Here is a 72089-nt window from a genome sequence, read left to right on the forward strand (position 1 = left end):
CTTGTTTCTGCTTGGTGATTTCTGCATTTATTACTCGTATCAATTGCATGAGATGACTTTACAGTGTTTGCGTAAGTTAATTTACATTCTTGCGATGAAGTCAGCTCAGCACTTGTTGTATCATTATTAGGTTTTAACTGTTCGTTCTCGCTTAATTTCACGACAACAAGGCTATCATTAGTATTTCGCATGCATCATCAATAACAATGGGTTCTTGATTAGTGAGATCGTTAACAGATTCCGGCCCATTGATCATATTAGGATTTGCGAATCGTTCAAGACAAAAGGCTTCACAATTGTTGCATCATTAATGTTATCTTGATTAACATATTCAATTGTTCGCTCGCTCGCTTCATTCGGAGGCGCTGCCGAGTTTAAATCGTCTTGGCCGCCTTTATCTTTATCCATAAAGCTCTGGAAATGCGAAATCACCGATGTTATGTGAGAAATCGTCCCCGATAAAGCCCGAATCGCTTCCGAGTTTACCAACTGGCCTTGTTGAAGGTCATCTAAAATTACATTGACTGTAGATAGACGATTGCATGCCCGACTGCCGAGCGTCCAAAATGGGAGCTTCGGAAGAGCATATCAGCTTACAAAACTTTTGTGTAATCTCGTTCGCTCTCGCACCATCAAGGTACAACAGATTCTTATTCTTTTTCCACAATATGGTAGATTCATCAAAAGTGAAAAGTTTTCTATCCCCACCAGGCTGCGACCATATTCCTTCGAGATCTAGGTCGTCCTTTATGAACTGCTTTAAAGATTCGTAGTCGCCACTCCATGCAAAGCATAATTTTCCGCTTAATGTTGACGCCATTAAAGTTAACACATTTAGCTGATCAGGTTTATACCAATTATAAACGATAAAAGATCAGTTTATTTGAGAGACTTGTGGAGCTTCAAAACACACGTCTGAACTCACGAAACACGTGGGTTACAAGGCATAATAATCTGATCAGGGGCGTAACTAGAACGATAATTGGGGGGGAATATTCATATATTCAGTTCTGCCCGACGGATTTCTATTGTAAGCTATTGCAATTACAAAAGAAATCCGTAGGGCAGAACTGGATATATGAATATTCACCCCCCCCAATTATCCTTCTAGTTACGCCACTGAATCTGATGTATTTTATAAGCAACAATTGTTGGAATAATAAATTAGCCTAAAAAATTAGGTACATGTGTAACTTTACTTTGTTTTATAAATAAAATGATTTTCTTTCACCATAAATTGAATGCAATCATTTTCAAGTCAAAGAGCAATTCTGAGTGACTGTATTTTGGGGTTCTACTTGGAAAGTTGACATTCAGCAGAATGTTTCTCACTGTTGGACGAAATGCAGATATTCCACATATTGAGAGATAAATTTAAACCAAAACGTCATGATGAAATATCCAAACACCAGGGTGAGTGACGAACACGACATTACGTCAGATTTTGCAGGTGTAAAGTGATAAATTATAAATCTGAGTAAGAGGAATCATTTTTTAAAATACAACTTTGCTCCCTCTTTATACAGCAGTATAATTGATTTCATTTATTTGGATGTAACCTGATCAATAAATGTTGCAATCATATAGTATTACCATTCCTATCGTTTCCGGGCGTTAAACTGCGTGATGTTTATTCTACGCCCAGGATTCAGGGTCAACCCAATGTTTTTCATGCATGTTTTCATGATGCGAAAGTTGCAAATTGTCATATTTTCAGGTAATATACCGGAAATATTTGAAGCAGTTCGAAGGAGGACTTTTTTTCTCATTTTATAATAATGCGTTTAAAAGTGAATCTGACCAATGGCTGTTTATTGATTTTTTGATATATTTTATTTACAAGCTTCGTCATTATTATCATAAAGTCACAAGATATAACTACAATTGAATACAAATACATTACAACATACAGTTATTATAATTATATACGTATACGCACGATAGGATAATCGACACGATACGGTACAATACAATGCAACACAAAAGAATTAGAATGGGATGACTGCATGGGACTCCACAACAGTTAAAAACAAAATTAGCTACTTGCACTTCAATTATTGACATATAAATGAAGAAACAACTATTTATAATAACTAATGAAATTAAAACAGCTTATGAAAAAAGTCAAGTCCGTACATATAATGATTATAAACAAACGCTTCGCGTCGATTTCGAATTTCTATACTTTATAAAATTACGATGATGAAATTATGCTGCCTGGTTAACAACGTTATACTGATGAACCCACCATGCTTTAAAGCATGCACCCGCACATGCGCGGAGCTATCTCATGTGATCTCCAAACTTTATGTGCCATGTGATAGAATTTCAAGGAAACTTCAACTTCCAGGTCAGTCTAGTTTGACTTCCCAAATATTCGGTATAAAAATATTAAAGCCTTCTTAAACTGAAGCACGAACATGACGCACTATTAACAGTAGACACTTAGACAAACTGTTGCATCATGCTACTCCACCAGCCCACTACGACGATAATTTATTGAAATATAGGATAGGATAATGTCCAAATGTTTCTTAAATGCCAGCAATGGCAATGCTGACAAACAAAAATCGCTGAAATCGAGATGCACGTGAGAATAATTATAGGGTTGACCTGACGCAACCTTAAAGACGAGTTAATATTGAATGTCAGTCCAGCTTTGCGCATATAAAAAACATTGTAGGCTAATTTAAAAAACATCGAAATTCCTCATGTCTAGGTTTTTCAAAAAATACCAAATCGGTCACGATTTGTCAGAAATCGGTCATTTTCTGCCAGTGCTTCCTCGCTAAGCAAAACCACTCCAAGCACCCCGCGTGCTCGCCTTTTTTCAGCTGACCTCTATACCAAAAATGAATGCAACGTTATATATTTTACTATTAAAGCGCGCCTGATTACGAGGCTGTGCAATGTTTTAGTCGAACATACCGGAAAATGAATACTCGATCATGGTTGAACCATGGTTTACCAGTATATTCTACCAATTCTACCATTGTCGAGTATACTTATTTTCTGTATATTCTATACACCATAGTCGAGTATTTTATTTCCGGTATATTCGACAATGATCGAACATCAATTTTCAGTATTTTCGAATATGGTCGAGTATTCAATTTCCGGTATATTCGATCATGGTTGAGCATCAATTTTCGGTATATTCGACCATGGTCGAGTATTCCATTTTTCGGTATATTCGACCATGGTCCAGTATTCATGCCCCGGTATATTCAACCATGGTCAAGTAGTCAATTTTCGGTATTTTCGACTATTGTCGAGTAATCCGTTTTTCGGTATATTTGACCATGGTCGAATTCTCGAACATGGTCGAACATACCAGAAAATGGAATTGATGGAATGATATCTGACAATATTTTACGGAACTATAGACCGTATAGGCTCAGCATAATTATTATAACCCCAAATATTGGATATAACAAGATCTTTTTATAGACTCTGTAGAGCAAGGTGATGTTATGACGAACTCGGTCAAGGCGCTAATACGTAAAGGTGAACTTTTGGAGAGAAAAAAATGTCCAGACTATTATTCTTCTCCTGATGATTGTCTCTAGTTAAGTCACAGAATACCTACAGGGGCCGGTTGTTCGATAGGCGTTTGGCTTAAACGGTGGCTAAGTTCAAAATGGAAAAAAATTATCTATTTATTGAACAACTGAACTGAAATATTTCAATGTAAATAGTTTAATTTTCAATGGAAGTTCATATTTAATGCATAAATGTAGGCTCAATTATTCACAAGATGTATGAGAACACTTTGGCTTATCCACCGTTTCAGCTAAGCGCCTTTCGAGCAACCGGCCTCAGAAGGAGAACTCTTTTTGTTTTTTCTTGCATACGTGGATTCGTCACTCAGGAAGTACCGTAAAGCAGGAAATCACCACCCTGCCAACAGCCCCGTTTTTAATATGGGCAGGTGGGTGATTGCTTCCATTTGCGGTACTTGCGAAAAACAATGGTTATCCCCTGAAGATATTCTGTGGTTTAGTCGAAACGTAGAAAAGTTTTCAAAATGTTTACTCTTTACAGAGTCTCTATTGTTTTAATGTCCGATAAGTTTTCATTATTTGATATCAATGAATTGAGAGGCAATGACCATAAACATTATGTAGAAAAACGCAATACTGATATTCTTTTAAAGCTTTCCGTAAAACGGAACTCTTGTGCACCTTTGATATATTTTTGAATCTCTGTTCAAGAACTAGCGCCAGCTCATTTCAATTGTTTTTGCCAGCAAATGCAGCTGCTAGCTGCCAATGGCTTAATCTCCACAAATAAACAAGTTTCATAGAAACTGACGCCCGTTTTTAATACTTCCCCAATCCATTTTGAAATTCTAGTACTGAATAATGCGTTCCACGCCAACTTTACAAGTCTTAGAGCAACTGGTCGTCTTGGTCCTTCATCCCTGGGCATCTACTATGTGGGGAAAGATAATGACAACATGGTGATTCTCAGGAATGGGATACAGTTCTGGACAGTTCCCTACACTGGAACATACAAAATCACTGCAGTTGATGCAGCTGGAGGACATGATAAATACGGCTCAACTGCTCGAGGTCGTGGGGCTTATATCAGGGGTGAATTTAAATTTCAGAAAGGAGATGTCATTAAAATATTGGTTGGACAGACAGCTGCAGTGAATTCTGGGAGTTGGTCTTCAGGGGGAGGTGGCGGATCATTTCTAGCGACATCGTCAAACACACCGCTTATTGTTGCTGGGGGCGGGGTTGGCGTTGAAAATCTCAGGAACAGAATGGCAAACTGTGATGCAAATGCAAGAACATCTGGAAGAAGAAATCAATGTGAACGCTCGTGTGCCATTTGGTCTGGGGGGGAGAATGGGAGTGGCGCTTCCCAAGCAGACAACGATTACTCAGGTAATCCCCCATAGACCGAGAACTCGAATAGGTTTTCAATATTTGCGCAATTTCTTAAACCACGTAAATTCTAGTGACAGGTCATTACTAAATAAATATACACATAAGGCAGTATTTGAAGCGATCACCGAAAACAGCTGTTCAAAACGACGCATACCCTCTGCAGGCACGTTTAATATATTTGTTGATTCTGACAGCTTCTTTAAAGAGTGCCCTATCGCTACACGGATATTCTATCAGCATAATAACTTATTTGAGCAAATGATGATTAAGTGAATGCTTTTCTCGGTGTACGAAAACAGACCTTTTGAATCGTCTTTTAAAAACACTCTTCTTCCAATACAAACACCATTTTTTTCACTAACGATGAGTGTGCGCTTTCGCCTGGAAGACGTCTACCACGTTTTGATACATCTTGTGTAGGTTTAGACAAACAGAATCATTTCGAATCGCAAATTTTCCTTTTTAATTTAATTATTGCACAGCTTTACCCATGGCTAAAACTTGGGAATTTCTTACGCCCTATACCAACTGCGACTAAGCAATTGTAACTAACAATTTGAGATTAATTATTTTTGTAACTTAAAAGATTTAAAAATATAATATTTGTTCTTAAAGGTGGTGGTGGTGGTGGATTTTACAGCAATGGACGCAGCAGTTCTCATTTTGGTGGTTCCTATGGCCGAGGTGGGGAAGGAGGGAGAGGATTTATTCAGGGGAGTGCAGGAGGACGTGCTGGCACTAATAATGCTGTCGGTGGATTTGGAGGAGGAGGAGGAGCAAATGGAGACGGAGGAGGTGCAGGAGGAGGTGGAGGATATTCTGGTGGAGCATCAGGAAATAATGATAATCAATCTTGTGGTGGAGGAGGTGGTTCTTACAACGCTGGAAAGACGCAAGCAAACGTAGAAGACGTGAATGAAAACGGAGATGGTTATGTCGAAATAAAACGTGTTGTTTAAAACAGTATCGGCTTTTAATTTGCTATGTTTAGTGATCTTTATTGCGCTTTGGTTGCTGAGAACAAGACTTAATAATAATCTGATGTATTTTATAAACAAAAATGATGGGAATAATAATTTAGCCTAAAAAATTAGGTACATGTGTAACTTTACTTTGTTTTATAAATAAAATGATTTTTTTCCTTTCTTTCACCATAAATAAATGCAATCATTTTCAAGCCGAAGAACAATTCTGAGAGACTGTATTTTGGGTGGTGGGGTTTTTTGTCTACTCGGAATGTTTCTCGCTGTTGGACGAAATGCAGATATTCTACACATTGAGAGATAAATTCAACCAAAACGTCATGATAAAATATCCAAACACCAGAGAGAGTGACGAACGCGACATTACGTCAGATTTCAGAGGTGTAAAGTGATAAATTATAAATCCGAGTAAGAGGAATGATTTTTTTAAATACAACTTTGCTCCCTCTTCATACAGCAGTATAATTGATTTCATTTATTTTGATGTAACCTGATAAATAAATGTTACTATCATAGTATCACCATTCCTATATCGTTTCCGGGCTTTCTTCTGCGTGATGTTTTATTCTACGTCCACCCATGTTTTTCATGAATGTTGTCATGATGCGAAAGTTGCAAATTGTAATATTTTCAGGTCAAAATTTTTCTCTATGAGGGAGCTATAACCTTGTTTTTCTTTCTGTAGATATGAAACTATACCGGAAATATTTGAAGCAGTTTGAAGAAGGACGTTTTTTCTTATTTTATGATAATGTGTTTAAAAGTGAATCTGGCCAATGGCTGTTTATTGATTTTTGATATATTTTATTCACAAGCTTCGTTATATGATAAAGTCACAAGATATAGCCTAGCTACAATTGAATACAAGTACATTACAACACACATTTATTATTTTACGTGTACGGCACGATAGGATAAACGACGCGATATTGGACAATACAATGCAACACAAGACAAGTAGAATGGAATGACTGGAGCTCCACAACAGTTAAAACTATAATTACTTGCAGCTCTATTAATTAACATATAAATGTAAAAACAACTATTTATAACTTATTTATAACTATAATTATATATAAGAGCTCATGAAACAAAGAAGTTATTTCAAAGTGCAAGTCAAGTCCGTACATAAAGCCCCGCACAGACGAGCAAGTTTTCCTTGACAAGTTTTTTGACACGTTCACTTGCTCGTGTGTACGACGAACAAGTTTTCCTTGACAAGTTTTCCTTGACAAGTTTTATTTGTTCGTGTGTACGTAAAAAAATTTTTCTTGGCAAGTTTTACGAGTCCGCATTACTGAAGTACGTAAATATATTGATGAATATATTGATGCGCAGTAGCCTACTGCGCATTTCCTTGTCAAGTTTTCCTTGACGGCCGTACACACGAACATTTTTCCTTGTTGAAAAGCTGGCATGACTAGCTTTTGAACAAGGCTCCTTGTCAAGGAAAAATTGTCAATTTTCGTGCGTACACACGGGCAAATAAAACTTGTAAAGGAAAACTTGTCAAGGAAAACTTGCTCGTCTGTGCGGGGTTTAAGTAAACAAACTATACTGTCTGAATATCCAACAATATCTATAGGCTCCCCATCAATTTGAATTAAATATATAAATGAGAGTTTGTTCGGAGACATACGAAAATTTGTGAAATTTTGCATCAGAAAGCCCTCGCATCATGAGCAGAACTGGTGCACAAGAACAGATTTGACTTCTACTTTAAGAAGTTGCAAATACTTGCCCAAAGCAATTGAAAAATGCTTAATAAATATAAACGAACAAATTAAACGAAATAATGTGGAAAACTAAAGTTATCTTTAAAAAATCCAATACAACGTCAAATTAACCAAATCAAATTAATACGATAAGAGCAAAGCTGTGGAGGAAGATATCGAATTCATATATTTAGTGAAATAGCAAAAAATAGCAAATGAATAAAGATAGCACAATTTCACACAATCCAAACTTACAAACACTGATATTTTAAATGTAAACTTTATCTCCAAAAAACGTTTTCCACACGCTTGCTACTACAAATATTCGAAATCAGAAAGATGATATGTCGCCGCTACAAGAGTTGTTAATATTATGGGAAATTGATTTGTTTACGTATGATTATGGCGTTAATTGCACGACCTTATTTTCCTATTATTCATTAATTATATATTTTCTGGACGCAGAAGATACATAATTAATTTCATAATTCCTATCTGATTGTTTGTTATAATTAACACCGCACTTTACTTCAGGATTTCCGTTGACTTGGAAGTAACAACAGTCAGCATCAACTAAAGTTATTAGAACAATAGAAAAAGTTCCTTTGTAGTTAAAGTATAGAAAACCTAAATTGGGTGGAGCTTGAAATGTAATGTGCTTGCCATCTGACGCCCCCACACATTTTGGAGCCAAAACTTGTCATTCACTCTGATTGGGGACTTTCATGCACTGATTTACCAGGCATGTCCAAATTGCTTGAAATGCTTCTGCTACAAAACTGCCAACAGTGAATTCACCAATACGATAACCAAATCCAGTAGTTTTATATGAATCATCTGTTGCGAAAGATCTGGAAAAATGTTAATCAATCTAAAACAATTCCATTTTTTTTAATTCCACATCAGCTAGGCCATTTTTTTTAAACAAGTATTTAAAACGACACCTTTGCTCGGAGTGAAAGCTGTTATTTTCATATACAGTTTAACTTATATGAACAAGCATACAAACAGTCCTAGCCTGGAAGACTCAAAAGCCTGCTAATATCACTCATCCTTATTCATCTTCTTCATTTACCATACAGACAGTGAAACATTTTTTAGTTTTTTTTCTGACAGTGTATTATTTATACAGGCTCTGTCAGGGAGGCCAGAGTCAGAGTGGGACATACTATATTACTAGTTGTTGTTATATTTGCCATTCGTGGTATCACACCACAAAAATGACCTACTTTTACCCACTTAGCTATCACACCACAAAAATTACCTACTGTTGTCTTTACCTTAAGCAGATAGCCAATCTCTGTTGTGGAATTATAGGGTTTCGGTAATTTGTGGTTTGTTTGCGAACATGAGTACCAACGATAACATGTTTTCAAATGTTTTCGGGTGTCATTCTGAAGTACTGGGAAAACCGCTGTTCATCCAGTCGAAGCTCCTGTACGAGACGATGAAATTCTCCAAGTTGTTGCCAAGGTGAATCCAAAAGTACTAGTCCGTCTTCGACGCGGATGCCGATGAAGCAGTAAAAAGAAATGCGCCTGGGGCTGGTTGTATCAAGCCCAATTAGCTTAAACGGTGGATGGGTCAAAATTAGATTAGCACTCTTACAACTCTTTTGAATGAGTCAACATGATTATTATGCACTGAATATGTAGTTGTAAACAGTAGCTTTGTATTAAAGTAAAAAACATTTTGTTCGCTTGTTGGATAAAACGGCAAACTTGCTTTCTATTAAGAACTTATCAACCGTTTAAGCTAAACGGACTTGATACAACCGGCCCCTGGTCTGTACGCGCATTTTAATTCCTGCGAATTTCAGTACGAGAATCGTCATTCTCGCGTGTTGTTTGCTTACGCCATCAGTCAAAACTGGTAGGGTCGCCGAGTTTTTCAGTATTATCCATTTTTTGCATAAACCTGGACAATAACATAGATAATGAGCTGTATTGTATTTCCATCTAGCCTCCAAACCATCTATATCCTAAAAACTTTGAATTAACTTTCTTCCTCTTCCTCTTGTTGGGAATGCTTAAATTTCATATATAATTGGTACATGTGATAAAACGTCTCGCAGGTGAAATAATACAGTGGCCTAGCCAGCCTGACGATTTAGTCATGCTATGCGAATTTTATGTTATAACCATTATAAATTTCCTTAGAAATTCATTGTTTTAACAGCCAATGAGCACCAAAATATTAGCATAGCATATATGACTAAATTGTCGGGCTCGCTACGCCGCTACGCCAAGAATATTAAAAACGTTTTCTATCAAATACTTGTTTTTGGTTTTATACTTGGAACTACTAAAAAATTGTTGGATGAAGTAACAAAAATTCTTAATTGAACGTTTTGCTCTCTGTGTTTATAGTGCTCTGTGTTTATAGTGCAAAATCGTATGGAATCTTCTTGATATCTCTCAATTTTGAAAAGGTGATGTCAAATCCCAATCTCGCAGCAGGTTTTAAAATATTCAGAGTGTATAAACGACTGAACAAGAAACTTTAATAAAATGGGGCTCTTACCGTGGCCTTTCCCCTGAAATTTGAGGTCGAGGGACCCTCGTCAAATTGAGTCTCTTCCTCGTGTTAGGAATGCCTAAAATTGATAGATAAGAATTGGTAAAGATGGTAAAAACGTCTTTCAAGTGAAAGAATTAAGAATACTGCAGACGTTTTCTATCAAATACTTTTTTGTTTTATACTTGGAACTACTGAAAATTGTTGGATGAAATAATAGAAATTATTAATTGAACGTTTTGCTCTCTAAAGGTGTCAATACTGCGAAATTGTACGTAGACTCCTTAATAATTATCTATCTCCTAATTTTGAAAAGGTGATGTCCAAAACCAATCTCGCGACCGGTTTTAAAAAATTCAGAGTATATTAAAGATTGAACAAGAAACTTTAATAAAATGGGGCTCCTACCGTGGCCTCTCTTTCTTCCTCTTCCTCATGTTGGGAATTCTTAAAATTGATAGAAAAAAATTGGTGCAGGTGATAAAAAAGTCTCGCAGGTGAAAGAATTAAGAATACTGCAGACGTTTTCTATGAAATACTTTTATCATTTAATTTATTTTATACTTGGCACTACTTGAAATTGTTGGATGAAGTAATAAAAATTTTTAATTAAATGTTTTCCTCTCAGAAGGTGTTTATACTGCGAAATTCTATGGAAACTCTTTAATATTTCGTTCACGTATAAGTTTGTGAGTTGACATTTTCGCCAATTACCTCTCGTGCAATTTTGAAAACGTGATGTCAAAAAACGATCCCGGCAGGCTTTAAAATATGTATAGAGTATGTTTGCATGCAACTGAACAAGAAAATTTTAAAGAAATGGCGTTCCTACCGTGGCCTCCCCCGTTCCTCCTGTATTCGTTCTTTCCTCCCGCCTTCTTCTATTCTAACTGGGCATCAGCTTCCGCCTCAAATTCCCCTATGCTTGCTCATACATCTCCCTATTAATTTTAGGCTTGACCTCGAAATCTGATGCTGGTCTCGCCATAAAGTTAAATTCTTTCTTTCGACAGATCGCCTGTTGAATTAAATTTTTCAGTATTGAAAAAAGTCTATATAGCTACAGATAAGAAAGACAGCTTACCTTTCATACAATCCAATGAACAGGATGGTGTAATGCTTAGGTATTTAGCCACCACCTCGGAAAAAATACGAAATAAAGTAAACGCAAGCAAATTCACAAATATTTTGTAGCAGCACATCTCTTTCTTTCACCTACTTTTGTAGGCCACTTTCTGAACCCTTTAATTTTGGCCCACACCAAATATCCGGCCTTATATATTGAAAAGATTTTTTATTTGCTTTCGGCATCTAGTGGAAAAATAAAAATTAGTTATGAAGTAATTTGCAGTATGGTGCTGAATGTAGCAAGTGAGCTTAGAAAGCTTCCTTTACCGCGGAAGACCTTGTATTATTCTGGCTGAATCACCCATCTTGTATCTCTGCAATTATTTACTTGTTTTCGGCATCTAGTCGAAAAAAAGAAATTATCAAGCAATTTGCAGTATGGTGCTGAATGTGTAGCAATTTTTTGAGGTTACTAATAATCTTCCTCTACCGCGAAAGACCATTCTTGTCATGGCTAGCTAAGCTATAATAACATACTGTTAAGTTATTACCTATAACTGTAAATCAACAACAATTTCATAAAGAAATTTATGCGACCCTTGCTTAGTTGTTGACAAGCTACAACTACATTCAAAAACATACTCGATGGCCCTCTAAGCCCTCTTACGTAAGTTTGTGACTTGAAATTTTCGCTAATTACCTATCGCCCAATTTTGAAAACGTGATTTTAAAAACCGTTCCTAGTAGGTTTTAAAATATATATAGAGTATGTTTGCAACTGAACAAGAAACTTTAATGAAATGGGGTTGCTTACCGCGGCGTCTCCCATTCTTCCTGAATTCGTCCTTTCTACCTCCCCGCCTTCTTTCCTTTGGCCCGGGCATCAGCTTCCGCCTCAATTTCCTCTTGGGCTAACCCTGACGGCGGAAACTCATGATGCCTCTGGGAAATAAGTTAGATTGTTTATGAAACAATTATCAATCCAACGAATCAAGTTCTTCCTGCATTCGTTCTGTCATCCCTTCTCATCATGCCTTCTTCTCTGGGTCGGGCATCAGCTTCCGCCTCAATCTCTTCTATTCCTCGGTCGAACATATCCCTATTAAGCCTTGACGGCGGAAACTGAGCCGGTCTCTCCATAAAGTGAAATTCTTGCTTTCGACAGAATGCCTGTTGAATTAAAGTTTTCAATTTTGCAATAAGGTCTAAATAGCCAAAGATAAGAAGGATAGCTTACCTTTCATATAACCCAAAGAACACGATGGCGTAACGCGTGTTTACCTTAGCTATGACTTGGGACAAAAAACGAAATAATGTAAACGCAAGCAAATTCACAAATATTTTGTAGCAGCACATCTCTCTGTTTCACCTACTTTTGCCGGCCTCTCTCCAAACCCTTTAATCTTGGCCCACACCATATCTCCCGTCACAATATCTATATTTATATTTGTTTTCAACATCTAGTGGAAAATAAAAATTATAGTTATGAAGCAATTTGCAGTATGGTGCTGAATGTAACAAGTCAGGTTGGCAAGCTTCCTTTACCGCGGAAGACCAGGTATTATTCTGGCTGTGGCTAGCTGAGCTATAATTCTAATTTATGTCTTGACATACTGTTAAGTTATTACCTTTCACTGTATATCAACAACAATTTATAATTCCAAACAAAGAAGGCCTATATACGATGGCAAAGAAATTTATACGACCTTCGCTTAGTTGTTGACCATCTACAACTACATCTAAAAACATAGACAAACCCTGCAAAATGTTTGAGAATGGGAAAGTATCGATACGCTGGAACTCAACAGCACTGGTTGCAGAACCTTTTCCATTCAATATCTTAAAATTTAAAACGTATTAATTTGCTTGATAATTTTTTTTGGTCCAAAATATCATTTTTTTCAAAACTATAAAACAGCTATACGAATAAGTATATGGTATGTACCCAAAGGTTTTTATACCAGTTTATAACAATGTGAATTTTTGTTCGAAAAAGTCATTTACGCGTTTTAATAAGTCTAGATTTGATCATTAATAGTATTTTATATCATCAATCATCAGTCATCATATGTATAATTTTATGCGCCTGTTTGTATAAAATATTGGCTCTGCGATAATCGGTTCTACAATGTTTTAAACTATGATTTTTGCAGATCAATCCCTGAAACTTGTTTATTTATAATATTCAAAATCGGAGACGAAAAAAATTCAAACTTAGGTGTGTTTTTTGGCTCTATTTTCGTGTATTGTAGATAGGATTTGCGCTGGCAAATTATTCCCGACTTTGTAAAATGATCTTATAGATATAATAGTTCAGAGTTTTATTGTGTGAAATTAAAGAAATTCACAGCTTTTAATTGAGACACTGAAAACAATCTTAAATAATTGGCACTCTTACCACAACATTATTTATTCTTAAACCGAGGTCGAGGCACTAATTTGTCACGCTAGGTCCTGGATTCGGGGACATGTTTGTTCAGGACTTGAGACCTCATATTTATATTGTCTTCAGGTTTTCAGCTGTAGATGCAACGTTAGCTCCATGGTGTTGAATTGTGCTTTTTTCTTCTCCTGTTCTAACAAAATTGATATATTTCGGCCATTAAGTGCCGGGCACAAAATAAAAATGGAATTGATCTGATTAATAAGCCTGCAGTTACACTGAATTCTTGAAAAGACCTACTTCAGAGTGTTCTGCCTTAAGGGGTTCGTTCCGAAAAATTACTGTGTCCCAGAATTCCGACGACTCTCAAATTTGGCATGCACTATTACTGTTTGAAACTTAATGCAATCAATTTAATTAAAAGTGATCTCAACTCACATGTGCCCATCCAATATGCTAGATGGATCAGTGCGGTGTTAAACCTGCATGTGAGCCACAACACTAGTCTAAAGAGGCAGGTAATTTCAAGATATAATTAATTCGGTATGAAAAAGATTTGATTGAAATGGTTGGTTTCTTTTGCGGAATGAACTTATTTCCTTTTCTCACCACGTTCGCACGAAGGAAAATATTTTACTTCTCCATACACCAACATACATAACGATATAGATGTATATGGTAGGGCACTTGCCTACCCTATATACTGGAGATACACAGATAATTTTATTTTGCATGTTGAACCCGGTTTTAATATACCATGATATAACACATGCATTGAAACCAGAATACATACCTCGGCGTAGCTGAAGATGTAGTTAAAACACCCAGCCGATTGTAAGGTTGACTTCTGGCATGTTGTCTGGTTGTCGACTTTGACTGCATCAATTTTCCTTTTTCTGCAGAGGTATGGCTTAAGCTTTCTTAGTCCGAATTTCGACAGTCGACCTCTGAATTATTTCAGGGATCATCGACTTCATACTAATTTACTGCCAAGCCCCGGCTTCGCTCTTATCAGCAAGTTTGATTTTGTTTTGCCGATTGTGGAATCGGATTTAAGTGTCGTTTCGAATTAACAGCATCGTTTCTTTGTCAAAGCAATCTTCCAGCTCTGCATCGACTGGTCATGATTATCGGTTAACTTGAGATTTTGCCTCCGGATTGTCATCTTCGTGCTTTAATTGAACGGTTCTCAGCTCTATCAACTAAACGGGCGTTTAATTTGAAATATCTCTGTCTAGATAAGGCTCAACTTCTAACATACATTCGGCAGCATCGACATTGAGAGAAATATCGAACAATTCTTTCCCTTCGTTTGACGACGTAACTACACGAAGTGGAGAAGAACAACGTGTTCCACGGCAACGCGATGCATTGTGCCTAATTTGCATCACAAAGATCCACTACTTCCGGAAGAAAATACGCCTTCAGAATAATATATTGTTCCCAAGGGCGTCGTTTTCTCTTACGCATGTTTAAATTATTGCTGAATTCGTCTAGGAATCCCTACAAGTATAGAAAATTATTGTAAAAAGCAAATTTGTCTGCACTCCCTCACATCGACTATTTTAAATCTCAACTCTTACAGACGAAGGGAAATTCTGACTCGCGCCAGGAGATGATTAACAAATATCGTGACTAACAAATAGCTATACCGGATGAGATTGTTGGGGGAATTTAATTATTTGTATCTTTGAATCCATGCATATAACTGTTCAGTTATAAATTAGTCAATTTACACTAAAGTGTGCATGCTAGTATAGAAAGTTACGGCAAAGCCACGCCATGTTACAAAAGTTACAAAAGCCGAGTTATTAGAGAACAACTGCATGTACAGAATATTTTAACGAATTAGCACACTTACCATAACAATTTTTGTCCCACATCCGAGGTCGATCGACCAATAATTAAGTCCTATATTTAAGAACACGTTTTTGGAGACCTCTCATTTAGGTCTTCTTTAATTTCTTCACCTGTAGTTAGCTTCAGGTTCAGCCCCGAATTATTGCATTTCATGTTGCTAGAGGTATTTCTCCAAATTGTAAGGCACGGTTATTAGTTTCGGTAATCCAACAACGTAAAATGGTGCTTTTCGATAAAACGTCTGGAAAATTTCTTGGGTGGCATCTCTTCCAACAAAACTGATGTATTTTCTGCCACGATATATAGATGCCTCGTATAAAATAAAAATATAATTTATCTTATTATTAGGCCTTGCCTACAATTTCAGTCCAATAACATTACTCGATGCAGAATGTGTTTTTCCTACGCCAAATTAACTTGTTCGTTACGTTTCTGAAAAATTGCTGTCCCTTGTAACTCTAAATAAACACTCTCAAATTCTACCTACCGCTTTCTGGTTTAAATTGTCCAGCGCTATTGCATCAAATTTGAAAAGTAATTCCAAGTTACATCTGCTCTTCTGTATAATATGTTTGATTAAACTGTGGGGTTTTAGACCTAACACGAGACTCCACCAGCTTGATAATTTCTAGAATTGAAACAAAATTCGGTATAAAATAGAAGTGTGATATGATATAATTGAACGGACTAGTTTCATTTGCGCAAATAAAATTAAATCCTCTTTACTATTTATTTAGTGGAGCGAATTATGCAGGCTAGGCCATGTGAAAAGCGCATCAAATCAAAAGCTTAAAGGTCTTTCATTATAATTATTATGCAGTTTTCACCTCGCCTAGTCGAAAAATTCGCTCCATAGGCTCTAAGATAAAATAAAAATATAAAATACACTATAAATGTACATGATAGGGTACGTGTGAGCACTTGCTGTATCCTAGAAGGAAAAGAAAAAAGGACTGAGATCTGTACAGGGATAACTATTGAGAAATAACTTTTTAACTCGGTTAAATGAACCTGCATGGTGTTATTATTGATCGAGCATGACACAAGCCACTACATGAAATAGAGTATACATACCTCCACATGGCTGAAAATCGAGTTAAAACACCCAGCCGATTGTAAGATTCACTTCTGGCGTTTTTCCTGCATGGATGACTTTGACTGCCTTCTTGAATCCGATTTTTGATCTCTGAATTACTTGCAAAATCATCGAGCACGTATTCTTTCACTGCAAATCACCAGTTTTGTTGTTATCAGCAAATTTGTTTTTTTTCACCGCTTATGGAATGAATATTTGGACGGATTAAAACCGATATGTAATCCTCCTTTGGCAACACTGCCATTTCATAGCATCGTGGCTTCATCAATATAGCTTTCAGCGCTAGCGCTGTATGTAATAAAACTAGCCTTAATAGCCGGTTAACTTGTACCTTTGACCTTCAGCTTTTGTATCTTTGTGCTTCGAGTGGCTCTTAGCTTTAAACCATAAACATTCTGGGGCCGGTTTTAAAATGCCTGCTGGCCAGAGATATTTTAAGATAACAACACAACATGTCACACCTCGAAAGTAGAAAACCAATGGTTTCAGGAAAATTAAAGGAGTGGCAGTAATGGGTTTGCACGCACATACCGCCACCAAGCATTAACCCTGTTCAAAATCTTTGGTACCATGTCAAGGGGATAGTACAGGAGAAGAATAAATCCACAAAGCGTCGATGATTTGTGAGTTGCTGTAAAGACGGCCTGGGATGAATTTCCTTTCACTAATATTAATACACCTTAAATAAAGAATCCTGCGCAAAATTTAAAAGCTGTCATTACGCCCAAAACAAGGCCCAGAAAATATTAATAATTCATATAGATGTGTTCTAATATATTTACTCGTATGTGATGTTGGAGTAACTGCAGTTACGTTCATTTACACCATTAGAATTTTTTTCGAGCAGTTCTTTTTTACTACCAGTGTAGTTTGTCGTGGAGCTAATGATCTCCTGCACAGCAGCTGAATCCTTGACTCATGACGAATGTAACATCAGCATACCTTCCGTCATGTACCAAAATGTTGTATTCAAATTTAATGTCATGTACAATTGGCACGCAATGTCAATTCAATTTGTCGGGTTTGAAGTTGTAATAAAGATTGAAATGATATTTTTTTGTCAAAGGTGGTGGATGTGGGGGATTCTACAGAAATGGACGCGCAAGTGCTTCTTTGGTTGTTCCTTTGGTTTTGGAGGAGAAGGGAGGGGGATTTAATCATGGAGTGCTGGAAAACGTGCTTTTTATAATAATTACGACTCGTGTGTTAAAGTAGGAAGTTCCTACAACGCTCGGATATGACAAGTAAACGTGGAGGCCATCAATAGAGACCCGCTAACAAAGTTTGTGTTTTAACTCCACTATTTTTAAGTGTGCGGCAATTTCGCTAAATTACAAACGTTCTGCATAAAACTTGTGATACTCAGCAGTAATGTAAGAAAGCAATAGGCTATTTCTGATGTATTTAGAAAAGCAGCAAATTCAGCTTTGCCGTATGTGTTTCACGTTCGCCGTATACAATTTAATGCCTGAACGGCTGAGTGTGTATGCAGTCGTTAAAAGTTAGTTAATTAATTTTATTAATTTTGCAGTCAGCAAAATTAATTCGCTAATTCTTGGCAGGAATTTCTAGGGGAAAATGCGAGTTGAAAATTCTAGTATTTTTCACGTCAAAATCTTCGCTGTTGTGGACCTATATAATCCTGTTTTACTTCCTGGAATATTCCTAACTATATGCCGGGAATATTCGAAGCAGTTCGAAAAAGGACTTTCTTCCTCATTTTATAGTAATGCAGTCAAAAATGAATCAGGCCAATGGCTGTTTATTGATTTTATTTATTTATTTCATTTACAAGCTTCGTCATATAGGATAAAGTCAAAAGATATAATTACAATTTTTGAATACAAATACACTACAACAAACAATTATTTTATACGTATATACTGACGGCACTCGCATTATGAATAGGCAAGAACGGACTTGACATCTACTTTAAGAAAGTAGTTGTAAATACTGACTGAAAGCAATTGAAAAATGCTTAATATAATCAAAAAAATTAAGAAACGAAATAATGAAAAACACAAGATCTTTAATAATTATACATAATGAGCTCATTAAATTACTGTAACATATAAAGTAAATGCGGAAAACAATAGTTATTTTTATAATATGCAATACACCATCAAATTAATGAAATAAAATTAATATACGATAAAAGCAAAGCTGTGGAAAACGATATGGCTACTGCAACTGATCGAATTCATGTTTAAGTGAAAATATTGCAAATCAATAAAGATATAGCACAATTCTTACAAAATCTAAATTTACAAACACGCAATCAACATTTTTAATAGAAACTTGATCTGTAAAATTTAATAACGTTTTCCACACGCTTGCGTGTTGCAAAAGTTGTTAATGTTATGAGAAATTGATTTGTTTACGTATGATTATGGCGTTACTAATTGCACGACCTTATTTTTCTATTATTTATTAATTATATATTATCTCAACAAAGAAGAAACATAATTAAATTAATATCCTTAGAAGTGACAATTCGGAAGAATTTAACAATATTTCAGTCACTGTAACTTTGCTCTTTTTACAATAATTTTACAATTTCAAAAACTTCTGAACGACTAATTCAAGGAATAACCTTTAGAAACCTGAGTATAGGCGTACGAGCCCCATATCAATCGAGGGGGTGTGTACAACTGAGACAGTTAATATCTCGAAAATGCTTCACACAAAATTTCAAATTAAATTAGATGGCTTAGCGTTTTACAACAGATTATATTCGTTTGTTGTTTAAAACAACTCCAATTACAAAAATTAAAGAAAATGGAAACGTACTGACTGGCAGAATACATGCATGGAATGCCGAAAATTTTCTTATCCTTTTATCATTTGATGCAAAATTTTATCTTTGAAAAAATTTCAAACTAGCGTGTTTCGAATTGTGAACGCACAGATAAAAAAAATCCACAATTAAGTCAAGCATCTTAAAAGAGCACATGTCACGTAGGATTTAATTACTTATCACATTCATTGCAATAGCGCTTACGCTGATACCAACAGTGCAGACGTTCGTGAAGACACAGGGAAGTAATTTTATTTTGAACAGTTATTAAAGTCCGTTATATGTTTTATATGCATGTTTTTAATTTTTCAAAATAATCCATGGGCTCTACGTAGGACAAAATATATATTCAAAATATTCTAAGATATCTTTAAAGCTGCCTGGATTAGTTTATGACATAAAATTTGAAACTTGGCAAATTCTAGTCAAAGACTCACGCGAACTTGAAAATTAATAGGCCTAAGTATAAAGAGAATATAAATGAAAACTTTTAGTTTAACGATGTTGGTAGTGTCGAAAAGAAAATATTCGCATTTGGGAGATTCGACAACAGTTTCGGCCTCAGAAATACACATTGAACTTCGCAAACAAGCGACAAGATTTTAACGTCCCAAACACTGCTGATGAAGAAGAAACACCACCAACGTTTCCTCAAACGAAGAACTTATATCAGCAAATACCACGAAAATTTCTTGAACGAAGCACATAAAGCCGGCTGCTGGCCCATTGACCTTACATGGATGTAGGAATGAGCAACGGGGGCGCATTGACAAAAAAACACTTCCTATTTTCAGGTCTAGAAATTGTTTCATTGGATTGATAATTCTTTCATCAACAATCTAACCTATTTCCTAGGAATGTCCAAAGTAAAAAACGAGGCAGCCAGCTACAGTGAAGAGGATTTGGGTGGCCGAAAGTCAAGGGCTACAAAGAGTGACCGGCAAAATCAAATCAAAATCAAAGAAAGAGACGCGCGGCAGGCAAAACATTAGTTAATTTATTTGCGATTACCTTATTTCGTATTTTGCCCCGCGTGGTCTCCAAGGGTACAGATATAACAAACGCTTCACAAACTTGTTTTTTGGGTCACCGGTATGAAAGGTAAGCTACCTTTATCTTTGACTATTTAGACGTTTAATGAAAAACTGAAAACTTTAATTGAACAGGTGATCCATGCATCGAAAGCAAAAATCTAACGCATTGGAGTAAAAAGCCAGCAAGGAGAACTTGACTAGAAAAAACTTGCTCGTCTGTACGGGGCTTTACACACGGAAAATATTGCGGAATATTAATAATATATGTCAAGTAATAAATCATTAAAATCAATAAATTCAATTTAAAACTTATTGCTTAGATGGATTTATAATCGTTAAGTTATGATACGAGTGATTTGACCACTAGAATACTACAAATCCAGGGGTTTAGTTTGCAATTGCATGATTTCTGACGTAAAAACAGTGGCATTATGCATCGTTGCAGTATAGTTTCAGAAAATCCTGTAGAATGAAAACTTTAATTGTTAGGCATAAATCTAATATTACTTTGATAAAAAAAATAGTGCAGCGATTAATAGCATGAGTTATTCCCAATTGGTAAGATAGCTAAGAAATCTAACGATTAGAATATCAGACAAAATTTGGTACAGCAAATCCCATCTACAACGCACAAAATTAGCGCAAAATGCACACCTAAGCTTGCATTGCTTTCCTTTTCGATTTTGAATGCCACAAATAAATATTGCAGGACCGATGATGGCGCATACACAAAGATGGTAATCTTTAAAACTGCTATTAATGATAAACTACGGACTGATTTAGACGTTGCGATATGACGTCACTCACTCAATTGTTTATGAACTGATATAAAAGCCTATGGGTACAGTGTATAAGTATTCGTATAGCTGTTTTAATTTTATAGATTTGAAAAGAATTCCAGATATCGTGGACGAAAAAAAATATTAACCAAATAAATAATACATTTTGAATTTTAAGATATTGAATGGAATTAAAGGTTTAGCACCTAATACTGTTGAGTACCAGCGTATCGACACTTTCTCATTCTCAAACAGTTTGCAGGGCTTGTCTATGTTTTTGGATACAGTTGAAGCTGGTCAACAACAAAGCAAAGGTCGTATAAATTTCTCTACCATCGTATATAGACCTTCTTTGTCTGGAATTATGGAATTGTTGTTGACATACAGTGATAGGAAATAACTTAACTTAAGACATGAAGCAGAATTATAGCTTGGCTAGCCACACCCAGAATAATACCATGTCTTCCGCAGTAAAGGAAGCTTGCAAACCTCAACTAGCTACATTCAGCACCATACTGCAAATTACTTCATAACTAATTTTATTTTTCCACTAGATGCCGAAAGCAAATAAAAAATCTTTTCAATATAAGACGGGAGATTTGGTGTGGGCCAAAACTAAAGGGTTTAGAAAGTGGCCGGCAAAAGTAGGTGAAAGAAAGAGATGTGCTGCAACAAAATATTTGTGAATTTGCTTGCGTTTACATTATTTCGTTTTTTGGCTAAGGTCGTAGCTAAGGTAAACACGCGTTACGACATCGTGTTCTTTGGGTCGTATTAAAGGTAAGCTATCTTTCTTATCTTTGGCTATTTGGATTTTATCGCAAAATTGAAAACTTTAATTCAACAGGCGTTCTGTCGAAAGCAAAAATTTGATCTTATGGAGAGACCGGCATCAGTTTCCGCCGTCAAGGCTTAATAGGGATATGTTCGACCGAGTTATCGAAGAGATTGAGGCGAAAGCTGATGCCCGGGCTAGAAACGAAGGCAGGGATGACGAAACGAATACAGAAAGAACGGGGGAGGCCACGGTAGGAACACCATTTCTTTAAAGTTTCTTGTTCAGTTGCATGCAAACATACTCTCTATAATTTTAAACCTGCCAGGAACGGGTTTTGACATAACGTTTTTAAATTGGACGATAGATAATTAGCGAAAATATCAACTCAGAAACCTACGTAAACTGAAAATTATGGAGACTCCACACAATTTCTCATAGTAAACACCTTCAGAGAGCAAAACGTTCAATTAATAATCCTTACTACTTCTTCCAAAAATTTTCAGTAGTCCCAATACAAAACAACGAACAAGTATTTGAAGGCAAACGTCTGTAGTATTCTTAATTCTTTCACTTGGAAGACTTTTTTACCATCTGTACCCATTTTTATCTATCAATTTTAAGCATTCCACATCTGAAGAGGAAGATCCTGTATTTGACGAGGGTCCCTCGACATCAAATTTCAAGGGAAAGGCAAGGGTAGGAGCCCCGAAGGTCGTTTAAATTTCTCTACCATCGTATATAGACCTTCTTTCTCTGGAATTATGGAATTGTTGTTGACATACAGTGATAGGAAATAACTTAAGACATGAAGCAGAATTATAGCTTGGCTAGCCACAGCCAGAATAATACCAGGTCTTCCGCGGTAAAGGAAGCTTGCTAACCTCACTTGCTACATTCAGCACCATACTGCAAATTACTTCATAACTATATTTTATTTTTCCACTAGATGCCGAAAGAAAATAAAAAATCTTTTCAATATAAGACGGGAGATTTGCTGTGGGCAAAAATTAAAGGGTTCAGAAACTGGCCGGCTAAAGTAGGTGAAAGAAAGAGATATGCTGCAACAAAATATTTGTGAATTTGCTTGCATGCGTTTACATTATTTCGTTTTTTGGCTAAGGTCGTAGCTAAGGTAAACACGCGTTACGACATCGTGTTCTTTGGGTCGTATTAAAGGTAAGCTATCTTTCTTATCTTTGGCCATTTAGACTTTATTGCAAAATTGAAAACTATAATTAAACAGGCGTTCTGAAAAAAGTAAGAATTTGACCTTAGAGAGACCGCATCAGTTTCCGCCGTCAAGGCTTAATAGGGATATGTTCGAACGAGGTATCGAAGAGATTGAGGCGAAAGCTGATGCCCGGACTAGAAACGAAGGCAGGGATGACGAAACGAATACAGAAAGAACGGGGAGGCCACGGTGAGAACACCATTTCTTTAAAGTTTCTTGTTCAGTTGCATGGAAACATACTCTCTATAATTTTAAACCTGCCAGGAACGGGTTTTGACATAACGTTTTTAAATTGGACGATAGATAATTAGCGAAAATATCAACTCAGAAACCTACGTAAACTGAAATTATGGAGACTCCAACAATTTCTCATATAAACACCTTCAGAGAGCAAAACGTTCAATTAATAATCACTACTTCATCCAACAATTTTCAGTAGTCCCAATACAAAACAAGAACAAGTATTTGATGGCAAACGTCTGTAGTATTCTTATTTCTTTCACTTGGAAGACTTTTTTACCATCTGTACCCATTTTTATCTATCAATTTTAAGCATTCCACATCTGAAGAGGAAGATCCTGTATTTGACGAGGGTCCCTCGACATCAAATTTCAAGGGAAAGGCAAGGGTAGGAGCCCCGAAGGTCGTTTAAATTTCTCTCCCATCGTATATAGACCTTCTTTGTCTGGAATTATGGAATTGTTGTTGACATACAGTGATAGGAAATAACTTAAGACATGAAGCAGAATTATAGCTTGGCTAGCCACAGCCAGAATAATACCAGGTCTTCCGCGGTAAAGGAAGCTTGCTAACCTCACTTGCTACATTCAGCACCATACTGCAAATTACTTCATAACTATATTTTATTTTTCCACTAGATGCCGAAAGAAAATAAAAAATCTTTTCAATATAAGACGGGAGATTTGCTGTGGGCAAAAATTAAAGGGTTCAGAAACTGGCCGGCTAAAGTAGGTGAAAGAAAGAGATGTGCTGCTACAAAATATTTGTGAATTTGCTTGCATGCGTTTACATTATTTCGTTTTTTGGCCCAGGTCGTAGCTAAGGTAAAAACGCGTTACGACATCGTGTTCTTTGGGTCGTATTAAAGGTAAGCTATCTTTCTTATCTTTGGCCATTTAGACTTTATTGCAAAATTGAAAACTATAATTCAACAGGCGTTCTGAGGAAAGTAAGAATTTGACCTTATGGAGAGACCGGCATCAGTTTCCGCCGTCAAGGCTTAATAGGGATATGTTCGACCGAGGTATCGAAGAGATTGAGGCGAAAGCTGATGCCCGGGCTAGAAACGAAGGCAGGGATGACGAAACAAATACAGAAAGAACGGGGGAGGCCACGGTAGGAACACCATTTCCTAAAAGTTTCTTGTTCAGTGGCATGGAAACATGCTCTCTATAATTTTAAACCTGCCAGGATCTGCATGGTTTTGACATAACGTTTTTAAATTGGACGATAGATAATTAGCGAAAATATCAACTCAGAAACCTACGTAAAGTGAATATTATGGAGTCTCCACACAATTTCTCAGTATAAACACCTTCAGAGAGCAAAACGTTCAATTAATAATCTTTACTATACTTCATCCAACAATTTTCAGTAGTCCCAATACAAAACAACGAACAAGTATTTGATGGAAAACGTTTGTAGTATTCTTAATTCATTCACTTGGAAGAATTTTTTACCATCTGTACCCATTTTTATCTATCAATTTTAAGCATTCCACATCTGAAGAGGAAGATCCTGAATTTGACGAGGGTCCCTCGACATCAAATTTCAAGGGAAAGGCAAGGGTAGGAGCCCCGAAGGTCGTTTAAATATCTCTGCCATCGTATATAGACCTTCTTTGTCTGGAATTATGGAATTGTTGTTGACATACAGTGATAGGAAATAACTTAACTTAAGACATGAAGCAGAATTATAGCTTGACTAGCCACAGCCAGAATAATACCAGGTCTTCCGCGGTAAAGGAAGCTTGCTAACCTCACTTGCTACATTCAGCACCATACTGCAAATTAATTCCTAACTAATTTTTATTTTTCCACTAGATGCCGAAAGAAAATAAAAAATCTTTTCAATATAAGACGGGAGATTTGCTGTGGGCAAAAATTAAAGGGTTCAGAAAGTGGCCGGCTAAAGTAGGTGAAAGAAAGAGATGTGCTGCAACAAAATATTTGTGAATTTGCTTGCATGCGTTTACATTATTTCGTTTTTTGGCTAAGGTCGTAGCTAAGGTAAACACGCGTTACGACATCGTGTTCTTTGGGTCGTATTAAAGGTAAGCTATCTTTCTTATCTTTGGCTATTTGGACTTTATCGCAAAATTGAAAACTTAATTCAACAGGCGTTCTGAAAAGAAGAATTTGACCTTATGGAGAGACCGGCATCAGTTTCCGCCGTCAAGGCTTAATAGGGATATGTTCGACCGAGGTATCGGAGAGATTGAGGCGAAAGCTGATGCCCGGGCTAGAAAGGAGGGCAGGGATGACGAAACGAATACAGAAAGAACGGGGGAGGCCACGGTAGGAACACCATTTCTTTAAAGTTTCTTGTTCAGTTGCATGCAAACATACTCTCTATAATTTTAAACCTGCATGCCAGGATCTGGTTTTGACATAACGTTTTTAAATTGGACGATAGATAATTAGCGAAAATATCAACTCAGAAACCTACGTAAACTGAATATTATGGAGTCTCCACACAATTTCTCAGTATAAACACCTTCAGAGAGCAAAACGTTCAATTAATAATCTTTACTACTTCATCCAACAATTTTCAGTAGTCCCAATACAAAACAACGAACAAGTATTTGATGGAAAACGTCAGTAGTATTCTAAATTCATTCACTTGGAAGACTTTTTTACCATCTGTACCCATTTTTATCTATCAATTTCAAGCATTCCACATCTGAAGAGGAAGATCCTGAATTTGACGAGGGTCCCTCGACATCAAATTTCATGGGAAAGGGAAGGGTAGGAGCCCCGAAGGTCGTTTAAATTTCTCTACCATCGTATATAGACCTTCTTTGTTTGGAATTATGGAATTGTTGTTGACATACATTGATAGGAAATAACTTAACTTAAGACATGAAGCAGAATTATAGCTTGGCTAGCCACAGCCAGAATAATACCAGGTCTTCCGCGGTAAAGGAAGCTTGCTAACCTCACTTGCTACATTCAGCACCATACTGCAAATTATTTCATAACTAACTTTTATTTTTCCACTAGATGCCGAAAGAAAATAAAAAATCTTTTCAATATAAGACGGGAGATTTGCTTTGGGCAAAAATTAAAGGGTTCAGAAAGTGGCTGGCTAAAGTAGGTGAAAGTAAGAGATGTGCTGCTACAAAATATTTGTGAATTTGCTTGCGTTTACATTATTTCGTTTTTTTGCTAAGGTCGTAGCTAAGGTAAACACGCGTTACGACATCGTGTTCTTTGGGTCGTATTAAAGGTAAGCTATCTTTCTTATCTTTGGCCATTTAGACTTTATTGCAAAATTGAAAACTATAATTCAACAGGCGTTCTGAAAAAAGTAAGAATTTGACCTTACGAAGAGACCTGCATTAGTTTCCGCCGTCAAGGCTTAATAGGGATATGTTCGAACGAGGTATCGAAGAGATTGAGGCGAAAGCTGATGCCCGGACTAGAAACGAAGGCAGGGATGACGAAACGAATACAGAAAGAACGGGGGAGGCCACGGTAGGAACACCATTTCTTTAAAGTTTCTTGTTCAGTTGCATGCAAACATACTCTCTATAATTTTAAACCTGCCAGGATCTGGTTTTGACATAACGTTTTGAAATTGGACGATAGATAATTAGCGAAAATATCAACTCAGAAACCTACGTAAACTGAATATTATGGAGTCTCCACACAATTTCTCAGTATAAACACCTTCAGAGAGCAAAACGTTCAATTAATAATCTTTACAACTTCATCCAACAATTTTCAGTAGTCCCAATACAAAACAACGAACAAGTATTTGATGGAAAACGTCTGTAGTATTCTTAATTCATTCACTTGGAAGACTTTTTTACCATCTGTACCCATTTTTATCTATCAATTTTAAGCATTCCACATCTGAAGAGGAAGATCCTGAATTTGACGAGGGTCCCTCGACATCAAATTTCAAGGGAAAGGCAAGGGTAGGAGCCCCGAAGGTCGTTTAAATTTCTCTACCATCGTATATAGACCTTCTTTGTCTGGAATTATGGAATTGTTGTTGACATACAGTGATAGGAAATAACTTAACTTAAGACATGAAGTAGAATTATAGCTTGGCTAGCCACAGCCAGAATAATACCAGGTCTTCCGCGGTAAAGGAAGCTTGCTAACCTCACTTGCTACATTCAGCACCATACTGCAAATTAATTCATAACTAATTTTTATTTTTCCACTAGATGCCGAAAGAAAATAAAAAATCTTTTCAATATAAGACGGGAGATTTGCTGTGGGCAAAAATTAAAGGGTTCAGAAAGTGGCCGGCTAAAGGAGGTGAAAGAAAGAGATGTGCTGCTACAAAATATTTGTGAATTTGCTTGCGTTTACATTATTTCGTATTTTGGCTAAGGTCGTAGCTAAGGTAAACACTAGTTACGACATCGTGTTCTTTGGGTCGTATTAAAGGTGAGCTATCTTTCTTATCTTTGGCCATTTAGACTTTATTGCAAAATAGAAAACTATAATTCAACAGGCGTTCTGAGGAAAGTAAGAATTTGACTTTATGGAGAGACCGGCATCAGTTTCCGCCGTCAAGGCCTGATAGGGATATGTTCGACCGAGGTATCGAAGAGATTGAGGCGAAAGCTGATGCCCGGGCTAGAAAAGAAGGCAGGGATGACGAAACGAATACAGAAAGAACGGGGGAGGCCACGGTAGGAACACCATTTCTTTAAAGTTTCTTATTCAGTTGCATGCAAACATACTCTCTATAATTTTAAACCTGCCAGGATCTGGTTTTGACATAACGTTTTTAAATTGGACGATAGATAATTAGCGAGAAATATCAACTAATAAACCTACGTAAACAAAATATTATGGAGTCACCCACACAATTTCTCAGTGTAAACACCTTCAGAGAGCAAAACGTTCAATTAATAATCTTTACTACTTCATCCAACAATTTTCAGTAGTCCCAATACAAAACAACGAACAAGTATTTGATGGAAAACGTTTGTAGTATTCTTAATTCATTCACTTGGAAGAATTTTTTACCATCTGTACCCATCTTTATCTATCAATTTTAAGCGTTCCACATCTGAAGAGGAAGATCCTGAATTTGACGAGGGTCCCTCGACATCAAATTTCAAGGGAAAGGCAAGGGTAGGAGCCCCGAAGGTCGTTTAAATTTCTCTACCATCGTATATAGACCTTCTTTGCCTGGAATTATGGAATTGTTGTTGACATACAGTGATAGGAAATAACTTAACTTAAGACATGAAGCAGAATTATAGCTTGGCTAGCCACAGCCAGAATAATACCAGGTCTTCCGCGGTAAAGGAAGCTTGCTAACCTCACTTGCTACATTCAGCACCATACTGCAATTTACTTCATAACTAATTTTTATTTTTTCACTAGATGCCGAAAGCAAATAAAAAATCTTTTCAATATAAGACAGGAGATTTGGTGTGGGCCAAAATTAAAGGGTTCAAAAAGTGGCCGGCTAAAGTAGGTGAAAGAAAGAGATGTGCTGCTACAAAATATTTGTGAATTTTCTTGCGTTTACATTATTTCGTTTTTTGTCCAAGGTCGTAGCGAAGGTAAACACGCGTTACGCTATCGTGTTCTTTGGGTCATATGAAAGGTAAGCTATCTTTCTTATCTTTAGCTATTTGGACTTTATCGCAAAATTGAAAACTTTAATTCAACAGGCGTTCTGTCAAAAGCAAAAATTTGACCTTATGGAGAGACCGGCATCAGTTTCCGCCGTCAAGGCTTAATAGGGATATGTTCCACCGAGGTATCGAAGAGATTGAGGCGGAAGCTGATGCCCGGGCTAGAAACGAAGGCAGGGATGACGAAACGAATACAGAAAGAACGGGGGAGGCCACGGTAGGAACACCATTTCTTTAAACTTTACCTCGACCTCAAATTTCAGGAGAAAAGCAACGGTAGGAGCCCCGAAGGTCATATAAATTTCTCTAATATCGTATATGAACCTTCCTTGTCTGGAATTATGGAATTGTTGTTGACATACAGTGATAAGTAATAACTTAACTTAAGACATGAAGTAGAATTATAGCTTGGCTAGTCACAGCCAGAATAATACAAGGTCTTCTGCGGTAAAGGAAGCTTGCTAACCTCACTTGCTACATTCAGCACCATACTGCAAATTACTTCATAACTAATTTTTATTTTTCCACTAGATGCCGAAAGAAAATAAAAAATCTTTTCAATATAAGACGGGAGATTTGATGTGGGCCAAAATTAAAGGGTTCAGAAAGTATCTGGCTAAATTAGGTGAAAGAAAGACATCTGCTGCTACAAAATATTTGTGAATTTGCTTGCGTTTACATTATTTCGTTTTTTGGCCAAGGTCATAGCGAAGGTAAACACGCGTTACGAAATCGTGTTCTTTGGGTCGTATGAAAGGTAAGCTATCTTTCTTATCTTCGGCTATTTAGACTTTATTGCAAAATTAAAAACTATAATTCAACAGGCGTTCTCAGAAAAGTAAGAATTTGACCTTATGGAGAGACCGGCATCAGTTTCCGCCGTCAAGGCTTAATAGGGATATGTACGACCGAGGAATCGAAGAGATTGAGGCGGAAGCTGATGTCCGGGCCGAGAAGAAAGCAGGCAGGACAGAGCGAGTACAGAGAGGAACGGGAAGGCCACGGTAGAAACGCCATTTCTTTTAAAGTTTCTAGTTTAGTTGCATGCAAACATACTCTCTATAATTTTAAACCTGCCAGAATCGGGTTTTGACATCAGTAACGTTTTTAAATTGGACGATAGATAATTAGCGAAAATATCAACTCAGAAACCTACGTAAACTTAATATTATGGAGTCTCCACACAATTTCGCAGTATAAACACCTTCAGAGAGCCAAACGTTCAATTAATAATTTTTACTACTTCATCCAACAATTTTCAGTAGTCCCAATACAAAACAACGAACAAGTATTTGATAGAAAACGTCTGTAGTATTCTTAATTCTTTCACTTGGAAGACTTTTTTACCATCTGTACCCTTTTTTTATCTATATATTTTAAGCATTCCACACCTGAAGAGGAAGATCCTGAATTTGACGAGGGTCCCTCGACATCAAATTTCAGGGAAAAAGGCAACGGTAAGAGCCCCGAAGGTCGTATAAATTTCTCTACCATCGTATATACACGTTCTTTGTCTATAATTATGGAATTTTTGTTGACATACAGTGATAAATAATAACTTAACTTAAGACATGAAGCAGAATTATAGCTTGGCTAGCCATAGCCTGAACAAGACCAGGTCTTCCGCGGTAAAGGAAGCTTGCTAACCTCACATGCTACATTCAGCACCATACTGCAAATTACTTCATAACTAATTTTTATTCTTCCACTAGATGCCGAAAGCAAATAAAAAATCTTTTCAATATAAGACGGGAGATTTAGTGTTGGCCAAAATTAAAGGGTTCAGAAAGTGGCCGGCAAAAGTAGGTGAAAGAAAGAGATGTGCTGCTACAAAATATTTGTGAATTTGCTTGCGTTTACATTATTTCGTTTTTTGTCCCGGGTCGTAGCGAAGGTAAACACGCGTTACGCCATCGTGTTCTTTGGGTCTTATGAAAGGTAAGCTATCTTTCTTATCTTTGGCTATTTGGACTTGATCGCAAAATTGAAAACTATAATTCAACAGGTGTTCTGTCGAAAGCAAAAATTTGACCTTATGGAGAGACCGGTGTGGTGGTCTCATTGCTCCCCCGGTCTGAGCCATCCTCTATCACAATGCGCATATCATGCGCATGCGTGAGTCAGCGGTTTTGCATAACAACATTTCCTCGTGGTCTGAGTTATCCCCTTTCTCTCGCTGGCTGTCAAACAGAGCACTTCGAAAATCTTACTAAATTGCTTGGTATTAAAGAAGAAATGGTTCCACAGCAAGAGCCTGCCGTTGGAACGAATTTATCGAGTGAACCTGAACCGAGGAACAGAGAAAAACGCATGCTTCAACACAAAGAAAAGTGCGAGCGAATTATGTACAAAAAATATTTCCAAAACCTGAAGGAGCGAATATTTGCGATATAATTTCCCAAATGTTATTTTCAATAGATTTTGTAAATGAACTGAAACAAATATTAAAAAAGAAAAAAAGTTCAAAAAGGGGCCGTGGATTAGAGGGCCATGGCGTGAATTCATACAGCAGTAAGTACACCAATTTGAGAATATGATACTATCTGATAGCTCTTGCCGTTTAGTCTGGACAATGCTGTTTTATAATGTCGTCAATGACATAACACATGTAAGCAAGCGATGTAATTTATGCATCACTGAGAAATTTTTTATCATTTGCAAACCCCATATGGGTACATTAAACAGTAGAAATGAACTTGCTAACAAATGCCGTCACGGAGTAAAGCTTTTATCAAAGAACGTGTAGCGAACGAGTATAAATAAGACCGAAGTTAGCTGGCATACTTTAGACCTGACGAGAGAGCACTCCCTTTGGAGTGTTTTCGAAACAAATTTGCAGTTTTATGTGTAAATAGCCTTCTTAATATATATATATATATATATATATATATATATATATATATATATATATATATATATACATATGTTATATGTAATTTTATATTCAACCTATAGATTACTGTTGTTGAGGACAGTTCCTCTCCTCCCGAACAACCTGAAGAGTTATTAGACCAGCAAATTGGGGAAAGGATAGCAAAAGCTGAAACAACTAGCCAACAAGTATGTTCAATCTGAGAAGTGTACAGTGTTCTCTTTAGTTGTCATATATATACATGCAGAAATGTTGAAGATAAAATTATTTGGGTTTTTTATAGGTTCTTAAGAATGTTGAAGCTGCTCAAGAAAAACAAAAAGTGCAGTATGCAAAACGAAAGGCAAAGGGTGTCAAGACATTTGACATTAAAGTTGGTGACATGGTCTACAAACGACAAATGAAGAACATGTCAAGGAAAGGAGGAAAGATGGAGCCAAGTTGGATAGGGCCATACAGGTAACATGCCATGTCATTTTAATGTTTCAACCTGCCTGTATCATGTTGATAGCTTAGATAAGTAACTATGTTGTGTGTGTACAACAGTTTTTTGGTCCTGGACCTGGATAACCTTATTTTTTTATCTGTTTCAGGGTCAAAGAAATTGATAACACACAAAGAGTCACGCTTGTGTCATTGAAGAATGATGCAGCTCCTCTCAAGAATAAAGTTCCATTTGATCAACTGATGCCCTACAGGACAAGCGAGCTTCACAACATCCAGAGACCAAAGACAGACTCTACTTCAGCACCTGATGACCCTGAACCACCAACTCACAACAGCCCACCCTCACAACAGCACACCACCAGCTCACAACAGCCCAGCACCAGCTCACAACAGCCCACCACCAGCTCACAACAGCCCACCACCAGCTCACAACAGCCCAGCACCAACTCACAACAGCCTACCACCAATTCACAAGAAGAAGAGCAACAACATAAGAAGGCAAAGAAAAAGTCAAAATGAAGTGTTGCATTGTAATGCCAATCCAAATCCTGATACACTGGTGCAAACAATTTTACAGGAAGGCTACTGGCTCACTGATGAGCACATTGATCATGCCCAGTGGTTATTGACCAAGCAATTTCCAGGATTTAAAGGTTTGCACTCTGTGTTAGCATTTGAAAACAAATCACCAAAAGTACAGAGAGGAGCTAAAGATTTCGTTCAAGTTTTGAATGTTGGTAATCACTGGGTAACTGTCACAAACATTGGGTGTAAGGAGAACAGGGTCAAAGTATACGACTCTCTTCAGTCAAAACTATCAAATAAATTGAAGCAAAAACTTTGTGCTTCTTTGGCAGCATTGCTCAACACCAAGCTGCCTGATATGGTTATAGAGTGGCCATCAATGCAAAAACAAAAAGGTGGTTCGGATTGCGGCCTTTTTGCACTGGCGGTTGCAGCTAGTCTTTTAATAAAGATGACCCAAGTGAACTAATTTACGACCAGAGTGTTATGAGAGGACATTTGGCAATTTGCTTTCACTGTGATGAAATGGCTTTATTTCCAGCAAAACCATCAAACCATGCAGTGAGTGCTAGTAAAGAGGAGAAAGTAAAACTTTACTGCCATTGTCGAATGCCATTCAAAGCTGGTGATTTCATGATTGAGTGTTCTTCATGTTTAGAATGGTTTCATTGACTTTGTGATAAAGTTCCAAAAACTGTAACTGACAAAACATTATTTCATTGCATGACGTGTAAATAGTTTGTAAATAGTATTGAAAATAAGAGTGTAAATATGACATACCATATAGTAAATTAAATTCACAGATAACCAATGAAATCTTACTGTGTGTTTCTTGAAATACTCCAGACTGGGAAGCATTCAGAGACTGATAATGTAAAGGGGATGACTGAGACTGGTAATGTAAAGGGGATAACTGAGACTGATAATGTAAATGGGATGACTGAGACTGGTAGTGTAAAGGGGATGACTGAGACTGATAATGTAAAGAGGATGACTGAGACTGATAATGTAAATGGGATGACTGAGACTGATAATGTAAATGGGATGACTGAGACTGGTAGTGTAAAGGGGATAACTGAGACTGATAATGTAAATGGGATGACTGAGACTGATAATGTAAATGGGATGGCTGAGACTGATAATGTAAAGGGGATGACTGAGACTGATAATGTAAATGGGATGACTGAGACTGATAATGTAAATGGGATGACTGAGACTGGTAGTGTAAAGGGTATGACTGAGACTGATAATGTAAATGGGATGACTGAGACTGGTAATGTAAATGGGATGACTGAGACTGGTAGTGTAAAGGGTATGACTGAGACTGATAATGTAAATGGGATGACTGAGACTGGTAATGTAAAGGGGATAACTGATAATGTAAATGGGATGACTGAGACTGATAATGAAAAGGGGATGACTGAGACTGGTAATGTAAAGGGGATAACTGAGACTGATAATGTAAAGGGGATGACTGAGACTGATAATGTAAATGGGATGACTGAGACTGATAATGTAAAGGGGATGACTGAGACTGATAATGTAAATGGGATGACTGAGACTGATAATGTAAAGGGGATAACTGAGACTGGTCATGTAAATCGATGACTAAGACCGATAATGTAAATGGGATGACTTATAGACTGGTAGTGTATGAAAGGGCCATTATGATATAAATACAACCATCAGACCTATTATACTGAGACCAGTATAATAGGTCTGATGGTTGTATTTATATCATAATTGAGATTATATCTAGTGCTTACTAATATTATGACATTGTAATTGTTAATCAAAATGGCAAACTGAATAAATTGCAGCTAAAATGTATGAATATGATGATATAAATGTGATGTACGCTTGTAGCCCATCCGATTCCGATCATCATCACCACAGTGACATTCAAATCTATATTTTAGCGACATTTTGTGCTGATTCCATCATACAATACAGAATATTGTCCAACAGTTACATGAAATCACTTACAGAGATCAGATTTTAACAGGACTAGCTTGTCAAAAGCATTTTTTCTTTGCTTTTCGTCTCGCGTACCCTAAGTTTAATATTTTACGCAAATGTCCTCGGAGGATCGTTGAGACTGGGGGAGAACTGCGTGACACCGGCATCAGTTTCCGCCGTCAAGGCTTAATAGGGATATGTTCGACCGAGGTATCGAAGAGATTGAGGCGGAAGCTGATGCCCGGGCTAGAAACGAAGGCAGGGATGACGAAACAAATACAGAAAGAACGGGGGAGGCCACGGTAGGAACACCATTTCTTTAAACTTTCTTGTTCAGTTGCCGATGCAAACATACTCTCTATATAATTTTAAACCTGCCAGGATCGGGTTTTGACATAACGTTTTTAAATTGGACGATAGATAATTAGCGAAAATATCAACTGAGAAACCTACGTAAACTGAATATTATGGAGTCTCTACACAATTTCTCAGTATAAACACCTTCAGAGAGCGCAACGTTCAATTAATAATCTTTACTACTTCATCCAACAATTTTCAGTAGTCCCAATACAAAACAACGAACAAGTAATTGATGGAAAACGTCTGTAGTATTCTTAATTCTTTCACTTGGAAGACTTTTTTACCATCTGTACCCTTTTTTATTTATCAATTTTAAGCATTCCACACCTGAAGAGGAAGATCCTGAATTTGACGAGGGTCCCTCGACCTCAAATTTCAATGAAAAACCAACGGTAAGAGCCCCGAAGATCGTATAAATTTCTCTACCATCGTATATACACGTTCTTTGTCTGGAATTATGAAATTCTTGTTGACATACAGTGATAGGTAATAACTTAACTTAAGACATGAAGCAGAATTATAGCTTGGCTAGCCACAGCCAGAATAATACCAGGTCTTCTGCAGTATAGAGGGAGCTTGCTAACATCAAAAATTGCTACATTAAGCACCATACTGCAAATTGCTTGATAAATAATTTTTATTTTTCCACTAGATGCCGAAAGCAAATAAAAAATCTTTTCAACATAAGACAGGAGATTTGGTGCGGGCCAAAATTAAAGGGTTCAGAAAGTGGCCGGCAAAAGTAGGTGAAAGAAAGAGATGTGCTGCTACAAAATATTTGTGAATTTGCTTGCGTTTACATTATTTCGTTTTTTGTCCAAGGTCGTAGCGAAGGTAAACACGCGTTACGCCATCGTGTTCTTTGGGTCATATGAAAGGTAAGCTATCTTTCTTATCTTTAGCTATTTGGACTTTATCGCAAAATTGAAAACTTTAATTCAACAGGCGTTCTGTCAAAAGCAAAAATTTGACCTTATGGAGAGACCGGCATCAGTTTCCGCCGTCAAGGCTTAATAGGGATATGTTCCACCGAGGTATCGAAGAGATTGAGGCGGAAGCTGATGCCCGGGCTAGAAACGAAGGCAGGGATGACGAAACGAATACAGAAAGAACGGGGGAGGCCACGGTAGGAACACCATTTCTTTAAACTTTCTTGTTCAGTTGCCGATGCAAACATACTCTCTATATAATTTTAAACCTGCCAGGATCGGGTTTTGACATAACGTTTTTAAATTGGACGATAGATAATTAGCGAAAATATCAACTCAGAAACCTACGTAAACTGAATATTATGGAGTCTCCACACAATTTCACAGTGTAAACACCTTCAGAGAGCAAAACGTTCAATTGATAATCTTTACTACTTCATCCAACAATTTTCAGTAGTCCTAATACAAAACAACGAACAAGTATTTGATGGAAAACGTCTGTAGTATTCTTAATTCTTTCACTTGGAAGACTTTTTTACCATCTGTACCCATTTTTATCTATCAATTTTAAGCATTCCAAATCTGAAGAGGAAAATCCTGAATTTGACGAGGGTCCCTCGACATCAAATTTCAAAAGAAAGGCAAGGGTAGGAGCCCCGAAGGTCGTTTAAATTTCTCTACCATCGTATATAGACCTTCTTTGTCTGGAATTATGGAATTGTTGTTGACATACAGTGATAGGAAATAACTTAACTTAAGACATGAAGCAGAATTATAGCTTGGCTAGCCACAGCCAGAATAATACCAGGTCTTCCGCGGTAAAGGAAGCTTGCTAACCTCACTTGCTACATTCAGCACCATACTGCAAATTACTTCATAACTAATTTTTATTTTTCCACTAGATGCCGAAAGCAAATAAAAAATCTTTTCAATATAAGACAGGAGATTTGGTGTGGGCCAAAATTAAAGGGTTCAGAAAGTGGCCGGCAAATGTAGGTGAAAGAAAGAGATGTGCTGCTACAAAATATTTGTGAATTTGCTTGCGTTTACATTATTTCGTTTTTTGTCCAAGGTCGTAGCGAAGGTAAACACGCGTTACGCCATCGTGTTCTTTGGGTCATATGAAAGGTAAGCTATCTTTCTTATCTTTAGCTATTTAGACTTTATCGCAAAATTGAAAACTTTAATTCAACAGGCGTTCTGTCAAAAGCAAAAATTTGACCTTATGGAGAGACGGGCATCAGTTTCCGCCGTCAAGGCTTAATAGGGATATGTTCGACCGAGGTATCGAAGAGATTCACGGAAGCTGATGCCCGGGCTAGAAACGAAGGCAGGGATGACGAAACGAATACAGAAAGAACGGGGGAGGCCACGGTAGGAACACCATTTCTTTAAACTTTCTTGTTCAGTTGCCGATGCAAACATACTCTCTATATAATTTTAAACCTGCCAGGATCGGGTTTTGACATAACGTTTTTAAATTGGACGATAGATAATTAGCGAAAATATCAACTCAGAAACCTACGTAAACTGAATATTATGGAGTCTCTACACAATTTCTCAGTATAAACACCTTCAGAGAGCGCAACGTTCAATTAATAATCTTTACTACTTCATCCAACAATTTTCAGTAGTCCCAATACAAAACAACGAACAAGTATTTGATGGAAAACGTCTGTAGTATTCTTAATTCTTTCACTTGGAAGACTTTTTTACCATCTGTACCCATTTTTATCTATCAATTTTAGGCATTCCACATCTAAAGAGGAAGATCCCGAATTTGACGAGGGTCCCTCGACCTCAAATTTCAATGAAAAACCAACGGTAAGAGCCCCGAAGGTCGTATAAATTTCTCTACCATCGTATATACACGTTCTTTTTCTGGAATTATGAAATTCTTGTTGACATACAGTGATAGGTAATAACTTAACTTAAGACATGAAGCAGAATTATAGCTTGGCTAGCCACAAGCCACAGCCAGAATAATACCAGGTCTTCCGCAGTATAGAGGGAGCTTGCTAACTTCAAAAATTGCTACATTAAGCACCATACTGCAAATTGCTTGATAAATAATTTTTATTTTTCCACCAGATATGCAGAAAGCGAATAAAAATTAGAGAGTTTTCAGTTGCATGCAAACATACTCCAGCTATACATATTTTAAAACCTGCCATGGCCGGTGTTTGACATCACGTTTTTAAAATTGGACGATAGGTAACTAACGAAAATGTCAACTCGTAAACTTACGTAAACTGAATATTAAGGATTCTCCATACAATTTCGCAGTGTAAACATCTTTGGAGAACAAAACGTTCAATTAATAATTTGTATTACTTCATCCAACAATTTTAGGTAGTCCCATGTATAAACTAAAAACAAGTATTGGATAGGAAACGTATTTTTTCACATGCGAAACTTAATATCAATAATTTTTATCTATCAATGTTAAGCATTAACAAGAGGAAAAAAGGTGAATTTGGCCATGGTCAATCATTCGCTAGTATATTGGCTGAATTTTTAATACCTCCTGAGATCGGCTTTTTACATGACGTTTTCAAAATTGGACGGATGGCAGGTAATTACCGAAAATGTTGACTTACAAACTTAGGTAAACTGAATAATAAAGTGGCCACGACCTATTTTTTTTCTGCATGAGTAAAAAAAAAGACAAGTAAGAAATTTCAATTACTCTAGTTACTCAGACCACACCAAATGTTGTTTGTAACATAATAACAAATTGGGTTTTAACACTAGAACAACGGAATTCGTTTTATCTGCATGAACCTAGAATATGTAAAACTTTTCCAGAATTAAACGTTTTCAATGCTATTAATATAAATTGTTAGAAATCTATCAGAAATAAACAGCTGCTATTTTACTTAGATTCAACGAAATACAAACTTGCACTTGACTTAAGTATGATAATTACGGTACCCATGCAGGCAAGCTAAAAAGATTGAAATTTAATGGTTTAGTTGTATGTTTAATTAAATAATTGTCATAGGCCTAGGTAGAGCTTCAAGGCGTTCATGGTGACGAAAACACTGCAAATGCTGCAAACGGAATACGAATATCATAGCTAAGTTTAAGTTAAACTACAAAAATGACATCCGGAAGTGGCAGTAAAATGGGAATGATGCCGTTTATAACTGGAAAAAGTAGGGTCGAGAGATCACGACTGGTCTCAAAAAGAACAAAAGAATTCGAAACAATTGGATGTGAACGATGTAAGAATAGATTGGGAATAAATTTTAAGGGCATCCAGGTACGAGTTAACGTGTACAGAGAAAGAAATAAAACTAGCCCAAGTGTGCAGAGATGAAGTTGCGGATTATTTGGTGCCATAGTTATGAGACACTGCATTTGGTGCCATAGTTATGAGACGCTTCGCCTTAGGTCGACAAGGCAAATGGTGTTTTTCTGGAGAAATGCGAAGAGGTTTGATGCACTTGACTTTAATATATGGTACCCATGCAGGGAAGCTAAATACGTTGACATTTAAAGCTGTATAGTTGGTGGTTAAAGAAATGCTCATTCCTCATAGACCTATGAGAAGCTTCAAGGCGTGGAAACGAAAACACTGCCAATACTGCAAACGGTATAAGAATATCATACACTCCAAAAATGGCATCTGGCATTGGCAATGAGTCTGGGGCCAATTAATCAGCATCTTATCTCAAATACAAGAATATCGGAGTAAACAACAGAAGTTTTTGCGAAATTTCAAAAAAAACACCAAAAGCGATTGAAATGTGTACGTGAGATCTCGTATAGAGCACCATTGTTCTAAATTACAAAGCCAAGATTATCCTTTGGCGAATAGTAAAAATAGGCATCAAAATTTTCACGGACGTCCCGGAAAAATAATCGGTTAAAGATTCGACAGCATGCAGAGGAAGAGAATGAGCAATGGTTACATAGGAAATCGTTTAGGATTTCAAGCACACAGGGATAAAATGATCTACTATTACCCTATAAGAAGCTATGCGAAAAAGCTCTACAGTGCCAATATGAGAAGCGACAGTTATCCTCAAGTTTGCATTAATCTTAATACTTGTGGGACGAACACTTTGTTAGGCATAAAATTAATGTAATATTACTTTGATAAATAGTGCAGCGATTTATGGCATGAGTTACTCCAAATGAAAAGAAATAGCTGAAAAATATCTATATAATGATCATTTCACAATGTCATGCAGGCATATTTTGCCAGCGCGCATATCCTAGCTATCTAAATCAGCGGAACAGAATCAGCAGAAAAGGCACACCTAAGCTTGGTTCTTGTGTTCGCTTATAAATGTTAAATATAAACTAAACTGGCGATTTTTCCACTACATACCGAAAACAAATAAAAAAATCGCAAAGATATGAGGAGAGGGATTTGGTTTGAGCAAAAAAGAAAGGTTTTAAAGAGTGGCCTGCAAAAGTAGTTGAAAGGAAGAGTCATGCTTCCAAAAAATATTTGGGTATTTGCTTGCGTTTAGCCTATTTCGTATTTCTTTCGTATTTCGTAAGGTTAATAGGCGTTACGCCATCGTCGTCTTTGGGTCATATGCAGAGATGTAAGCTATCTTTCTTATCTTTAGCTATGTAGACTTTTTTGCAAATCTGAGAATTAATTTCAATTCAACTTGCGTTTTGTCGAAAGAAAAAGCATAACGCCTTGGAGAAACCAGCATCAGTTTCCGCCTTCAGTGTTATAACAGAATATAAGTTGAAGAAAGCAAACTTGTTGTTGAGATAAACATATTTAATTACTTATAAGTTGTCCTCAATACGGCCCCGAGGATCTTATAACTATTCCGAAGCCGAACACATAACAAAAAGGGATTGTTTAACCGCTGTTGTTTAATATCAACAGCGGTAAACCAATCATGGAAACCTATGAACAGATCAGAGCGCTAATTTATCAAAATTTTTGTGAACGCAAATGTTCTGAACTTTTTGAATGCCGCTTTATACTTGGTTTTTGAGACAACCCTGAGAAATTTTGGAATTCAGTGATGGCTTTCGCAAAAAAATTATATTCGCAGACTTCTATTTTTAAGTATGACGATGCTTCAAAATTGAGTTTTGTTTCACCACCGCAAAATTATGATTGCTCCCCGTTTTTATTCACCGCACATCAGCACTGTTGGGATTAGCTCGCGCTCTTAGAATGAATTTAATAAATGATCCTACCTTACACCTGCTCTTCTGATATTCTTGAATAAAACTGCGAGATGTTAGACATGGGTGTTCACAACACGATACTCTGCCAGACTCGAAATTTCGTGAAGAAATATTCCCAAGAGATTCGCCTCTGCATGCGTTTCTTCAAGTTATTCCTGAGTTTTATATGAATCTGTGAAATATAAAACAGAGTTGTAACAAGCATATTTATCGGTAAAAAATCACAAGGACTGAAATATTTCTAGATTTTTATAACGAGCAGATCGACAGATATATCTTCTTCCAAATTGCCTGTTCATCGGACACTTTCCTAAACGCAATTCACGAAATCCCTGATAAATTATAACGTTCGATAACCATAGCCTGGTAATGTTCAAGAAATTTTAGGCCGTCGTTCAGCGGGTGGTGGTGTTAATACATCTATATATAATATTGCCAACTTTTGTAACTTTAGGGAGTAATCTGTTCGCTGCCAAGACATGCGCTTACGATGAAAACTGAATTATGCCAAAAACGATATTATAATTTTAATCATTTTTTGGTTTAGGATTTGCTTCGCCAGTTTTTGTGACAATCAGAAATTAGGATATAACAAGATTCTGTCGGTGTAAAGGTGTAAGAAATTCGGTTTTAACAACAGTTTTTAACAATAGATCCATAAAACAGGGTAGTAGGTAAAATATATTTTGGAGTAAGACTTAGTTTACTCAACATGCAATTGTAACGAGCCTATTTTATGCCAGATTCAATTCAACAGACAATTAAATGAAACCTTACCAGCATTCAACAGACAAAGGAAACCTATCCATGCATTAACAAGCATCGAGACGCGGTTCCGGAAATTTAAACGACTTTCGCCTATTGTTGCATTTTTCTCGGTGTTTCTGTCACGCAACAGCGTGCAGAAATTATTTAGGCTGGATTATTGACCTGTATTTTTGAGAAATTATTCTATTTCCAATTTTTCTATGCAAATTAATCTATTTACTATTTTGTTAGTATAGAAATTTACGGGAAAGTCTGACGAGCTTTCAAGCAGTTTACAGCATTTGAGAGCTACTGGACATTGCATGAATATTAATAAATTGGCATTCTTACCATAAAATTTTCTGTCCTACATCCGAAGTCGAAGAACTGCCACTATATAGGTAGGACATGGTGTTTGGATCCTCTTATATCCTCTTACTCTGTAGTTGTATATGACGTTTGCTTCAACTTACGCCTCGATTTCGTGTATTCCCATGCATGCAGTTCCTGGAGGTGTTTTTCCAGGCCATTTAGAAGAGAATATTAAGTTTCGGTTTTATCACGGTGTGAAATTGTGGTCTTCAACAAAACGTCTGTTGAATTGCTTATCTGAAGGATCGATTATCCTTCCCGTGTTCCAAAGATAATAATGCATTTTCTGTGATTAATGCCTAGAATATTGTAAAAATGAGATTATAATGATTGAGTATGCCTGGTTACTATTCGATAGACTTTAGAATAAGTTACTCCCCAGGCCCTCGTTTCAGAAATATATTAATATTAAGGTGCCCTAGATTCCTCGCCACTAACATTCTACCTGCAGTATTTCTTTTTGCATTAGCCAGGGTCATTATTACAATGAACTTGATAAGTTATCCCAACTTACATGTGCTCTTCTACGCTTCATTAAACTGTGTGGTGTGAGACCTGGGTGACCAAAACACAAGAATCAGCCTCGCAGGTGATTTCTAAAGTAATAGTAAAATCAGGTATAAAATAAAAACGCGGAATGGAATAATTCAATGGTTTGGTTTCATTTGCAAGATTGACTTTCCCATAAGATTTTAATTCTTTGCTAAGAAACATTTACTCAGTGCTCGCACATGCAAGGCTAAGTGTACAAAGTGTAAAATTTGTACAGAGCTAACTCTGGTGTTAATCAAGCATGATATAAACCATGAAGTGAAATCAGGATACATACCTCGACATATGTGAAGATCGAGTTAAAACACCCAGCTGATTGTAAAAGACTCATATCTGGCATCTTGTCTGGACGATTTTGACTGCCTTTACTCTGCCTTTTTCCACACAGCCGAGACACTTCGGTTTTCTTAATAATCCGATCCTCGGATCGTCCTCGGAATTACTTGTCAGATCATCGACTTCATATTCTTTTATTGCTAAAGTCTGAGCAAGTTTGATTTTCTTTCCCAGATTATGGAATGAATTTTGGACGGATTTAAATCTGTCTGAAGTTCCTCTAGTGTCGCGTACTTAGGACCTTCGTCAATAATCTTCCAGCTTCTCGTTTCCCCTTTTATGTTCATTTTTGTATTCGTCCAGGAATTCCTGCAAATACAGAAAATTATTGTAAAAAGTATTTTTTCCCTACATCTTCATATCAACTGAAGTATTCTTGATTTCTGATTCTAAATTTCCACTCTAACAAACATGCAAAGGAAGTGCTAACTCAAGCAATGATATCAATATCGTCACTAAACGAATATCTGAAAAGAATTTAGAGAAAATTTACATAACATTTTGTCTCTTTCAGCAAAGGATGATTATTCACTTAAAATCTGTTATACAGGGTGTTTAAAAAATTCGAATTTAACTTTGACAGACTGCTGTATTAAAATACTATAACAAAATGATATAATTTTTGTATGGCAATAAAGAATAGCCTATTAGATTTTTGAATAATTATATATTTCGTATGTCAATACGATTAGAAATAATCATTGTTATCGTCTGCTAAAAATAGTTTTTTGAAATCAAAGTTTTCCGCTTAAGGGAATTCGAAGTGCATGACACCTAAAGAGAAAAGATAATGCAAACTTAATTAAATGAACAAAGCGCTTGTTTTGGACAAGAAGAAGTTTGCGATAAATTCTGCTTTCAGTGATAATTAGCATTTCAAAGCCTTGTTTGACAAATTTTAAAACAAAAATCTCCAATTCCCATAATTGGCGGAAGAACATAATTTTTATCGACTTTTTTAACGACCCGATATTCGTTCATTTTTTAACAGAATTACGCGTACTGCGTACATGGATGTCATCAGAAAGGCAAATAAATAAACTTAACAATGTAAAAATCAACAAATTTTCTCACATACATATTCTGTGTAAATTCACGCCAAATTTGAATTCGAATTTTTTTTATACACACTTTACTATAGTATAGAAATTTACGGAAAAGCCAAAAAGCAAAACCGTTTTCAAACGCGATGACAAAAATCGAATCACCTGTTTGAGAGCTTTTGAGTGACTGGAAAGAATTTTAATAAATTGGCATTCTAACCATAGTATTTTCTGTTTTTCATTCGAGGTCGAGGTGCTCGTTGTCACTGGTTTGTTTATGTCTTCTTCAGCTGTGTTGGAAACGTTATTTTCAGCGTCTGCATCAACTTCTCGTATTCCCAGTTGCTAGGGCAGTTTCTCCAATTTGGAATATTAGTTTCGGTTTTCAAAGAGGTAAACTTGTGCTTTTCCACAGAACGTTTGCTCAATTACTCGGATGGGTTCTCTTTCTTTGGCCGGGTTGCGAAAAAATAACGGTGAACTTTCTCTGTCTGTCAGAAAACAAAATATAATTAATATCATGGGATGACCTGCTTAAGATTGAGTGATTGTTCCCACGGGCCTCGTTTCTGAAAAATTACTATGCTTTAAAACCGTGAGCACTCAAGTTCAACCTGCGTTTGCATTGCCGCAGCGCTATTGTAATGAATTCATTAATATGTTTAATTGCCACTCTAACTGACAGGGTTAACAAGGTTAGTCGGCGAATTTCACAGCTTTTGAGCGGCTGAAAAGAATCAAAGAAAATTTAAACAAATTGGCACTCTTACCATAACATTATTTATGCTTCATCCGAGGTGGAGGGATTTTAAAATTGCCACGCCAGGTCCAGCATTCTGGGACACGTTTGTTGAGACCTCATAATTATTTATATTGACTTCAGGTCTTCCGCTGTATATGCAAAGTTTGCTTTTTTCTTCTTTTCTTCTGATGTATTTTCGCCATTAAATGCCTGGAATAAAACACTGAATTGTAGAATAATTCTACTTCAGAGATTGCTGCTCATACGGCTTTCATTCCGAAAAATTACTGTACCCCCAGAACTCCAACCACTCCGAAATTCTACCAGCATTATTTATAACTTCGGATAAATCAGATAACTTTACTTTGTAAATTGAACCTCGTTTTAATAATACAATGACAAAATTCAAACAATGAAATCAGAATAATTATACATACATACCTTGATTTAGCTGAAGGTGGAGTTGAAACACCCAGCTGCATGATTGTAAAATTCACATCTTTTTGTTGTCTGGACGACTTTGACTGCATCGATTTTGCCTTTTTCCGCATAGGTGTGGCTTGAGCTTTCTTAGTATGAATCTCGACCTTTGAATTACTTCAGGGATCATCGACTTCATATTCATTTATTGCCAATCCCTCTGCTTCGCTCTTATCAGTAAATTTGATTTTTCAGTCTTTTGTCGATTATGGAATGAATGTTGGACGGATTTAAGCCGGTCTTAAAGTCCTATGGTGTCGCTTTCAATTAATAGCATCGTGTCTTTGTCAAAGCAGTCTTCCAGCTCTGAATCGACTGGTCTTCTAATGCCGGTTAACTTGAGATTTTGCCTCCGGCTCGCCATCTTCGTGCTTTAGACTGTTCTCAGCTCTATCAACTAGACGTGGAATTGAATTGGAAACATTTTGGGCTAGATAAGGCCTCAACTTTTCTAATGTACATTCGGTAATGCCGACATTGAGAGAAATATCGAACAATGCTTGCCCTTCGCTTGACGACGTAACTATATACCAAGTCAAAAGGAACGAACGTGCTCCACGTGATGCATTGTGCTAATTTGCATCTCGAAGATCCACTACTTCCGGATAAAAATACGTCTTCAGATTATATTGTTCCCAAGGGACTTGTTTTCTCTTACGCATGTTTAAGTTATTGCTGAATTAGTCCAGGATTTCCTACAAATATATGTAGAAAATTATTGTAAAAAGAAAATTTGTCTGCACACCCTGGCATCGACTCAAAATATTGTTGATTTCCTGCTTTTAATTTCCACTCTAATAGAGTGGAAAGCGCCAGGAGATTATACCAATATTGTGACTAACAAATAGCTACCAGACGAGAATTTTTGGCTATATTAATTATTTGTATCTTTGAATACGTATAAATTATTCCGTTACTGTGGTGTACGGTGAAGGCACGTCATGTTACCAAAGTTGATGACATGTACAAAAACCCAGTTATTCCAGAACAACTGCATGCATGTACAGAATACTTTAATCAATAATTAGCACTCTTACCATAACATATTTTGTCCTACATTTGAGATCGATGGACCAATCATTAAGTCCTGCATTTGAGAACAAGTTTTTCGAGACCTCTTATCTAGGTCTTCTTTCTTCACCTGTGGTTAGCTCCAACTTTCGCCTCGACTTCTTGTATTTCATGTTCCTAGAGGTATTTCTCTGTAAGGCACGGTTATTAGTTTCGGTAATTCCACAACGTGAAATTGTGCTTTTCGATAAAACGTCTGGTGAATTACTTGGGTGGCATCTCTCTCTCCAAAAACTGATGCATTTTCTGTCTGGTTACAATTTTTGAATAAACTTACTCCAGAATTTTTGTCCTGTATACGCGGACCTTGCTCGTTTTTGGAAATTGCTGTCCCTTATAACTCTAACCACTCTGAAAGTCTACCTGCCGTATTCTTGTTTGAATTATCCAGCGCTATTGCATTGAATTTGATACGTAATTCCAACTTACATCAGCTCTTCTGTATGTAATATGTTTGATTCAACTGTGGGGTTTTAGACCTGACACGAGACTGCACCAGCCTGATAATTTCTAGAATAAGAACAAAATTCGGAATAAAATATAGATGTGTGAAATGATATAATTGAACTGGTTTCATTTGTGCTATAAACTTAATTCCTTCTTTACTATTTATTCAGTGGAGCAAGTTATACTGGCTAGCCCATGCAGGCGAAAAGCGCATCAAATCAAAGGCTTAAAGGTCTCATTTCATGCAGTTTTCATCTCGCCCAGTCTGAAAAACTCTCTCCATAATTATAAACAAGCTCTAAGATACAATAAAATACACTATAAATGTACATGCATGCTAGGGTACGTGTGAGCACTTGCTGTATCCTACAAAGAAAGGAAAAAGGACTGAGATCTGTACAGAGATAACTTTATTGAGAGATAACTCTTTATGCGGTTAAATTAATCGATCGAGCATGACACATTAAGTCACTGCATGAAATCAGAATACATACCTCGACATAGCTGAAGATCGAGTTAAATCACCCAGCCGATTGTCAGATTCACTTCTAGCATCTTGCGTTGATGAATTTGACTGCCTTGACTTTGTATTTTTCCCCACAGCTGTGACTTGAACTTTCTTGAATCTTGAGCCGGTTAACTAGTACTGTTGAACTTCAGATTTTGTATCTTTGTGCTTCGAGCGGCTTTTAGATGTAAACTATATAAACATTCTGGATTCCGGAACTAATACGACCAGAGACGTTTCGAATACTCGTTTGGTAATATCGAGTTATCGACACCGTTTGAGAAATGAGCTTTGAGAAATATCGAAGGGTTCTTTCTCTTCGTTTGACGGCAGAACAATACCGCGTGGAGAAGAGAGATGTGTTACACGTGATACACAGGCGCATCATAACCTTCCACAGAAACACAAATTTAGAACTAATTTGAATCTCATTACCAAGCTCCCCCTTTCCTCTTACGTTTGTTCTAGTTACTCTTGACTTCGTCCACGAATCCTTACAAATATAAATAATTATTGTATAGAAAACAAATTTCACATCGACTGAAATGTTTTTTAATACTTATTCCGAATTGGCACTCACATCGGCGACCGAAATCCTGACAAAGGAATATAGTATAAATTAACAAGCATCCAGATAGAATCCAGAAGAATTAATTATGATTTGCGGTCAGTGGCACGTGCAGTGATGTCAAAAACCAAGTCACATTTGTGGTAAACTTTCATGACTGTCGTGACACGTCCATTGGCATAGCTCATTTTCAAAACCTCAGAAAGTTATTGCAATAACAAGGTGGGTTGAGACAAATTTTTCCATACTCTAACCAGCTGAAATGCAATGTAGTTTTCATGCAAAAAGCCTTTATCACGACCTTATGGAATCGTATTTTCATCATCATGCTTTTTCAAAATCTCACGACACTCGACAGCCTAAGAAAAATTCCGATTTCGGATTTGACAGTAAAGGCTTTTCGAGTAATTTTAACGTTATCATCGAGGAGCTATCTTTGAAAAGGGAAGAGGAAAACGGGGAAACTGGGAATCGTTTTGAACTAAGACTAAGTTCTTATAGAACTTGTTTCTGTGAAAATGAACTTTGGACTGCGAAATGCGACGTGAAGATGCCGCTTCTTTCTCGGACTTTGATCGGTATTATTAAAACATTTCAGTTAATTATCCTTGTATATATATTTTTTGAATTTATAAAACTTTTAGGATTTCGCTATAAGTATGCTATATGTATGAGACAATAAGTATAAGTATAAGCGCGGCCAGTAATCGTGTTTTGTAAATATCTCGAAACCGGTCTAGACAACCCTCGCTTATGTATTTTGTATTAGAATTGATTCTTTGTTTTCGAGATAAATAATTACATAAGACAAACGATATACAAGCATATAAAACTATGCATGCATCTTGAAGTTTTTAACAGTACTAGTGAACTAATAAGCTACACAACTTGTGCTGATTGCTCAAGGTACAACAAACACGTAACTTAACTTAACTTGCATGTATAATTATTATGTTAACTATTAGGATAAAATCAATAAACGTTTAAGACTTTAAGAACTGTCCGTTAGTAAGACTTTAGTCATCAATATTTGCGAGCATATTCGGCATTATTCGGACTTCAGTAATTTTGTATCAACCTTGACCTCTTTCGACGCTATTCTTTCTTGTATAAAATGGAAAGATATATCTATATGTCTTGCTCAGTCTTTAACGGAACTCTTTATTAATTTTTGCACATTGATTTTCTTGAGTTAATTCCTGCTTTACAACTCAACTAATGTCTAATAACAGTCTATATACGTATGATATAAGTGACAGCTTTACAACATGCATGATCTGATAACAGTCTATACGGGTATACGTACAGTATCGTGGCCAGCCTGACAATTCAGTCCCGCTATGCTAATATTTTGGTGTTTATTTACTGTGAAAACTATAAATTCCTAAGGAAAGTAATAATTTTAATAACCTGAAATTTCCATAGAAGGACAACATTATGTCATTGCTACGTCACTGGCTACGTAGCCAGATTGTTTCTTGACGCGTACGAGATTGACCTACTGCCTAATATATTTGCACAAATTTAATTTCAGCTGTTGAATTAATAACGAAGCGTAGATTGCTTCTTCAACGTATTGTACATTGTAAAATCCATAGGTTAAAATAAACTATTTTTAAAATCTACAACTTTTACCAATAATTAATTTCAGTTAAGCAACTGAAAAAGTCACAACATACAGGTGAAAATAGCCCATGCACAATTTTTTAGTTGATTGCGCGAAGTTGGGGATGACCCATTAAAAATTATTTAAACTGAATAATCTTTTTTTAAACCATCAGTGGTTTACTCTAATTCAATATCATGCTGCTTTAGTCGAAAATAATGAACAGAAAAATGAAGTGATTAATTAATAATATCATAGGTTGTTGTAAATATGGTTTAGTGATTTTATTAAACAAGTACACAAGGGCTGCTTTCCACTGTCGGGTTTTTTGTACGTACACACACGCACGTAAAAATTTAAATCCTTTCATATTTTTAACATCTAAGTCAACAAATGCGTACTAAAATACGCGGAAAACTAATTAAGTTCTTTCAATTTCCTCACTCAATTTTTTAAAGATATCTTATATGAACATTTAGACATATACGTGCCTGTAAGTGAGTGCAAAGTACGCCGCAGTGAAAAGCAGCCATATGTAGTTAATTAGCAAAAAAAGGTAACAAAAATGTTTTAATACTTTACGCGAGTTACGCGGGGGACACTATCGGCTAGGACACCGGCGTCGTGAAGTACGTTTGGAAGTTTTTTATACTGGATTTTACCGAACTTTATGTCGTACGTTTTATTGAAGAAGACTACCTGTGAAAATGGAGTTAGACGTTACTGAGAGTCTTACAGGTATGAGGTAAGGATTAAAAATCGTAGACGCCAACAAACAGCTATGTTTGAATTTGCGGCGTAAACCGTGTCATAATAATATAAAGCTATATTACTTTTTTTAAAACTCATGTCTCATATCCACATTGACTGAAATATTATTAATTATGTTTATTTATATTATTTTAATACATTAAATTAAAGCAATATACCTCGGATCTTCATGTTGGGTAAACCATGGTCAAATTCAAATTCTTGCAATTTCTTAGATATCATGGATTATTGTATAAACATAAAAGATCTGTCGTAAACCTTCGATGCAATAGTACGTACACCTGGTGAAAAAGAATTATTATCTAGTGATCATTATCTACTGATCATTATCTACTTGATCATTAGGATTATATACATAATTAGTTTTGAATAAGAAATTTGATTACCCTGGTACCAATTATATATTGCCTTCGTACAAAATTTCGTTTATGCATCTTTCCTAGATGGCGAAGTGTCATATATGACGCGCTGAAAGAAATTATCTCAAATCCTGGAATTAATCCTTTCGAACTTTCCTCGAAGATCGATGACGAAGAGATTCAGGTAAACATCGATGTTAAGTTGCTGTGAAGATTAATACCGCTTTTCTGGCACAATGGCACTCAATTAACACCCTATATTAAATAGTTTAAGTCAGCATAATGTCGATTATATCCATTGGCTATGTTTCGCACTTTCGATTCGAACCACTACTTTATTGGACTTCCCAGAGGATTTTAGGCCACTTATTTTTTGTACTTCAATTAGTCAATTACAACAAAAATACATCCCAATTACCTGATAAATACATGATATATTATATAAGCTTTGAATGATTAAATCAGTTACTCAAAATTTTCGTGAGCCTTTCCTAGCTGTAGTTCCGTTGAGCAGAAAAAATGGATTAGTTTCACATATTTATAGTATAATGTTTGAAGACCCTTTTTCAAAATGTCCCGTGTTCTTTTGAATGTTTCCCTGCACGTCCTCCGTGCTTCCACTTTTTTATTTTTGAATTCAAAAATCGAAACAGGCTATTATTGTTTTGATGTATTGACACTAATACTTATAGTGCTGTGGCTATTTTGTTCTCCTTTCTCATTCATTCAATTTATTATTTTTTAGATTTGATGAGAGCAGAGTTTAGCGACATGCATCCACATGCATTACATGAGGAGAGATATATTATTTTTTATGAGGGTATTCAATAAACAAATGAAACTTGTCCTATTGAAAACCAATTGTTATTTTAATCTGTTAGTTTTTATAGTGTATAATGTCATGCAGCAACATTGAAAATTAACATATCTACTTATTGAGCATTGGTTTTCGAAATCACCAGCCCAATTACAGTAGCTAAATGCTATATGTACAATCATATAATCTTGCATTCTAAAATGATTTACGACATTCTCTAAGTCCAATACATCGCTGATTGTTTCATGATATACAGACTATAATTTTATTCTCCCTCAGTTCTTTGCAAAGATCATCTGGACAATTAATTTGAGTCAACAAACCCATCAGGCATCAGGTTATAGGGTCATGCATATATATCTCATGTTCATGGGTCCCATTTCCAAAATGTATCACTCTAATCTACTAATGAACCCCACTCTGCTTTTGAATTAAGCCTGTTACCTTCCCACCATTTTTAACACTTAAGACTTCTGCTGTAGAATTTCCTTTTCTCATCCTTGTGAAAGATGATTGAAATATTATCATTTCACAACATTTTTTTCATGTTGTTGTGAATATCTTGAAGCAAGTGCATTTACTTCCTTGACAATTAAGTCACCACTTTTATGTCTCGGAATTAATTAACTTCTGGTATAAGATTCAAAGTACTGCATGAACTCAACATTTTTGCCTAGGAGCTATTCACTATACTGAAGTAATTGTTGAGGGCACTAATTGTTATTCAATTTACATAATGTAAGTTGTGTTGCTTTAGTTGGAGAAATAGACCTTTACTTCACTATTTTTTTTAATTGTAATGTAATTTAAAAAATAATTAAAAAAAATAAATCATAAGGTTTGTTTAATTTTGCCTGATTGTACGTTTCATCATAGAATATCAAAGAGGCTTTTTAGTAAGTGATCTGTTGCTATAACTGCTATAGTCTAATCGGCTTCAATATTTCGATCATTATCCCGAAAATTAAATTTTGTAAATTTATACATACATATATATACATTCCTTCTAATTCTAGTTTTTAATTCTGATTTACAATACTAGTTTATACTTTATATATTAAAATTCTAAAAAAATGTGATTAATTAATATAAATGACTAGGGTCCTCAAGTAAAGGTTTCTAGGAGATTCCCAGCCCCAAATTTGATACATATTTTATTCTACTTATAATTTTTATGTAATTGGGCAAAAACAAAAAAATATGAGGCAGGATTGCCGCAGGCATGCGCGGATTGCTTCAATATGGCGACCAAATCTTACTTCAAATATACAGGATGTTATAAAAATATAAAATTTTCGCCTACTTCGTGTATTTCACAGTTGCCAAGATCGATTATAACAGCGATAAATATAAGCAATATTTGTTCACAAAAATTGCTTGCATCATCATAGCTAGCATGTTTATGTGGTTCCCGAATCTCGAGTTCGATATATCTTTTTTTGCCTTTGGGATTTCGATTCATTCCGTAGACATAAATAGATATACAGTAGTAAAATTGTTTGCAATTTGTTTCCATTGTTTCCAATTGAAACACGGAAATGGATACGTAGTAGAAAGCCAGGAATGAGGGTAACAGAAGGGTGGGAGGAGTTTATTTCAACAGAAAACAACATAACGGAGCAAAACCGCGTATCCCTTCCTAACCTCCCCCCCCCGTCCTTATCGGTCCCTAATTTCCTTACTCTTGCACTTTTATAAGTTTATTTTCGTTGCGAGCAGCATAGGCGTACGAGACGGGGGGCAGAGGGGGAGAACTTGCCCCCCGAAAATTTTAGGGATCAAGAAATTCGGGCAAAGTTCAGCCAAAAATTAATATACAGGGTGTCGCAAAAAAAACGCAACCGCTTAAATATGCAAGAATATTAATATTGTTCCAGTTTGCACCATGGTTCAGCTAAAATGACTTTTGGCATTTTAAATGAAGGATTAGGAGCCATTTCCAATTCCCAGAGGTGCTTATCTATTGCACTTTAGAGCTGTATTATGTTCTTGCATATTTAAGTGGTTGCGTTTTTTTGAGACATCATGTATATCACATATTTGTATTCTATTTTGCCATTTTTGTTACACTTTCTTAAAAGCACAGACCGCAAAACTCAGATTTTTGTGTATTGGTTTTACAATGGTTTATTCATTAAATACATTAATCATTCAAATTCCAGTACTTAATCAGCTTCCGTGTCGTATTTGGCCAATTTGAATGGAGTATATACTATAATTAAGTATAATAATAGGTGAAACATTGTGCAAATCATCCCTGTAATTGAAATATAAATTAGCTTCAAATTGAATGCGATCAAGAAAATTAATGTGCCACAACTTTGGCCACGGTTAATTTTACTGCTATAATTATAACTACTTAATTATGAAATAACTATTTAACTTAACTACGAAATACTGAATTTAATTAACTACGAAATACTGAATTTGATTAAAGTATATTCACACTCGGGGGGATCAGTTTTTTCGGAGCAAATACGCTTCTTTTAATGATCTCTTGCATTGATAGTGCATGTGTGAGTGTGTGCACAGATAATTTAGCAGTTCCTGGATGAAAACCATTAGAGAGAAAGCGATTATCTTTTTTCGCACTGCTGCACAGTATAAGTAAATTGTCGCGCTTCTTTCACTACTGCTATAAGCATAAACAGTATAATACCTTTACGTATAATCAGGTGTTACCTGATTCGGTTTTCGCTTTCGATTTTCAATGCTATAAATAAATGCTATAAAGTGCCCATACACGACCAGATCTTGTTAAACGGCATAATTATATGATAAATAGCAGCAATATTATTAAAATAGGACCAGAATATTAAGTACATTCTGACCCCAGTTAAATCAAAACTTAATCGAATAGCATTAAAAGAACGGTTTAGTTGTTCTTCTTGGAAGAATTGCCGTATCATGCGGGCAAAATCCAATCGCGCGTCGGAAAATTAGACAAAGCTGTGCACCACAACTCTTGAGAGACAAAGCTGTGACGTAGATAAATACGGTCACACACACATTTCAAATACTAGTATATTTCGCGTCAAACACACTTCCGAGGACGAAAAATAAAAAAAAAACAAAAAAAAACCAAGGCGAATTTTCAACTCCGTCGCTCACGCCAGAGTAATAACTCAAACAGTATCTTAAGATATTAGTGTCACAGATTTGCTAGCCACTGCAAAATTGATACAAATTTTTACGTGGTCAAGGAAGGTGGCTAACCTTAAAAGCACTTGCTACATTCACCATCATACTGCAAATCGTTTCATCACTAATCTTTTTTTTCAATAGATGCCTAAAAGGATTAAGGAAGAGATCGAAACGGAGCCCTCGACTTCAGCCGGAATATTGGTAGGAGGGCTACTTTATTAAAATTTCTAGTTCAATCACTAATATACCCTCAATTTTTTAAAACCTGCCTTGCCCGATTTTCGCATCACCTTTTAGAAATTTTGAGACTTCTTATTTTTCAACAGTCAGTGCAGGGCTCGTTGACTATAATTATTTCAGGATGGAGTTGTAGCCGATCAACAACAAAACGAAGGCCGTAAACATTTCTTTCGGTGCCACTTTAAGCGTTCCTTGTCTGCAAATATGAAATTGTTATAGACCCTACCGTGACGGGTAATAACTTTACGGCATTTTAAGATATTAGTGTTATAGCTATACTAGCCACTGCAAGAATGATACCAATGCTTTCTGGAACAAGAAATGTAGCTAACTTGAAAAATGTAAATACAAAAACTAAAGTACGTAAGGATTTGATCCAATCTACATTAAATCACCATGCACCAATTAAAACAACCAAAAATTAGAAGTCGCCAGTGGGTTTCGCCATTTCGGACATTTCTTTTTAGTCTTTAGCCTCCTTTTCTGGAATTATGATATTGTTTTAAACATACCTTTATGTGTAACAACTCAAACGGTATGTTAAGATATTTAAGATTTCCTAGCCACTGCAAAAGTGATACCTACTAACCTTAAAAGCACTTGCTACATTCAGTATCATACTACAAATTTTTTCGTCACTTTTCTTTTTTTTTCAATAGATGGCTAAAAGGACACGTGTAGAGGGTGAAATACCGGATAAAGAGGCCTCGACGTCAGGCAGCACGATGGTATGTTTTGAGGACTATTTTATTAAAATTTCTAGTTCAATAAGTCGCTAATATACCCTGATTTTTTAAAACTTACCTGGCTCGGTTTTCATATAACCTTTTAGAAATTTTAATGAGACTGCCTTTTTTCGAAAAGTCAGTGCAGGGCTCGTTAACTATATCTCTTGATGGAGTTGTATAGCCGATCAACAACTAAACGAAGGCCGTAAACATTTCTTTGCCAACTTTAAGCGTTCCTTGACTGCAAATATGAAATTTTTATTGACGGGTAATAATATTACGGCATGTTAAGATATTATTGTTATAGCTATGCTAGCCACTGCAAGAATGATAACAATGCTTTCCGCGAACAAGAAATGCTAACCTGAAAAATCACCTGCTACATTGAGCGCCATAATGAAAATTCTTTCGTCACTAATCTTTTCTTTCCAATAGATGCCAATAGCCAGCATAAAAAAAGAAGAAGAGGAGGAAAACTCAACTGAAAATGCCACGGTAGGAACGACATTTCATTAAAGTTTCAAGTTGAATCGCTAATATACTAATCTTCTGTAAAAGCTGTTTCAGCCTGTCTGACTCGGTTTTTGACAATATTATATTCACCCTTTAAAATTTTACGATGAATTATTATTGTGATAGAAGAATGCACAAAATGATTTGAGAGAATAAAAGATATGATAGAAAAATTTTGCGATATTCTTCTTCCAACAGCTGTGGATCAGCTCTCAAAATAAGTGACTATGACAGCCCGCTTAACTGTATTCAGGACAATTTGATACCAAATTATGTCCAGGCACTAACTTTGGACAAACAAATTTATATTCGAATTGTAACTTATTGAAAGAAAGCCCTGAAAAAATGTTATAACATGGAAAACTCTGTGATCACGTAAATCTCAAGCAAATAATAAACGATCCAACAAGGATTACTGATCGCAATCGTCTAAAGATTTTATATTAGTCTCAAAGTCTTTTTACACTTTACAATCAGTAATCACTTTCTGGCTTATGTCATAACGAAATTGAAAGTCCTTACAGGGTACCTCCTCTTACGTATATTACGGTTCGAAGCTATACAAGGTATGATCGATCCTACATTTTTTCCTCGGATCTGGTTACGAAATATTCCTTAAAAATATTCCTTTGAAATCCGTAACCATGCATGCTAACGTCCTTATCAAGATGTTTTGAATCTAAAATTTAGCCGTGCAATTTATATTCTGACTACTGCTGTGATCCGCCACTGTGACAAAACAGATGTAAATACACAAATTAAAGCACTTAACGATTCGATCCAATCTACATTAAATAACCATGCACCAATTAAAACAATTACAATTAGAAGTGGCACCAACACATTGGTTTCGCCAGATAGGAAAGAGCTATAGCTTATGAAAACAAGACAAATTACTTCAGAATTTTTTTAAAATCACGCTTTAAGAGAGATTGGGAAAAGTTAAAGAATTGGAAAATTAAGTTAAAGGTAAACTTGTTACTTGTTAAAGTTAAAAGTTACAGTTAAAGTTAAAGTTAAAGGTTCACTTTGGAAAATAATTGACAAGTCGTTACCTGCGTGAAAGAGAAGGTAAAACACATTTTAAGACAGCTAGTTGCTAAAGATTAATATTTTAATATTTCAATTCAATTGAAAAACTTACCGCTACGGGCTGCGACAGTATTAGACCTACCATCAAAAATAAAATTGCCTTGTCTTAACCTTTTTTGAATGATGTATCCTACCTTATAGAAGACCAGTTTAAGTTTGAACCTATATTAACTGTTCAAAAATTCGACGAATTATTACAAATATACCCAAAAATAAATCACCGGGGCCAGACAAATTGAAGCATGAGCGTCATCAAAGACTCTTTATCCGTAGGACGTGACTCGTATTAACCTATCTAAACGGCTGAACTGTGTAATGTCGATAATGCAATGGATTCCGTATTCGTCCGAGATGTGGCTTGATTAAGTTGGTTGGGTTTGGCTCAACGGCTTTAGGTTGCGACGTGGTGTTGATGTCAATGTCGCTGGAGTTCGCTGGGACATTTTTCTCTCTGTCGCTAGGTAACGTAACAGGTTGCTCACTGTAGTAGTTGATAGCAGACCTTTCTGTGTCGGTGGCTTTTCGGTGCAGGAGATGACGTTGTCAACATGCATGTTTTCCTTCATGTCCAAGGAGACGGGTGAGTCGAAATTTTCCAAATGATGTTGAATTGTCGCATTTAACATGAAAGGAGAACTAGTCACTCCAAACAGAACAGCCTTAAAACGATAAGTGTCGATTGCATTTGGAATTTTCTGAATGAAGCCTCGTTTTTCCTGTTCTTCAATAATTATTATAGTTCCATAGGTGTGTAGCGAATCAGTTTTGTTCAATCTTCTGACCATAGCTCTCGCACGTCGATGGCACTGTCGTTCGTTGTTAATGGGAACTGCTCTTGCTTCCAAGGGAGTCTTGCCGTGTGGCTTCCATTACGTTCTCGGGAAATAGAGGTGCGCTGATATTCGTAAAGAAAGTGGGTTTCTTAAATACCGGGATCTGCATGGCGCTGTGATACCTAATGATTCTAAACGGTCGTCTTGTTTTTGGTGGGATAGCATGATATTGAGGATATTGGTGGAGTTGTTTGGATTGTTTGAACCAAGTCTGGGTCTGATTGGTCCAGATAGTAGATAGCCCAACTTAGATTCCACGGCTGTTGGACCATTGCCACGAACAATGTGATAGGCGACAATATCCCAGTAATGGTCGGCGCCAATTAATAGGGATATGTTAAAGCTCAATGTCAGTAACTGGGTGGGCTAGTTTAAGATTCCGTAGGAATGGATAATTCTGGGTGGCAGTTTTGATTGTATTTTAAAGTGGGCTGGCGATTTCAGGAAGATTCTAGCTCGATGTGTATTGTGACGACATCAAGACTTCTTTTCGTTGCACTAAAGGCAGGCAGTAACTCAACCAAAGGCGGCAAGGTTGACTGTTTCCTTTGCAGATGGTTGTACTGCTAGTTGTGACGCAAGAGATTGTGACAAAAAGGTACGTTGTGCACCTTCATTGAAAAGAATGTTAGTTTAATTGTTGTATCATCTGATCTGAATGTGGCAACGGCTGTCTTGAGTAATGATGTCTAACGTGACTATAAAGTTTTAGGGACTCATTTGAGTTGTGGGTGCCAAGGTCGCATGAGTGTTTTTTTTTGTTTCGAGTTTGTTTATCTTCATTCCTTGGTGTAGGTGGTTTCTCTTCCTCGCATAGACTACACTCGTAAAAATCAACAGTGGAAGTCAATAATGTTATCAAGTTGTTCAACATTGTCTCGACAGGATTGAACAATTAATGTTGTGCTGCACCTCCCGAACAACAGTTGTTGGAACAATGTTGTTAACTATTGTCGGAGCAATATTGTTATGATTGATGAAATAACAAGGCTTGAACAATGTTGTTGGAAGTTGGAACAGCACTGGATCAACTTCATATCAGTCATGTTTTATATTGTCAACAACTAAAAAACTCCTGTTTTATCAATACTTTAACAGCCTTGATGTCAAGCGTTTTCGACGATGTTCTGACACAGCACCGGGCATGTTTGATAAAAAAAATACGGTTCACGCCCTTTACCGGGAAAAAAAGAAAATAAGCACACAAAGTTCGTTTCTTGTTAGCAAATCAATTTACTTTATTTTGGGAAATGAAAGTACAGAAATAAATAAAATACGAAATAAAGAGTTAAATTTTTTTATGTCATGCAGTTAACTATACAAACCTTTTTATACTCAATATAATAGTAAACTACTTTAATTATACGTTTTGTGATATAAATATTAATGACTAGTAGTTCGTCGAATCGACAATACGCCCTTATTACTACGCAGCACGACTGGATGTTGGTATATCGTATTTATTGTCACAAATAATATTATATAATAGTAAACAGCTAACAACATTTGGTGATATGATGGCCCTACTTTGAAGTTTTCAGCACCGTTTTTTCTCATATACATGCATGCAGAATGCTTAGAGAGAACGCTTGTAAAAATGAACTGAACATTTTGAGATGGTGTCCAAATAACAACAGACCTGCATGTGCAAAAGGCTACAAAGATTAGCAATAATCCAAACTAAAAAAGCAAATTACCGTAAACAAGTTGTTCATTTATCAATTTTTGTTCTCCCTTGTCGTAGCAATTAATGTTGTCTTGCCAGTTGCCATGATGGTTTCACAATATTGAACAACCTTGTTCTGACAACCATTAGCTTATAGCAAGCTTGTTTCATCAACAATTGTCAAGTCTTGTTCGAACAAGTATTGTTCAGCTCTGTTCGTTCATCAACATTGTCCAATGTTGATGAAACAATAATTTTATTGAACAATATTGTCAACTCAACAACATTGTTCAACCATGATAACAGCATTGTTCGGCTGTTGTTCATTGAACAATCATGATTGCACCTGGCACAGCAATTCTTTGATTGACATTTTGAAGCCTTTTGATGACCAAGACAATTAAAGCATATATTTTACTTCTTAATTATTTCCAATCGCTTGGAGTTGTCTGTGACTGTTTCGCAATGTTTAGGTGAGTGGGCCTTCTTACAGCAGAGTTGAGGGGAGTTGATAGCAGCGTGCAAGGATGATGCTGAGGTATTGTTCTTGTTTTTAACGGATGTTGGGTTGACAAATTTTCCTGCCTCTAGGATTCTCAGTTCTTGCTGAAGGTCATTTCGAAGTTGGTTTATGGTCCAATCTTGAGTTTTGTGGCCCCGTTCTAGGTTTCTTCGTATGTCGTCTGCAGGAGCTTGCGAAGGATTATTTGTATTAAGAGGTCACGATATGACGCCTGCGTCTTCTCAAGGGAAGCCAGAGCACGGATGTGCGTTTAAAGCGTATCATAAAATGTCCTGGAGTGCCTGCATGTGTGCATTGATGACTCTGTGTTTTTGTCCAAATCTTTCCTAGAGGAGGGTCACGGCTTGCTCGCAGTTACTGTTCTTAAATTAAAACCCGGTGATTGGATGTAATGCTTCATTGCTTAGTTGTGCTCATCAATAGTTTAAAATTTCTGAATGCCGTTTAATGAGGGACTTCTATGGACTGCAGCTTCGAAGGAATCCCAGAAAGACTGCCAGTTTAAGGGGTTTCAAGAAAATATAGGTGGATTCAGTTTTGGTAATTTGCACATTATTTGAAAGGCAGAGGGACTGGAGGGTATAGTAACGTGGGGATTACATTCAGTTGTCTCTGTGGGAACAGTTTGTTTCTGTGGGATTTGATCGGAGGGTTACTGGAGTTTTTACTCTTTCGGGGTTCCAGGTTTATGGGTTGAGACTGGACATCGTCTGCTCAAACGACGTTTCACCATTTGTATGTGCGTTTACCTTTTGAGTATTCGGGATAGATCGATAGAATGATGGTGTATTCAAGCGGTTATTTCCTTCTATTTTAGGTTGCTTGTTGGTATCGATTCTAGTATTGATAATATTAATGTACTTACGAATATGGTTGATTTTTTCCTCCAAGTTGCAGCTCAGTTCTTTGGCTGTGAATGTCTTTAGTTTTTCTGGGCTTTTGTGGTCTTCGCTTCAATTTGTTGGTTTAAATCTCGCATTAAATCCCTTTTTCTTACCAGTTGTTTAACAGATGTTTTCAGGCTACATAACTCAGCTTCGTCTGGCTCTTCCTTTTGCAGAATCTCGCTTGCTTTGTTTGCCACTTTAGTCACATGCGCTTTGTGAGCACGTCGTAAGGCTTGTATAATCTTGCAAGTTCCTCCATTCTGTATCCTGGTCACGACACCATGTAATGATTTGCGGCATTCGATCGAATGATGGAGGAAATAGTAGGTTTATTGAGTTTACACACTTAAGGCGGCTTTCCACTTAAAGCAAAATCGTTCGCTGGCGAAATATTTGCATATTTTCTTTTGAATTGAGAACACTAAAGTCGCACTAATTTATTTATGCTGTTTAGCTAAATTCAAAAGAAAATATGCTAATATTTCGCTAGCGAACGATTTCGCTGTAAGTGGAAATCTGCCTTTATACAATCACATTTTCATAAACGCTCATAATACGATAAAAGGTGAACAATCCGAACACATGTACACATGATCACGTTATTAAAACAATGTCAACTGAACTATATATATATATATATATATATATATATATATATATATATATAATATATATATAATATATATATATATATATATATATATATATATATATCAAATCTGGACTACTGCTTCGCCACAATATTACGGAAAATCAACTCTTATCACCACATCAAAATTGAAATACGAAAAATTATTTGACAGAAACTTTATCACAGATAAGATTTTAGAAGCCATGGAAAATAAACATGTAACAACTCTTGTTTTATTGGATCTGTTTAAAGCTAAAAACAGCGTCAATCATAAGATAATTTAAGATAATTTAAAATACCTAGGATATATATATATATATATATATATATATATATATATATATATATATATATATAATATAATCTTGTTGTTCGTAAAGACAAAAAAGTGCTGAATACCATGAGATGTTATAGTAGAGCGAATTAAGTAGATGAAATTTATTAATTTTAATTTTAATTTAATTTAATTTTAATTTTAATTTTAATTTTAATTTTAATTTTAATTTTAATTTTAATTTTAATTTTAATTTTAATTTTAATTTTAATTTTAATTTTAATTTTAATTTTAATTTTAATTTTAATTTTAATTTAATTTAATTTTAATTTTAATTTTAATTTTAATTTTTTAATTTTTTTTAAAAGTCTTAAAATGAATTTATTTAGCTATCGCTACTCTGAGTTTCCCCAGTATATCGATCTTCAGGCGATTAAATTCAGTTCGTTGCGTTGGATTGCGTGCATGCCTTTTTAACGGTCGGCTCACGCGCACTGTTAATGTTTGCGCGTGCGTTTGAAATTTCCAGCATAAAATTTATCGCGATGGCGGCATTTAGCACATAGTTCTGATCTTTGTAAAATAATATGCTCATCAGCTTTCATTAGGCAAAGTTTTTCTTCAATGCAGAGATTACAACGCTTTCCACCAGGTTTGTGAGGATAAGCATGACGCAGAATTGACCACTTCAACTCGAACTCCGTATTGTCTCTTTTCAATCCCCAGATATACTTTGAGAGCTCCGTCTCCTTTTCATACTTCTCGTTGTTAATCGACTTCTTGTGGTTACGGTATCTTTCTTTAAACGAATTTGCAGTCATTCCAATATATTCCTTAGTTTGCCCGCCGACTGATGCCACCCTTGCCTTATACACGATGCTTTTAGTTAAGCAGTTTTTATTCAAAGGGCATTCTTTCGGATTTCTACAGTTGCAATTATCTTGAGTTGTAGTGGCTATGGGTTTGGATAAAACTTGCTTGTTATGGCAAGATATTATACTTTTAACGTTGGGCATGCAGCTATAACTAACCTTTACTGTATTTCGGTTGAATAATTTGTGCAAAGGAGTTGTAGAGGGGAAGTGTTTATCGATAATTTGTAGGAATATCCGAGCGATGTTTGTTTTCACTGATTTGCTAAATGGGGGATTAAACCAGATGACGTTTCTTTGACGCTTACGTTTCCTGGATGGTGGAGAGGGCGGACAGCTGGATGAATATTGAAGGGGAACGTTGTAATTGCTCAACCCAAGTGCGTTTTCGTAGAAAGGTTTACATTCATCAAAGGATTGCTTGTCGGATGAAAGTGCTGAGATACGTTTGTTGATGGATTTGGGAATTTGCTTTATGATTGATGATGGATGATTTGATCGGCTGTTGAGATACAATGGTTCGTTGTTTGGTTTCCTGTAGGGAAATAATATATATATATATAATTATATATATATATATATATATATAATATTAATATATTTAATATATATTATATATATAATATATATATATATATATATATATATATAATTTACTGTAATGTGCTATAATTTATGCTAATAATATGCAGGTGTTTCATAACGCCACTCCTTAACTGAAGAGAATTCCCTGCATGGCGTTGCAAAGAAAATATAATGAAGCAATAGAGCAAATTGAAAAGGACCAGGCTGAGCGCTAGAGCTCATATGAGCCGCTAGGTACATAGATCAGTTCAACGGTCGAAGACAATAATTTAGCGCTAAGCCGGCGAGAACCATTCCTTGTTTTACCGTTGTAAGACTGGGAATATTTATTGACCAACGAATTGGATGAAATCACGTATTCAAGCATGGTCGCATCCTTCTAAAAATGAAAAGCAGTTTTCATTTTTAAACGAAATTGCTACCAAAATATTTGGGTTCTGTTTTCCCCAACTTCGAAATGGAGAACACTCTTACGCGAACTGTATGTTTTTTTTCATTAACAGGGAAACTGCCCAGACACTGAAGTGCAAGGTACGGTTTCTGCTCGTTTAAACAAACAACAGTTGAAAACCACAGATTAAAAAATCATCCTTCGATAATATGAACCACAAAGATTATTTTCAAAACATGAAAAGCGAATATTTATTATTTAATTTATATTTCAAATATCATTTTCAATAGAATTTGTTACTCAACTGAAATCGATGTTAAAAAAAAGAAAGAAATTTCCAAAGGGGCCGTGGATGAGAGGGCCATGGCGGCAATACATTAAGCAGTAAGTAGCCCAATTTGAGAATAATGTTTTGATAATATGTCTTGAAAATTCTGTTTCGAAAAGAATTAAATCCGCTCTTTTCCAGACAGTTCCAGATGAAAAAAACAGAATATAATTTTCGATAGCTCTCGTGTGGACGATTCTGATTTGAGTACAGCAAAAATATCATCAATAAATTGTTTCAACGAAACTGCATGCCCTTTCTTATTCTTCAATAATAAATGCATCTAATTCGTTCATATAAATAATCGCGAGAGGAGGTTTCCAAACGGTTAAAAATTTGCAAATAAAAGGACTGGAAAATGAATTGGAAAGTTGAGAAATTTCGTGTAGTGAACAGTATCAAACGAAAGTACACAGTCCGTGTGGTTTTCAAAAGAACAGAACGCTAATGCTGGTCACAACATCTCAGTGATCTAGTTGACTGGATAAATTATATAGGAAATAAACCAGTGAATTATATTCTTTTAGAAATTTTCCTGACAATGATAATAAATTTTCGGTATGTGGTAAGAAGACAGGTGGTGGTCTACGGCACCACATTGAGGAACATCACGTAAGTATTTCGTCATCAAAATCAATTGATATAAAATTTGTGCACTTTTAGATTTTAAGTACGAAATGTGCGTCTTGTTGTTTTCTAGTTTAAAAATAAAAAGCCATTTCCTTGTGACGAAAAATAAATAGTGAATAAGTGCTTGTACAATCTCAGTGAATATATGTTTGTAATCAATTTTTGACTTTTTGTTTCAGTATAAATTTCAAGGTGTTTCTGTATCTGTATATATTTTTTCAATATCTGTACATTAATCAACACAATTTCCTAAAAAAAATCAATTACTTCAAATTTCTTGCTTGAAAAAAACAACAAAAAAACTATAGTAACGAACCGTGACAATCACTTCAGAGACAGTGATCAATCAGAATGCAGGAAAATGAATAGTAAACAGTTATGGAAACACGCTTGCAAAGCATTAACAACTACTTGTAAATAGTTTGTAAATTAAGCAACAATGTGTACAGTAGAATTTTTTAAATTAGGCAACGATAGAGCCTTCATACAAGCGAAGATAAGCCTCTGTCTAAATAGGCGACGGCTTAAATAAGTGGCGAACAGTGAACTTATAGGGATATTGTGAAATGTTTACGTATAATATGAAGTATTTAAAGGGCGACACACACCCGAAATGATCCGCACCCGCGACGCGAATTTTACGAATTTTACTAAGTTTTCCAAACCAACTAATTTTGACCATATTATGATTTTTTTTGTAATTAGCTATACTGCATGAAGGATATATACGTTCCTTTGACATTTCTTGGGCCCATAGCTTTCAAAGTTTCTTTCCAGAATTTATAATTAATTTATTTGCTTCAACGAACTGAAAATTCGCGCCACGTTGGCGAATCGCGTCTGGTGTGTGTTTGGGCCTCATATACGACTGTTCGCAACTTATTCGAACCACGGCTTACTTAAGCCTGTTTTCCGCTATAGCCAGGGCCGCCGAGAGGGGGCAGGTAGGGCCCCCAACCTTTATATAGCACCTTGGGCTTGGTGCATTATTCGCACACTATTGACGAAAGTACGAGTGACAGTCATTGCCGGTTATTTTAATGTCTAAGATACGTCGGAATTGTGTGTAAAAAAGTTTGTTTGTTAAAGATAGCCCTATTTATTCGCGCGAAGATATAAAAATTAGGTAGTTTTTCCACTTTTTCTCAGCGAATTTAATTTGTAAAATCCATAACGTTTTAATCATATTTTGTAAATTATTTACTTATTCATCATTTTTTGTAAATTATTTACTTATTAAATACGAATTAATTATTTGTAAAAATATTGTATTTTCACAATTATTTTTGTGCAAGAATATTTGATAATAAACCATTCTTCTTGTTATTATTATAATAGAAAAAGCTAGGTGATTAAATCAAACTAACTTAGTTTAGTTTCAGATCCCAGTGTATCTTAGTTGATGGACCTTGTTCTTATAAAAAGTCTTTTTCTTCCGTTATAAATTGATGTTGGACTTTCCTTCTCAGTGAAAAGTGAAAGTTATAGAGGAATGCTCCTGTTATGAAATGCTTTCTGACGATCTCTGATTAGGGTTTTGATGGCATGCATGAGGGTGTTATCCATGTTTGTCGGAGTGGTTTAATTTCACGGCCTCTAGGGGAAATATGCGATCAATTGCACATGCTTGCTTGCACAATTTGTGATGTAAACGATGTGGTTAATTAGTCATCCACTGTGGCTACAGGGCCAAGGTCACTAAACCAATCGTTGGTCGTATCGCATCACTCAAAGGTGTTAATAAACCGGTCGTTGTCTGTAGCCCACCACCCAGGCGTCAACACTTGACCGAAGGTATCGCCGTACCATTCGCGTAATACACTTGGTATGTACTTCGTTCAATAAGGATAACAAATCACAATGTTCTGATCAGAAGATACAAGTGGAGCTAAACTTTGGGGGACTTATTAAACTTTGGGGGACTTAAGGTTTGCTAAGTTAGTAATTACGAGATCTCAAATATATAGCTTGGCTTTTTTTAGGGCTTTTTTAAGTTGTGTCTTGATAAATAAAATATTCCATAATTATTTGGAAATAACTGAAATCACCCAAGAGAACAAGTCCACCATGGCTGGCTAGAATGTCAGCACTATTAGTTGGATATTTTCCAAATGCATTAACCAAAATTAGCACGATCCATATATAAACAGTGCATATAGCTACTGTGTTTTGTCGAATGCGTTTGGAGAGATTAATTTTATATTATAATAAAAAGTTTATCAAAACCAGAAGACACCAGGGATAGGACTATGAAAAAAGTGACAACGAGACATTAGATTTTCCTGGCCAGTCTCTTTGATTGGATATTTTGCAGCACGATGAACTAAAGACGGGGAGGGTAAAACTATGGCGCGTAATCAGCGCCCAAAATAGGGTGCTTTATCGATATTAGATTTTCATTTTCGTATTTTTAACATAAACACAGGTTTTAATAACGACTGCCACTTTGTATAACATATTTATGAATACAAATATAGCAAAATTTTCACAAATCATAAACCATAGATTTTATAATAGCCTACATGCAATTTCATAAAAAAACAATTCTATGTATAAAAACGAATTTCATATAACACAAATTTTAGATAACACGGTAAATTTTTCGTATTACAAAATTTTCAGATAAAACAAATATTGTTTGACGCAATTTTCACATAACATTAATCCTTTGCGGGCGTCAGATGTTTATGCGCGAAAAATTTAAAGGAATAAAAACTCTACAGTTGTCATGGCGGAGTATAGATGGGAGGATTTGAAGAGATTAGAAATCGCTTAAATACTCGTTTAAATGGAGTTATAAGATATTTGAGAGTTCTGACTGAGTCACAAGAAATAGGTTGATTAGCACAAGTTTGTCATCAAGTACGACGGTTGGTGGCGTGTGACATGTTTTCGCATGAAATCTTATCGTTAATCGAACGTGCTAAAGAGCACCTTGAGTTGTCCAAAAGGAGAAGTGAAGACAATCCTTATCAAGCACCAACTGAGATTTCAGGAAGAAAAGGGCATCCAAAGTTTATTATTTCCTCGGAGCAACTGCAGTACTTCGTTCACAACGGCTTTACAGTTAATATTATTATTAATTTCTTTAGAAATTTATTGTTTTCACAGTCAGTGAACACGAAAATATTAGCATAGCATGACAAATCGACAGGCTGGCTACGCCTACTGCATTGCAGCGGCGGCTAAGAGAATTCAATTTAAGCACATGCACCAAGATATACTGAAATGTCGAATAACGACCTAAATAATTTGGTTTCTGAGGTGCAAAGCGAATTCCCCAATGCAGGATATCGACAAATAAATGGTCAATTTTCGGAGTGAAAATTCGAAATAATAATTTAAAAACATTTCAGTCGATGTGAAATTTGCTTTTACATGATATTTTTATTTGCATGTAGGATTCTTGGACGAATTCAAGGAAAAGGGGAAACAAACAAGGGTAAAAGGAAACGAGACCCTTCGGAATAATTTATATCGTGCAGATGTAATTTCCTGCGGAAGTACTGGATGAGTGAGATGCAAATTAGGCGCATCAATGTAACTCGCGTAGCACATTTGCCTTGCTCCACGCGGTATATTAATTTATGTTTTTAACCGATAAGCAAACATGGTCGAACACTTTGTTTCTATAGTTTAACAATTTAGCTTATAAAACGAGAACCGCTAGAAGCAAGAAGATAGGAAAGCCGAAGGTAATTGTTATGAATGCAAGCTGGAAGACTGTATTCATAAAGCCACAATGCTAAAAAATCGAAGCGTACACATGAAACTTAAACCTGAAGCAATCAGTTCAGCATTCATTGTACAAATGGCAAAACAAAATGAAACTAACCTGATAAGAACGAAGGCGAATGGTTTGAAGAATACGATGTCGATTATTTCGTCAGTAATTGAAAGCACATGCAGAAGCGTAATAATGAGTTCAAGCCTCTGCTTTGTGGAATAAGACAAAGTCAATGCACTCAAAGTCATCAGAGAAGATGCCAGAAGTTAAACGTATAATTTTTCAGCTTGTTTCAACTGGATCATCAGGTACTTCAAGGTATATATACTGATTTATCTGGGTTATCTTTTCACAGAACTGTCCTCTCTTTCTATTTTCAATATGGTGAGGGTTAAACCATATACCGCTTGTGTTATTCCATGCATCGTACGAACGATACTAGTAAAAAAGTAAATAAAGTAACCATGCAGCTCATTCAATTCATATTTCTTTTTATTTTAGACCGGATCCAAATTTATTCTTATTCTAGAAATTACCAGACTATAGTTAACGACAAAGATAAAAAATCTGACTGTTTAGTCCAGAATACTAGAAAAGCACATGCATACTAGAAAACACACATGCATATAGAATACTAGAAAAGCACATGCATGTAAGTTGGAATCACTTATCAAATTGATTGCAAGCGGACTAGCTAATTCAAACAGGAATAAAATGATTGGGTAAATTTTCCTATAAAGTAATAAAAGTTTACGTCCAAAACTACGAAAGTAATGAAATTTGACGTCCAGACTGACTTTTCACCGATCTCGGCTGTCAATCTTAGAGGTGTCGTGTTGATAGATCAAGTGTTGTGTAAAAGCGGATTTCCACTTACAGCGAAATCGTTCGCTAGCGAAATATTTGCATATTTTCTTTTGAAATTGAGAACAGTCAAGTCGCCCTAATTTTTTATGCTGTTAAAATTCAAAAGAAAATAATATGTAAATATTTCGCTAGCAAACGATTTCGCTGTAAGTGGAAATCCGTCTTAAATGGGGCTTGATTCTTTGGTTCGGATATCCGATTTCTGTTAGAATGACAATTCAGGATAGTAACTTAAGAACATTTGAGTCGATGTGAATTCTTTTTACAACATTGTTTTACATTCGTAGACATACGTGAACGAATTCAGAAATACTCAAAGAACATAAGTGAAAACGCCGAAACGAGGTCCCTGGGAACACTATATGCTGCAGATATAATTTCCTCCGGAAGTAATGGATGAGTGATATGCAAATTAGACACTACTTGTGTATCCGTAGAAGGTTATGATGCAACACTGCGTCCCGTGTACAACATTCGTTCTTCTCCACGTGGTAGAGTTACGTCCTCAAACGAAGAGCAGCCACCGTCGGATATTCCTCGAACGATAATCTCAAACTAGTATACGAAAAATTTACTTCGTATGTGCAAGGACCAAATATCTCTCGTTTATATAGACACGAGTTTAGCTGATGAAACGAGAGCCACTCGAACCACATGGGCTGGCAGGCAACAGGTAGAAACTGGCTCAAGCAAGCTGGCAATCAAAAGCCGATTTTGTTTAATGCCGAGTTCGCAGACTCTTTTTGTCGAAGGAACAGCGCTAATAAATCGAAGGGCCACCAAAATATGCTTTAGAACAACAGCAACCAGTTCAACATTTATTCTATAAACGGCAAAAGAAAATTGAACTAGCTGAGGAGCGAAGCCATACGATTAGCGGTGAAGGAGTTCGAGGTCTTTGATCTCGCAAGTAATTCAGAGCACATGCAGAAGCATATTAATGCGGAGTTGAAGCCACAACTCTGCAATCAAGATGCTAAAAGTGAATCTTGTCATTGGTCTTGGTATTGAACTTGATCTTCAACTACATCGAGGTATATATACTGCTTTTTGTGGTTATTTCATTCTCGAATATCACCAGGTTCGATTGACAGAATCAAGTTTTCTTTGTGCAAACCTCTTTACACTTTTTGTGCCTTCAGCACGGTTGGCAATGTGGTGGGGTATGTTAGTGCATCGTTCGAACACCACTAGTAGAAAAGGAAATATTTTTATTCTACCATCGTGACCAGTCCAATCATATTTCTATTTTTTTTCAGTAAACCAAATTTTGTTCTTATTCTATAGGTATTACCAGGCTGGCGACGAAGGTCCAAAATCGACAATTTAATCAAGCATACTAGAAAAGCGCTTGGGTGTTCGCATAAATTATCAAATTGATATTAATAATTGCAATACCGCTGGCTAATCAAAACAGGAGTAACATGCAGGTAGAAAATGAGAGCGGACTATATATTTTTCAGAAATGAAGTGCTTTAGGTTTTCATCCAAAAATTTAAACCTGACCTATTTAAACTTATCGCAATTTAATTTTATTTCAGTCACTGAATTTCAGAAAGTTGCCTCTTTTCGAAGACGAGAAAGAGCAGCCATCCGAACAATTCGACAGATGTTTTGTCGAAAACCACAATTTTATTTTGGAGAAACCAAAACTAATATCTAAACTGGAGAAAGACCTAGCTCCATGAACGGGAAATAAAAGATATCGAGGCGGGAGTAATCAAGCTTAAGCAAACGTTACAACCACACCTGGAGTTCTCAAAATTCTTGTTCTTCATGGAACCGAAAATGTCATGGTAAGAGTGCCAATTTAATAATCTTCTGTGTCCAGTCGTTCAAATTTTGTGCACTTCTTAAATGCCCGATAACTCGGTTTTGTCATCACCTTTGTACAATACACAATTTGGCCATGGCTATCTCGGAAATATCTAGACATTAAACTTAAGTAAACTGATGATAAATTTATAGAACTGAATGTAATTGTTCCTCTCGTATTGGTTTAACAATATTTGTATCATCGTCTGCATGACGTGGGAATTTTTAAGAGAAGGTCTTGAGGATTTGCCAAGGGTTTTGCAAAACGATTTTTTAATTTAAAATTAAAATTAATTGAAGCTGCATGAAGAAAACATGGAAAAAACGTAAGAATGTATCATCAAAGTCTGTGTCAAACCTGACTGGCACGCATATGAACTCTTGACTGATTCTAACTAAAATGTTTTTAATTGACATTGATTCGCTCGTGCAGGATTGCCTTTTTTTGCTGGAGCAGAAATTCGAAATAAGAATTATAATAGCTAATATTAATAACAATATTCCTGTTGACGTTGAAATCTGTTTTTCATATTTTATAGAATCTTATGCACAGCAAAAAACTTACAAAATCCAAATATGCGACTTTTGGAAGTAAGTTTGTAAAACAACTGTAAACAACGCATTCATTAATCAATGTCATTTACGTTTCTTATGCCAAATTTTCGTATTC

General features: G+C 36.1%; 2 protein-coding genes and 1 long non-coding RNA gene across 3 annotated transcripts; 2 read left to right on the forward strand and 1 right to left on the reverse strand.

Annotated features, from left to right (window-relative positions):
* The first annotated feature begins 3923 nt into the window (after positions 1-3923).
* On the forward strand, positions 3924-5857 carry LOC114540384 (loricrin-like). Its single transcript, XM_028560577.1, has 4 exons — positions 3924-3931; positions 4045-4103; positions 4356-4895; positions 5514-5857. Exons 1-4 carry the CDS (start codon positions 3924-3926, stop codon positions 5855-5857), a joined length of 951 nt encoding a protein of 316 aa, XP_028416378.1.
* Positions 5858-10059: 4202 nt separating this feature from the next.
* On the reverse strand, positions 10060-11125 carry LOC114540382. Its single transcript, XR_003689043.1, has 3 exons — positions 10946-11125; positions 10522-10560; positions 10060-10192 (listed from the first exon to the last, which is right to left on the reverse strand). It is a non-coding gene; the product is annotated as an uncharacterized LOC114540382 (long non-coding RNA).
* Positions 11126-33716: 22591 nt separating this feature from the next.
* On the forward strand, positions 33717-34442 carry LOC114540385. The gene has a single exon (XM_028560578.1). The coding sequence runs from the start codon at positions 33717-33719 to the stop codon at positions 34440-34442; it is 726 nt and encodes a 241-aa protein (XP_028416379.1).
* Positions 34443-72089: the final 37647 nt, after the last annotated feature.

Source organism: Dendronephthya gigantea, unplaced genomic scaffold (genome assembly GCF_004324835.1).
Source record: "Dendronephthya gigantea isolate DGI-Jeju-01 unplaced genomic scaffold, DenGig_1.0 000232F, whole genome shotgun sequence".
In the NCBI taxonomy this organism is placed as follows: domain Eukaryota; kingdom Metazoa; phylum Cnidaria; class Anthozoa; order Malacalcyonacea; family Nephtheidae; genus Dendronephthya; species Dendronephthya gigantea.

Excerpts from the sequence above, each read along its gene's own strand:
- LOC114540384 (XM_028560577.1), top strand. Across the intron at positions 4,104-4,355 it reads TGATATCAATGAATTGAGAG|TACTGAATAATGCGTTCCAC; the intron begins GCAATGACCATA and ends TTGAAATTCTAG. Across the intron at positions 4,896-5,513 it reads AGCAGACAACGATTACTCAG|GTGGTGGTGGTGGTGGATTT; the intron begins GTAATCCCCCAT and ends TTGTTCTTAAAG.
- LOC114540385 (XM_028560578.1), top strand. The coding sequence starts at position 33,717 with ATGACTGAGACTGGTAATGTAAAGGGGATAACTGAGACTGATAATGTA.